Below are 69086 nucleotides of genomic sequence, written 5' to 3'. Positions count from 1 at the left end.
TTTGTTTTTTATTTTGTTTTTTAATTTCCATCATAGTTATACAGTGACGACACCATGAAAACATCCATTTAAACGACGCATTGAAGGATTTTTTCCGCAGAGACGCAGGTATTTTAGGAGCTGGTTGAAGCGCTGGAGACCGACGTGTTGGACCTTCCCATTATTTCATATTTAGGATCAGAAAGCGACCTCCTTCCGACATTTTCCCAAATCGCATTTCCTTTTGTAAACCTAAAAGTTCAAAAACCTCAATGAATCAAGATTTTTCTTCCAAATGTGTAAATGCATACAAAATAACTATTAAAAAAAATACCTGGGAGCTTTCTAAGTGGACTTAACCCTTTAATAGTCCACCCCACAGCTCATTGGCCTTACTTAAGGGCTTAAATATTTTGGTTATTAATATACAAAACGTCTATCTGGATGCATGAAATGTATAATTTTTATTTATATATTTTTTCTAAGAAAGGCAAGAAACACTTTGGATGCGAGGTTTAACTAGTCCGCCAAGCCGTGCGAACCTTGGGATCCCACAAATATTTTCCACGGGCTTATTCTTAGCCAATGAGCTGCAGGATTTTTGCGGTTACGTTAATAGCTTCCAAAATCTATACGAAGCCTAAACTCCAGAAACAATAGCGAAAGCGGCGATTCATGGAAACTTATCGTAGAATTTCTAGATAACGAGGAAACACCAATTGCTTTGTTTGTGGGCAGAAAATTTTCTGGAGCAATCACACAACAAACCCACATTTATATTACACGCAGGCTTTCATCTCTCGCGTTCCACATCGCTGTGTAATTCATTCATCTGGCTGGTGGTCACAGAAAAGCCCCTCGAGGGGCTGTATCTCATATATGGACCTTACTGCTCCCTTTCCAACATTAAAGGGAAATGCTCACCATTTCTTATTCCCAGTATCAGAAAAAGAAATGTTTTTTAAAACTCCTTAACAACAATAGAACGGCTCAGTCTTAATCACTCAGCTGGACTCTCTGGCTAATGAAAGTCTATGGAGGAAGGGACTTCATTAGCATTGCCATAAAGCATCAGCTCAGTGTGGTGTTTAAGCCGGGAAAGTCACCCAAAATATCACATGACTGGCAGCAAAGGTGGCTCCAGGTCTGCAGATAAAGGGAGTTTATTGGAACAAACTTGGATTTTCACCTTTTAAGTATACGTCACGTACCTTGTAGATGAAAACTCTTTATCAATTTCATCGAGAGAGCGGCCTTTAGTTTCAGGAATAAAATAATAAATGAATATAGTGGCAAAAACCCCCATCATGCCATAGAGGAGGAACGTCCACGGCAGACCGATAGAATCTAAAGTGGGGAAAAAAGTTATACTTTAAGCTCTAAACCCCTGATGCCCCTCTCACCCCCACCCCCTGATGCCCCTCTTTTCTAGGAGGCAGGGCCGGACTGGCCCACCGGGATACCGGGAAATTTCCCGGTGGGCCGGAAGGTCCGTGGGCTGGGCGGCCATGAAGACAGCCGCTGAGCTGCCCCCCAGGCTGCCCGAAATATAATCAAATCGGCCGCTGGGTGCTGATGCGGCCGGCCGGCCGGCATCAGCACCCAGCAGCCGTGTGCGATGGCCGTCTAGTGATGGGAGCAGCGTGAGGGGTGAAAGCTCCGCCCCCTCGCACTGACCTTTCACCCCTCACGCTGCTCCCATTACTATGCGGCCATCAGATTGCTGGGAATGTAATCTGAACGGCCGATGCGTGCTGATGCCGCCGGCCGGCGCTGCTTTAATACTTTTTTTTTTACTTTATATGGCGAGCCGATCCAGCTTACCATATAAATAAAAAAAAAGTGTTAAAGCAGCTCCGGCCGGCGGCATCAGCACGCACCGGCCGTTTAGTTTACATTCCCAGCAGTCTGATGGCTGCATAGTGATGGGAGCCGCGTGAGGTGGAAGCTCCGCCCCCTCGCACTGCTGCAGCACCGGAGAACAGTGTGCAGCTACCAGGAAGTCAAAAGAAGTAGAAGGTGAGTAAAATAATTTTTTTTTTGTACTGTATAATGTTTTTTGTATTTGTTAAAATACAGGCATGTGTGTGTATGTAAGTGTGTCCCCCTATATGCCACTCTGCCTCCAGAAATGCCTTATACCCCCCTATATGCCACTCTGTCCCATGATATGCCTTTTAACCTCCTATATGCCAGAGTTGCATATAGGGGTATAAGGCTTTTCTGGATGCAGAGTGACATATAGGGGGTCAAAAGGCATATCTGGAGGCAGAGTGGCATAAAGGGGGTTAAAAGGTATATCATGGGGCAGAGGAGCATATAGGAGGGTATAAAGCATATCGGGGAGGCAGAGTGGCATATAGGGGGCATAAGGCTTTTCTGGAGGCAGAGTGCCCCATGATATGCCTTTTAACCCCCTTCATGCCACTCTGCCTCCAGAAATGCCTTATACCCCCTATATGCCACTCTGTCCCATGATATGCCTTTTAACCCCCTATATGGCAGAGTGGCATATAGGGGGTTAGAAGGCATATCATGGGACAGAGTGGCATATATTATTTTTTATTTAATATGGCAAGCTGGATCGGCTTGCCATATAAAGTAAACAAAAATGTCCCATGATATGCCTTTTAACCTCCTATATGGCAGAGTGGCATATAGGGGGTTAGAAGGCATATCATGGGACAGAGTGGCATATAGGAGGGTTGAGGCATATCAGGGAGGCAGAGTGGCATATAGGGGGGTATAAGGCTTTTCTGGAGGCAGAGTGCCCCATGATATGCCTTTTCACCCCCTTTATGCCACTCTGCCTCCAGAAATGCCTTATACCCCCCTATATGCCACTCTGTCCCATGATATGCCTTTTAACCCCCTATATGCCAGAGTGGCATATAGGGGTATAAGGCATTTCTGGATGCAGAGTGACATATAGGGGGTCAACGGCACATCTGGAGGCAGAGTGGCATAAAGGGAGTTAAAAGGGATGTCATGGGGCAGAGGGGCATATAGGAGGACATAAAGCATATTGGGGAGGCAGAGTGGCATATAGGGGGCATAAAGCTTTTCTGTAGGCAGAGTGCCCCATGATATGCCTTTTAACCCCCTTTATGCCACTCTGCCTCCAGAAATGCCTTATACCCCCCTATATGCCACTCTGTCCCATGATATGCCTTTTTAACCCCCTATATGGCAGAGTGGCATATAGGAGGTTAGAAGGCATATCATGGGACAGAGTGGCATATAGGGTATAAGGCATTTCTGGATGCAGAGTGACATATAGGGGGTCAAAAGGCATATCTGGAGGTGGAGTGGCAAAAAGGGGGTTAAAAGGCATATCACGGGGCAGAGGGGCATATAGGAGGGTTGAGGCATATCAGGGAGGCAGAGTGGCATATGGGGGGTATAAGGCATTTCTGGAGGCAGAGTGACATAGGGAGTAAAAGGCATTTCTGGAGGCAGAGTGGCATATAGGGGATTAAAAGGCATATTATGGGGCAGAGTGGAACACAGTGTGTTTCTCGGGTGTGTATAAGGGGTGCGTGTGGGTATAAGAGCTTCACCGTGAGATAAACTATATGGGGCTGGTCTCCAAATTTTTCCAGGGCTGCTTCTCAGTCCCAGTCCGGCCCTGCTAGGAGGTCAGAATGTTTGCTGGGTATGAGGGTATCGCAGGGTTCTACAGCCCTAAAAGCCCCAATAATGTGTATAGAAACAGCAGGGAACGGCTTTATAAATGAAGCTCTTCTGTATGTAACGTACGTCTATATGTTACGGTTTCTGTTTAAAGAACGATATTGGGAGACCCTACATACAGGATCCGCAGAGTAAATATACTTACCGATGACATCTAGAAAGGAAAGACTGACCAGAAGATTAGCCGCCCAGTTAAAGCTGTTGCAGAACGCAAATGCTCTTCCCCGGATTCCTTCCGGAAATATTTCACTGAGGACTAACCAGGTCACTGGGCAAAGAGAATGCAATAAAGACCAGCATTATTTTTAATTAATAAGAAGAATTGGGCATTTTATAATAAGAATCGGATTCTCTAAGATGACAGGGTAGAAAAAAGAAAGAAAGGTGAGATTTGGGAATTTAAAAACTAAATTACAAAATAACAACTAATATCGGGCAAATTTTTACAGATATTGCATATTCCAACATCCAGAGAATAAATGACCCTTAGAAACTACTTTATAGTTACTATTACAACAAATGGAGTGTTTAATTTGGAACAAAAATGCCCCGTTTTAATAAAAAGTAACTAGGAGGCGGAGTATTTTTTCTGCTGGCCTCCTATTGGTCGGAAGCAGAATCCAGGAGAACAAAAAAAACATTTTCTAAACTCAGAAACACTCATCAGCCTTAATTTTAATGACATATTTGCTTTACGCTTACTTGGTCCGAATCCAATAGAGAAAGCGCTTACAAAAGTCATCATACTCAACAGAGTAATCCAATTTAAAATAACGTGATCGTTAAGGGGCTGAGCGCCGGCAGCACGCGTCGTCCTGAACTTTGAACTGTCTTTGCTCGGCGGAAGCGACTCCTCCGTACTCCACGCACCAAAAGAAGAAGAGGTTAGGGTTGTGCGGTTGCCGGTCCCACCTGGCGGAAGCTCTCTTGTCACCGAGACGCTCTGGCGGGTTTGACGGCTCCTTGTGGTCGCTCCATCAAAGGCGTTTGGAAACATTAGAGAAGAATTAGAAAGATCCTGAGAAGGATTCATCTTGGAAAGGAATTCACAGTCTTTGCGGCTGTCCAGTTCGATGTTAAAACATAAGATCCCGATCCCGGTGAGGGAGGCGGTCATCACCAGGCACCCCGCGATAAGCAAGATTCGACGTCCGGCTCTGTCCGCGCAACTCAGGGCAACTAAAGTGGAGAGGACCTTGACCACCCCGAGTCCTACGGACGCTAGAAGGGCAGACGAATCGCTTTGGAATCCCACCGAGTGAAATATCGTCGAGGCGTAATAAAGAACGTTGGGTTGCCCTGTGAATTGTTGAAATAGGAGCAAGCCTAGACCCGCCAGAGTCCTGCTTCTCATATTATTTTTAGACTTAAAGAGATCAAAAAAAGAAAAATGTCTTTTTGGTGGATTTGGTTTGCCGTCGTCCTCAATGTCCTGCATTTCAATAAAAACACGGTCTGTAGATTTGGAAGGAAGGAAAAGGATACTGATGAATTGTATGGCGGCTGGAGAAATGGCCAGTCCAAACATATACTTCCAGCCCATATTTAAGTTTGATAGAAAGTAGTTCATTGCATAGGAAACGAGAATTCCCACGGTAACGCCCATTTCGTAGAGAGTCACGAGCATTCCGCGCTGGTGAGGGCGTACTATTTCAGAGACGTAAATGCAGCACGCCATGGATGAGATGGCTATGGCAACCCCAATGACCACTCTTCCGACGACGAGCCACCAGAAAGAATTAGACACGATTAAAATAAGACTTCCGACCAACACCACCACATTGCTGCCAAGTATTGAGGTCCTCCTTCCAGAACGGTCAATGACGAACCCTCCAAAGAGCGAAGCCAGAAGAGCGCCGACCAGCAACGCACCGACCAGGACTTCTTGTTGGGCGCAGGTGAGGTACAACGCATTCTTCAACTGAAGTAACGCTCCGGATATGATCCCCAGTTCATATCCAAATATGAGCCCACCGAGGGTGGACACAGCTGCTGCTAAAACAAGAGTAGCAGAGCTGACACCTAAAATAAAGGTAGATTTGGTTAGATACATTTGGAAGACCAGCCTGTTATAAAAAGACAACTTTATATTTCTATACATTGTCACATAGTTGCTACATAAAAGCTATACAGTAACCATTGGTGTTTGAAGGACTTATTTGAGCTTCTCTGGTGATCAGATGTGTTCAGCCTCCTATAAGGAGAACCGGAAGTATGCTTGGCTGTAAATTTGGCCAGTAGGCGCCATACCACAGAAGGGGTAACGGGTTGATTTGTTTTCTAGCTTCATACTTTGGTTTGTGACTCAACATTTCGGTCTTGCCTCGGTTGATGTTCTTCTCAACGCTCAGAGATCGGAAGCTTTGTGTGGTTGACACAAAGCTTCCGATCTCTGAGCGTTGAGAAGAACATCAACCGAGGCAAGACCGAAATGTTGAGTCACAAACCAAAGTATGAAGCTAGAAAACAAAGTTGATCTAAACCAGTAAGTGCGCTTTATATATAAAGCTCCCTGGTGCTGCCACTACCTCCTATGGTAGAAAACGGTTACATCACAGAGCGCAGTTGCCCTCATGTTAACAATTACTGATGGTGTCCTGGAAAAGCTGACTATACAGCACCCAAACTTCCAAGGACTTGGATTTCTCTTCATAATTCTGCAAATGTTTCTTTTCGACGTTATTTTCTATCACCGCATTGAGTTGTTAAGAAGTTCTGAAAACTTCCTTTTATTTAACCGCCGTAGCTTGTTTGCCTTAGACCAATTAAAGGCTATTCAAACACACGACGTGCTTACTTTGTGTCGACGTGATCCGCAAACATGTTTTTTGACTGATCGCCAGAATGTAAACAGCATTTAGAATATGTCAGAGATTTCCATGGAAGAATAAATCATAATTTAATGTGTTAAATAAAATAGAAATAATCCATACCCATTTTTGCCCCTTGATGGTCACCCAGGCAGCATCGCCCAATGTTATCGCCTCTTTAAGAGTCACCTAGAAGAAATCAGAGAATTGGTCAAAATCTAATCTGAGCTAAAAAAAAAAAAAAGGAATCAGAAATGGATTAACGTTCTAAACCATTGTTGGGTTTTACTTTACAAATAATGTTACGTTTCTTTCCACGTAACCTCCATAGTTTATGAGAAGAATGTTCTAAACATAGAATGGAGGGCGTACCTGACATTGAGTTGCTGCAACAAGAAAACATTGTCATGAGGCGGCAGAACCAGTTTATTGAGCCGGGAGCTCGTCGTAACTGAAAAGTGGTTGTTTGGGTTTCATATGAAGACCTCCTCAAGAAAAAAAAAAATAGGCCAGCGTTAGGCCAGACGGATCATGTGACGTCTTTTTAGCTTGAGTTGAACCAGTTTATTGAGCGGGGAGCTCGTTCCGCATGTTACGTTTTATTTCCGGCCAAAATAAAATGTAACAGAAAAGTCTAGGTTTGGGTTTCGTATGAAGAAGGATTCTGGTTCCTCCAGGCGTTGAGAAGGACATTTGACCTCCTCAAGAAACAAAAAATAGGCCAGCGTTAGGCCAGACGGATCATGTGACCTCTTTTTAGCTTGAGTTGAACCAGTTTATTGAGCGGGGAGCTCGTTGCGCATCTTACGTTTTTTTTCAGGCCAAAATAAAATGTAACAGAAAAGTCTAGGTTTGGGTTTCGTATGAAGAAGGATTCTGGTTCCTCCAGGCGTTGAGAAGGACATTTGACCTCCTCAAGAAAAAAAAATAGGCCAGCGTTAGGCCAGACGGATCATGTGACGTCATTTTAGGTTGAGATGAAACGGTTTATTGAGCGGGGAGCTCGTTGCGCATCTTTGGCTTCCTCAAGAAACAAAAAATAGGCCAGCGTTCGGCCAGACGGATCATGTGACCTCTTTTTAGGTTGAGTTGAACCAGTTTATTGAGTTTTTACTCAATTCTGGCTCGATTCTGGTTCCTCCAGGCATTGAGAAGGACATTTGACTTCCTCAAGAAACAAAAAATAGGCCAGCGTTAGGCCAGACGGATCATGTGACCTCTTTTTAGGTTGAGTTGATACAATTTGAAGAAACACCCCAAAGAGGAAGGAGATGTCACTTTGTATCAACGTTGCTCAAAAATAAAAGTCAGGATTGAAATCATAAAATTAGCCGAGTTACATTGTCTCAATGCTTTATTTACTATTTCCTCCCCGCCTGCGATACAGGCGTGGGAGAGCTTCGTCAGAGGAAGGCAGTTAAAATAAAATCCAGAAATCATAAGTTGTGGCGTTAGGCAGTGTCAGCGGAGTGATTTTCAGCAGACAGTAAACATCTTGGTGCTCATACCAGCCGAGAGCATTCGGAATGACACATCCAAGCCCTCTGATGTCATACATGCCTCTGATCCTGCATGATGAAATCGTTTACATTTAAAGGGATATTTACCGGTCTCTGAGGTCCAATTTTCTCACCCTTGAAGGCGTTTTTAATGAAGTATCACCCCCCCTGCTTAATGGCCAAAGTGCGTGAATTTACAAGCATACAGAAAAACACCAGAATTCAGTATTTTTTTACCTGCAGGGAATCAGAAAAAAATGCAGCTGACTTGTTCACACCTGCCAACAGTCTTGGATTTGTTGTGACACTCCCTAATTCGGTTTCCTTATATAATATATTATTACATTTTTGGATTCAGGTTTTAAACTTGGTTTTATATTTAAATGAAGGTGATCAGAATCCACGTTTAATTTATAGAAAATGGGTTTTTAAGATCTTCATTAAACCCAAAGCTACAGTACAGGGGGGGGGCTTTTTTGTTTGTATTTATTTTGGAGGGGATCGGTTTAGCAAACCACGTTTGTTTGCAGATGTTACTGAATTTATTTACCGAACGCACCTGGGCTGATCTCATCAAACGTGTTCCAATTAAAGGGACAGTATTGACTCTATAAACAATCTGGTTTGTTTTTGCCGGGGTGACCAGAATTTCCTTTTTTTAACCCCCGACACTCATGGGGAAAAGAACGTATAGTTTAGGGCTTCATTTTCCGTAAGTATCTCTGGGCTCACAGCATCATCTGATCAAACTGAATTATAACACGAATTACCTGTCCGCATGCAGATTAGTAAATAAAGCCTTATCTTATCCTAAACGCTGTTTAGTTAATAAAGCCTTACCTTATCCTAAACACAGTTTAGTTAATAAAGCATTACCGTATCCTAAACACAGTTTAGTTAATAAAGCCTTACCGTATCCTAAACACAGTTTAGTTAATAAAGCCTTACCTTATCCTAAACGCAGTTTAGTTAATAAAGCATTACCGTATCCTAAACACAGTTTAGTTAATAAAGCATTAATTTATCCTAAACACAGTTTAGTTAATAAAATATTCCAGATACCAGATTAATAGATTATAGTAAAAGATGACATTTTTTGAATTACATTAATAACCAACCAGGGTCTTAAATTATCCGTCCCACCAAAAAAAGTGATGTACAATGCTACTCTATTTCTATACGGTATTGAATAAAAATGCAGAGCTGACGTTATTCCCGTGGAATGATGGAGTTTATCGCAGATTAGCGCGGACGAGTTATACTCACGGGAGGGTATGGCATGGAGTGTGCATTCCTGCAGGCTTCAGACTCTGGAAGGTGTTCGGCGGTCACTCACTCACTCGCACACACATCAGGCTGACTTTTTTTTGTGGGAGTGAATGTTTTTCCAGGAAGTTGGAAGGACGTGGCAGAGAGAAAATTCCTTTCTCCTCCTTTATGGCCGTGTGTGTGTGTGTGTGTGTACATGTGTGTGTGTTACGAGGGCATAAACGTCTCGCTGCAAAGTTTAATCCAAACAAAAAAAAGAGTTACAGAAAGAAAGCAATTATTCAATTAATCAGTGTTTAATTCACTGATTTCTTCCAGTGATCATGTGATTGTATATATATATATATATATATATATATATATATATATATATATATATATAATGTAGATGGGTTTAGCTGTATTAGTCCAGTAGACACGATGTCAAAAAAATACTTTTTTTTTACATTATATATATATATATATATATATGTGTGTGTGTGTGGCCAGGCAAAAAGAAGCCCCTACAATGTCGCTTTGCTGTGTTATATGGATTCAACGCTGATAAAATGTTCAGTTTGTACATGGGGTACAGATTTTACCCAAGTTCCCTTAGTCTGTTAGTCTTTACCACTTCTGCTGGGAGGCTGTTCCACTTAAATGCCATTAACCATATACAGCGCTGTTGAGAAGGGTCCCGTTTCCTATACAGAGACCGATTATACATTAGAGAAGGAAGTCTTCCGCCATGGTCCATCATAAATCTCCATAGATCTCCAAATCTTCAGGATAAGCCAGGGCTGGTTAGTTTTAAAGCTCCACTTCTGGCTGAGGGTGGCAGGATTTATCTCGACGGAAGAGGGACTTTGCATCTGATGCCCAGGGCCGTCGTGTGTGTATATATATATATATATATATATATACTCGTGCGTAGCGTCGTGTCCGAGGAGAATTACTGGTATCGATGTTAAAGCTGAAAAGTATCTAAAGAGATTATCGGAGAGGATTTAAAGGGTATTGTAACCATGGCAACCGCATCTATGATGTTAATTAGTAAAGGCTTAAAAGACTGGGTGATTTTTTTTAAATGAGTGTCTAACGGCTCAATGGAGCAGATGTTCTTGAATGGGAACGCGTGACCGTTAACTATTTCCTATCCGCGCTATACCTTTATCATTTATTTATTTATTATAGGACACATTTATTTGTTTACAAAATATATATATGTTTGTTTTTTATGCTGACCCACTTTATTGTATTCTATCATCATGGTTATTGAAGGGAAACACCTTAAGTGTGGTTTGTAATAATATATTGGCTTACGAAAGTATAATAGATTGCAAGCTTTTGAGACTATCCAGGTGTCATCTTTGGGTATATGGTATAATATGACCGAGGAAGAGAGCGAGATAGTCTGAAAAGCTTGCAATCCATTATACTTTAGTTGGCCAATAAAGATCATCTTTACCAAGTTTGCTCTCTCTCTCTCTCTCTAGGACAGAACAAAGCGACAGACGTTTTCTTTAGTTATTTTGTGACAAAAATGGGAGAATTAGGAGAGAAAGTGGAAACGTATATAATTATATTAAACCGTCCTAGATTGTATACAAGACCATATCATACGCTTGGCGTTAAAGAGAATTTATCGTTAAAAAAAGACCATTAATTAAGGATTATTAGAAGGTGTTATGAACCAACACGAGGATACGGGAATTCTGAAATCACCCCCCCTCAGATGAAAACCCCTTTCAACCCGCCAGTGTCAGGTATACTGTTTGATCCGGGGTGTGCTGGGGGGTAATATTCAGGACTCTGGGGTTCAGGGGATCTGTGGAATTGACTCTCAGCCCCCCATGGTAAAAATTCTGCAGGGACTTAGCAGTTGTTAAGTAGTTGCGTTTCTGCACCCCAACATTAAAAATGGCGAGAGACGAGCACTTTTATTTTAGGGGGTGTGTCAGAATTTTTACGTGACTTTGTGGGGCATTTAGAAGAATAATTGGTTTTTATTTACCTCGCTTAATTTATTAACCCTTTTCCTACTGTTTGTATACACATTATTGAGGCTTTGGGAGCTGTAGACAAATGCTGTGCGCTGATGAGCAGCCTTTTGGTGCCTCTTAGGGGTTTTTGTTATTATTATTATTATCAGGGTTTTTGGCATACAGTTACGGAACCTTGCTGCTCACACGTTTTTCCGCCCGGGGAATATTTCATATTGCACCAATGGCATGCGAACGCATGTTGCTGAGTGGGATTCACTATATCCGCTACGGTTTCTGCGTACGTTTGCTCCGTGTTAGCCTGGAGACCGTACGCTGTTAGCGTATCTTCTCAGAAAGCTCTTGCAATGGACGGGCAGGCGGAGTCCGACAGCAAGCGGCGGACTCGGAGCTTCCTGGACGGTTTTGCGTTAGTGAAACAGGGGGCCGAGGCTCGGGTGTATCGAGGGAAGTTTCTGGGTAAGGCAGCCATTGTCAAGGAGAGGTTCCCTAAGGCCTACAGGCACCCGGCCCTGGACGAGAAGCTGAGCCACAGGCGGACAGCACAGGAAGTGCGCTCCATCCTCAGGTGCAGGAAGGCAGGTGAGCAGGGCCCCTAGGCATCATTGTACCCCACTGCCTGCTGGCTGTGACTCCCCTGCTGCAGCCCACTGCCTGCTGGCTGTGACTCCCCTGCTGCAGCCCACTGCCTGCTGGCTGTGACTCCCCTGCTGCAGCCCACTGCATGCTGGCTGTGCTTGTAATGTAATCTTAAGTGTCTGAGGCACAAGGAGCACTTCAAGCTCCTCAGAGGCAGATTTGGGGACAGTGGAGTGAGCCATACATAGCAGCAGCCCCGAACCTGCAGGACTGTCCAGATCTAAGACCCAAGTCAGGAGCAACAACACCAGCAGCACTGCCAGAAATCGAGACGCTAAACCATCCTTGGCACTCTGGTGTTCACGTGACTCACACTCGCCTCTGTCTCTTTTTTTTTTTAGGCATTGCAGCTCCGGTGGTCTATTTCGTCGACTATGTCTCCAATTGCATTTTCCTTGAAGACATCGAGGGATCCACCACCGTCCGGGACTATATGATATCCGCGCAGAGGGCTGCCGGTGATGATGGCAAACTGTGCCTCCTGGCAGACAGAATAGGACAGCTGTTGGCGCGAATGCACGACGAGGACGTCATCCACGGCGACCTCACGACATCCAACATGCTCCTGCGTTCTCCGTTTGATGATCTCGGCCTCGTTCTGATCGACTTTGGCTTGAGCTTTATCTCTGCGCTTCCAGAAGACAAAGGCGTCGATCTGTACGTTCTAGAAAAGGCTTTTCTAAGCACTCACCCCAACACCGAGGACCTTTTCCAAGCCCTGTTGAAGAGTTACACTTCTGCCTCCAAGAAATCAGGCCCCGTGATTAAAAAGCTCGACGAAGTGAGACTGAGAGGGCGGAAAAGGTCGATGGTCGGGTAAAGGACGCTGAATCGTTAATGGATCATGTTTGTATTCAAAAAAAAAAGTTATTTTTATTTAATAAAAAAAATGCAGAATTCTGTGCGTCTTTTTATTTGTAAAGAAATTATTAACTTTGGGGAAAATGCAAAAATGTTACTTTGAAAACCATTTTTTCTATAAAAATATATTCTCTTTATTTAGATATAGATATTTTTGACACTAGGACAACGTGGACAGTGGTGCGGTACAGGCCAAGCCAGACGCCAGGTCTGTTGGTGGAGCAAATCAGAGACCACAGGACCCCCCCCCCCCCTCTGAATTCACCAGCAGCGTGTCCCACAGTACCAGTTTTGTCCCCAAACTGCTTGTCGGTTCCAAAGTTGTCCCCAAACTGCTTCCTGCAAGCTGGTTTAGACAGCGTACAGGGAAAGTACGAGAGATCATCCCCCTAAAACCTTTAGAGGTTCTCTCACCCTCGCTCCCTCTCGGCAACTTACCTTCTCCTCTCACTATCTCAGCGTGACCTCCATCCTCTGACAAGTAGGGGGTGAAACAGACATGATGGTTTCCATGGTCGTCTGTCTCTTGTAGACGTCTCTGCGTAATGACAGTCTAGACTGTCTCTAATGTTTAGATGGGAACTGCTGCTTTTCACTTGTTGTTTAATTCAAAGGTAAGTGAATTCTACGGCAGAAGCTCATCTAATCAATCTCCTGTCCTGAAATTCTTTCCTTTTTCCTCCACCCACCCTTTACAAAGGCATCGCCAACTTAACATCTAGGGGGGAGGAATAACAGGATGTTAAAGTGACTGCCCCATGCTATACACGTAAAGCAGGCTTCTAACGTGTATATATACGCTGCTGTTCAACATTTCTAGCCTTTAAAACTTTTAAAGGGAACGTGTGCTGTATAGAGATAATATGAAGTAGAAAGTTGGTGGGTTTGAGTGAACGTGTGCTGTACAGAGGTGGTAATAAGTAGAAAGTTGGTGGGTTTGAGTGAACGTGTGCTGTATAGCGGTAACAGCATGTACAAGGGGTGGGTTTGAGTGAACGTGTGCTGTATAGAGGCAATATGTAGAAAGTTGGTGGGTTTGAGTGAACGTGTGCTGTATAGAGGTAACAGCATCTAGAAGCGGTGGGTTTGAGTGAACGTGTGCTATATAGAGGTAATATGTAGAAAGTTGGGTTTGAGTGAATGTGCTGAATAGAGGTAATAGGATGTAGAAAGTGGGTGGGTTTGAGTGAATGTGTGCTGTATAGAGGTAATATGTAGAAAGTGGGTGGGTTTGAGTGAATGTGTGCTGTATAGAGGTAATATGTAGAAGGTTGGTGGGTTTGAGTGAATGTGTGCTATATAGAGGTAATGCAATGTAGAAGGTTGGTGGGTTTGAGTGATCAAGTACTGTATTGAGGTAATATGTAGAAAGTTGGTGGGGTTGAGTGAATGTGTGCTGTATAGAGGTAATATAATGTAGAAGGTTGGTGGGTTTGAGTGAACGTGTGCTGTATAGAGAGAGGTAATATGATGTAGAAGGTTGGTGGGTTTGAGTGAACGTGTGCTGTATAGAGAGAGGTAATATGATATAGAAGGTTGGTGGGTTTGAGTGAATGTGCTGTATAGAGAGAGGTAATATGATGTAGAAGGTTGGTGGGTTTGAGTGAACGTGTGCTGTATAGAGAGAGGTAATATAATGTAGAAGGTTGGTGGGTTTGAGTGAATGTGCTGTATAGAGAGAGGTAATATGATGTAGAAGGTTGGTGGGTTTGAGTGAACGTGTGCTGTATAGAGAGAGGTAATATGATGTAGAAGGTTGGTGGGTTTGAGTGAACGTGTGCTGTATAGAGGTAACTGGATATAGAAGGGGGAGGGTTCTATACTAACGCTGGCTTGGTGGTAACTGCTGCTGCCTTGCAGCTGAGAGCCGTGGGTTCGAATCCCCCCTCCGCCCTGCAAGACGTCCAGGCACAGCACTTCCCGTATCTGCTGTGTATTTACACGCTTGCTAGAGAATCGCTTGGATCAAGTGCCCGGTTTCTTGCGTGGAATCGCGGTTCCACCGGTCCACCAACACTTTTCCCATTCAGGGCAAACCTTTAAATAAGAGACACATTGTATCGAAATAACATTTTACTCACTAAAAATAGATTTAAAATATATATATATATATATGTTTTTTCCCAATGATACAAAATATCACTGTTTTACACACACTATTATATGTATTACATCATAGGCTTGGCCTTCTCAAAATGGGGCGGGGATTGGTGGGAATGGCTGTGGTTAGCATAAAACGCTTTTCCTTTTTGCGCCTCGGTGCCCAGAGGACCTGCAGGCATCCGCCTAACGGAAAATCCTGTTTCATTACCTAGGATTGGTAACCGACTTTGTTTCAGGGCATCTTTAACTCTTTCAGTGCCTCATCACTGCCTCATTCCTTCTCTTTGGCACTGAGAGGGTTAAAATGCCATTCCCATCCTGTAGTCGATGTTGCGACGATGACAAGAAATCTGCCACTCACTGGAAGCAAAGTGCTTCCCTTTAAATCAATGGGAGCGCTTTCCGCGCATGCATGTGGTGGGGGTCTCACTAGACCCCCCAGAAGTCCAGGAGCTGGGAGGTGGGGGCATATACACAGGGTGGTGGATGCTGATGAGCCCCTCTAGGCAGTTCCGATGTGTATTAAAGCGCATATTACGGCCGGAGTGTCCCTTTAAGTAGTTCAAACGGCTTCCTGCGTCTCAGAAGGTGTGGTTTCCACTTATCAAAGTCCACGTACGGGATCCGCACCCACGGCCCCCGAACGATGGCGTCGCTCATCCTCATGTGGATTGTCATCCCTGCCGCAGGTAGAGCTTCTCACACCCGTCTTCCGTCCGCTCACCTCTGTCCAGCAGGGGCAGGGATTTAACAAATGCGTGCGCGGACCGGCAAACAACAGTCCGAGACGTACACAGTGCACGCCGAGCGCTCTCGGGCACCTTACTGGAGCGCTGATAGAGGCAGCACGCAAATAGTTAAACTGGAAATAAAACGAGGCTGACCCCCGAGGGCAAATGATTTGCCCCCATCCTCCTTCTTGCGTACAAATACCCCAGGAGCGTGCGCCGCTTCACCTCGTGCTACAAAGTAAATGTTTGCGATTCTTATCTGCCCAGCCCTCTAAATACATCGCTTTCCTGGGGGGGATATTAGTTTATTTGTGCCTGAAATAAAAATAAAACCAAAACTGAAGAATAAAAGGTGTTTTGGTTTTTTTTATTTAATCAGATTTAATGGAGGTGACAACGAACGCTCCGCAAGCCGCGACTCTGCTCCACGGGAACGTTTTACTCGAGTGCTATTTCGGGAGCGGCGGGCCCGTCGGAGCGGAGGACGTCTCCGTGAAATGGACGGTGAGGAGCGGGACCGGCGCGAGGGACGTGTACGCCTTCGACGGGATGGCGGAGAAGCGGCATCGAGACGGGACCTCGCTGGACCTGCTGCTCCTCGAGAAGGGCAACGCCTCCTTATACCTGACGGACGTCGCTCTCCAAGACGAGGGGTCCTACACCTGCACCGTCTTAATCGCCCCGGACTTTGGAAGTTCCACCCTGCTGCTGAAGGTCGCAGGTAACGTGTACGACTCGCCCAAAGAGCTAACACTTTGAACTATTATCATTATTAATGGGCTGAACGACGCGTTTCGCATTAAAAAAAATATTCATTAATTTCCATTGGGAGCAGGAAATCGGTGGAAACTGGAAAAGGCGTGATGGTGTGGTTTGGCATAAAGTGGGTGTGGTTATCCATTTGCTCCACCCCTTTTGCATTCTGAAGTGTCCGTACTTGGTCTTCGTTTTGAACGCGGATGAACGTGTTGCCGATCAGTAAAATATGTGTTTTAATGGGTTTTTTTTCCCTCAGTCCAGCCCACTGTGGCCCTGGCCCCCGTGAACCCGCACCTTCACCACGGGGAGTCGGAAACCTTCTTCTGCGACGTGGGTCAGTTCTACCCGCCGGACTTCGAGATACTTTGGCTGGTGAAGACGCAGGGCAAGGAGCGCCGTCTGACGTCCAACATCTGCACGGGGATTCCTGCCCCGGACGGCAACGGCACCTTCGGCGTCAGCAGCCAGATATCGGTGACGTTCCGCGAGGGAGACGGCGGGGCCGAGTACATCTGCGAGGTCCGACACGAGTCCCTCCGGCACCCGCAGAGACGCAATTCCACCGTCTTTCTGGCAGGTGGGTGTCTCGGGCGGAAGGGGGCGGGAATTAACCAATTGTCACCGGGGTATCTAGGAACGTTCCAAAAGAGCTGCCCCTAAGACCCTTTAAATATTAATCCTTTAATAGCCCATCGTGAAGATTCTATGTAGTTAGTCACCAAATGTGTTGCCCAAATGGCTCTAATACCGGCCCCCTATGGAGACACGCTTAACTGAGTCACCTGAGTTCAAGCAGGAATATCAACCATAATGTACTAGGAGCAAAAGCACCAATATATACCCAGGTCTTTGTCATTCCTGGGCTAATTGCTTGGGGTAATTATTTTTTAATAGCCCGGTCTGTTCACCTTAGAGGGAGCACCGGGGATTGCTCATAAACTGGATCCCGGAGGAGCAGTAACAGCGAAGTCTTCTGTACCCTACTTCTACCAGGAGGGGGTGGTAAAGCTCCTCATTTCTGCAACAGTTGCGTTCACCCAGGGTTTATGCGAATTCCAATTACACAGAAACATTGACTCTGGCTGCAGATCGGCCCCATTCGGCCCCCCTTCTAGTCGCCCGTTTCCCCTGCTGTAAAGACTCAAACCTTAATCAGTCGTTGGTCTCGTCACAAATACCGACCAGAGGTCAAGAGAGTGCTGGAGGAACATTAGAGTGCTTTAGTTTTGGTAGAAAGCATTAGCATTTGCTACCATTGTGAATTAACCATTTCCATTTAATTTTGCAGCTCCACAATCTATCCAAACAGGCTCCGGGTTCATCGCCGGGGTGGTTATCGGCAGCGTTCTAATGACAGCAATCGCCAGCGTGCTAACGGTCATCTTATACCAAAAGAACTTAGCCAAAGGTAACGTTCTCTTCCATCCTGCAGGTTTGCCTTCATCAGCTTAGTCCTCCTCATATGTCTTGAGTGTCACAGGGCAGGGTTAGTAAGTAGTTAGGAACCCCCGTGGGGTGAGCGTAAGGAATTCGGGTCACAGGGATTAAGAAAAACGGATATGGCCGTATTGGCCCAAGAGTAAGAAGAGTCTTTAGTCGAAGGCGATACCTTTCATTGGACCGGCATGAGAAGCCATAAAGGAACCTCTGAGGTTCTGGAAGCTTTAGAACGTTGGAACTTTCTTTGGAACTTTGTTGGGATTTTTTTTTTCATTTTAGCGTCTCCGTCGATGTCGCCGCTCATCGTGCCAGAACCGGTACCAGCGAACGAGAACATGACCGCCATCTGCAACATTCACGGGTTCCGGCCAAAGGCCATCGAGGTCCGGTGGTTTCTTGCCGAAACGAAAGGCTACCCAACGTCCGATGGTTCTCTCCAGGATCCTCTTCTGTTTGAAGAGATCACGCAGCTGGCCGTGCATCCCGTGACCAAGCACGGGAGTCTTTTTAACACCACGTCGCAATTATCATACACCCCCTCCTTGCGGGACGACGGGGTGACGCTGGTGTGCGAGGTGAAGCACAAATCGTTTCCGGGGAAAAGGAGGAGAGAGAAAAAATTAAACGTGACCGGTGAGTATTCCTGTAGAGTTCCCCCTTATAAAAGTATCGGGGAATGGGTCCTGACATGGGGTCGTTAAGCTGCAGGGACAGGGCTGCAGCTTCCCACATCCTCCGTGGTCTGATGATTTTCAACACTGATTGGCTCGCTTGAACCCACTACGACTACATTCACCAAGCGCTGGAGCTTACTGGTGGTAAGTGTATCACGTGCCAGGAGATGCGTTCGGCCAAAGACCCCCGTAAATAGCAACGTAGGGGGGGCAAATGCCTATTGGGTGGGGGATCTTACAGAATTCCCCAATTCTTTTGCAAGGGGGGCACCACGCAAATTTAAAGGGACCTCTGATCTATCAGATTAACGTGCATTGAATGGTTAGAGTGTCCCTTTAATAGGGTAGCAGTAAATGGTGGACCTCAACACTACATGTCAAGCCATCTTGGTCCTGCACGCATTAACCATTCCTGCCAATATCCCATTCCTCCGGACCCCCGAGCGTTGTGATTGCTCACAGTTAAGGGCACTTTGGATCCAGGGTATGTGGATTTTAAGGGGTGAATCTGTCTCTTTACTCCCAGCGAGGCCAAAGAAAGCTTACATTACGAGCTCCCCGCAGGACCCGCGGCTGGGAGAAACGCTGAAGCTCAGTTGTATCGTAGAGAAGTTTTATCCACGCCAAATAAGCTTGACCTGGATAAAGAACGGACAGCTGGTGACAGACGCTACTCTCTTTGGACCTTTTCCTTCTGAAAACGACTATTTTACCGTTTGGAGTGAAGTAGAATGCTTATTGACCGAAGACCACGATGGAGTCACTTACACGTGCCAGATAAATCATGACAGCATCGGGAAGATTGAAGAATTATCTTATGAAATCAACTTAAAAGGTACGTTTCAAGTATTTTGACAGAGGATGGGAAGCGTAGGACATTCCAAATATTGACCCAAAGAGGTAGTAGAGGTTCAGTAGTTCAAGCGCAGGTGGTATGAAGGTTCTTGCCCGGCTACATTCCTTTGGCTCGTTAGAACCCACCACGGCTACAATCACCAAGTGCTGGTGGTAAGCATCACGTGCCAAGAGATGCATTTGGCAAAAAACACCCCCATAAATGGCAACTAACATGGGGGGGGGATTTTACAGAATTCCCCTATTCTTTTGCATGGGGGGGCACCACTGAAATACTCCATTCAGATTTCTGTGATACATAGATGGTTACAGAGTTCACATGAGTATAACTTTTATACAGTTGGGTCCAACATCCCAAGTCCCCATAAGAGGATTGGAACTGTCCAAAAATAACACAAATTAGCACAATTGGCATCATAATGGATTGGGTCCTTCAGGTAAATTAATATGTAAAGAGACAATAAATCCTCGAGGATGTGGACGTCTTCATGTCAGATGCAACAGACGTCAGATTATTTGTCCAAGTATCTCTAAGCTTTTGTTTCGTTGAGGAGCGTACAACCGGATAGATCTTTTTGATGTCTTCCTTTTAAACCAGGGACGCCGCCAATAGTCCGGTGGATTACGACAGACCCTCCCAATCCCACGGAAGGACAAGAGCTCCGTCTCCGCTGCGAAATCAGCGACTTCTCCCCCAAAGACATCACCGTCGACTGGTTCCAAAATAATACTGAGTTGCACGCGGGGATCTGTAACTCCCCATGCGTGGCCATCGCAAAAGGCGTCCACTTAATGTGGAGCATGTTGAACATTATACCCCAGAGAGCGGATGACGGCAGCGTCTTCACCTGCAGAGTCCGGCACGTGGCTTTAAAGAACTGCGAGGAACGCTCCTACACGCTGAGATTAACCGGGTAGCCGCATTGACCAGCGGCATGGAGTCGCAATATTATGTAAAAAAAAGGGGATTATTAGAATAGAATGTTTGATTTTATCGTACATGTAACAAAATTCTGTCTGCAGAGGTGGCATCACAGCGCCAGGCGTACCACGGCATAACCCTACGGCATAATTAATGCCCAATTACACCCCGTAAGAGACAACACGCTGCGTCTGCCGCCAGCACAAGGCTAGGGGGCTTCACGGGTGGGTTTTGGCGTCGTCTGGGGCAGAAAAACCCATAGAGAGTCCCAGAGCCGTGCATGGGCATCTTGTAATACTTTGTATCACTGGATCAAGAACATTGAAAAAATCCTTAAAAGGGAGAAAGACGAGCTTTAAATTCAACATTTTTATAATAAAAATACAACAAATACATTTTATAATTGAAAATCTGTACATTTATTGAGATAAATATACAAGGTTGCATTACACAGAGTGGTACTTTTAAGACTCTATCGTACTATTGGGTGTTGATCATCATACATTAAATCGTTACTAAGACTCAATCCTCATCGCCAGAACCCCTCCGCGGTTTACGTTTAAGACCGAGTGACGTTCTAAGTGCTATCCTGAAATCCAAGGGGTTCTGTTTCTTTTTCGATCTCCGAGGACCGGTATTTAAACACTTACGTGCTGGGGAGTATTGTGCATTATATATACACTTCACGTGTATGTAATACAAGGAGGAACTTCACACGGACCTGTTGATGGTTTTCCGCACACGGGATACTTATGGCGTCCTATTCTCCAGAGTCTGCCTCTCCTATACCCTAAAGAGAGACAACTAACCTTATATACCGCCGGATAACTGGCTATAATGGTTAATACGGTGTCAGAAAGCGATCGTTCCCCCCGCTGCGGTCTTATTTCTTGTTATTTAAGAACGGTTGCATATGTGCGGCATTCTCTGCGATGCTTAAAGTGCAGTTATGAAAATCACTAAATCTATTTCCAGTAAATGCGAGATTCTAAATATTATGAACGAGAATAGAAAGAAAAAAAAACCACGTTGTTGCAGGAGATCTGTCCTCCAGCCGATTAACCATTTCGAACATTATAATTATGACATCATCGCAAAGGATTGTGCAGTCATCGGCCCCACGAGGAATATCATTTCATAGTTGAGCGTGGGCTACCTAAACTTTTTTTTCCCCCGCAAACAGTCTTGTTTATGCACAACTGCAATATAAAAACCATTTCAGTAGTATAAAAATTGGAGGATATTAGCACCATATCTTAACCCTTGCCTTTAAAATATGTGCGACCGCTGGAAGCCTCTTGCTGCTCGGGAGACATTTAAAAGGGGTTAATATATTTTTCCTAATTTCAACTCGTACAACAACCCCCCCCCCCAAAAAAACCAAAAACACAAAAAGATTTGGACCATGCATAAAATGCATTTTAGGCTTAAGAAATAATCAAGCCTAAAGATCAAGTTAGCATTAAAAGTGATTTTTATGATTGTTTTAGGATACTTAGCTGTGCCGTTTAATGCGTTAATTTTTTTTTTAGGAATGTTGAAAATTGTTTAATTTAATTTAGACTTTCCTGTGGTTTCTTCCAAATTAGATATCAGAGATGTTAATTTTTTTCTCTAACTAAATAAAAATAATATGGGAGAGTTTTCTGCTGGAACATACATCCCGGTTTATGGAGCAATCTCCGAGCGGGGATATAATAGTCATACGGTGCTTATAAAAACCCAACTGCTGCTTCTATTAGGAAAACATAACGCTTCCTGGGGCACGTTTGCGTTTCTTAAATAAAGGGGTCCTGATCTCAGGGGCAAGGCTGGCTAAGACTAGGGCGGCAGGTCCAAAAGCACCTGACTGCCGCATAACAGGGAGATCACCGATCTCACCGACCAGCCCATCGGCACTATGGAGGGCCGTGCCAAGTCGACACGCAGTCCTCCATAGTTTCCTTTCAAAGCGGAGCACCAGATATGATGTCATATGTCAACATGCAGTAGAAAAGCTTGCAGCACAAAGGGGGGGGCGGCAATACCCTGCGTTAGGCTTTGGCCAGTGCCAAAAAGTTAATATATCAGCCAGACTCTCCCATTACAAGTGCTTTTAAATGAGAAAAACGATTTTTGGTTGCTTCACAACTACACCCGGCCATGAGCCATTTATACTTAAAACCCATCAACCCGGACGCAAAAGGAAACGTACTACTAGAAACGTGGGGGTCTCCTTCATGGTCCCGCAGCTCCATGGACATCAATACGCCTATGGAGCGCCTTTAAATCACATGGCCAGAAAGAAAAAAATGCCAATATAAAAGTAAATAGTTAATAAAAAAAAAAAAGCCAACAAAAAATATTGGGCCAGAAACACAGATGCTTAACACGTTAAATCACAATAATTAATGTTGAAATATTTTCCTGATTTGTTTTTTTATGCAACAGCCGTACTAATTTCCGAGGCATTAACAGAAAAAAAAAATCTTTGACCACGGTTTTGAAGGTCGTCGGCCAATTGTAAAGAATTTAATAAAATCATTTTTTTTTTTTTTAAATCAATTTATCAGCCACAGGTTTTGTTAAAAAAATATATAAAATATATTCAAAAAACATTACAGCAGTATATACTTTACAGTCTGTTTCTTTTTTTTTTCTTCTTATACATGTATATACACAAAAAGTGAGCATTGGATCCTTTGTTTCATGGTGAAAGCCCTTTGTGCCTCGTTTGAGTTGCTAATTGATACTCGAGAATGGAACGTTACAGTGAAACAAGTGTGAAAGATGCACGCGTTATTTTTGTGCATGTGGCTTTTTTTCAGTTTTGACGTTAAGAGGTTATAAATACGTATTTAAAAAAAAATTTGCCTTACAGTGCATTCCATGCCATTAAAATAGGTGGTTGTCAGAGGAGAAGGTCTCGTACACCTGGAAAAAAGTTTTGGATGCTCCGTTCAGATTAGAAACGATTAAATCGGCATATCCCCGGCTGGGAGTCAGTCGACAGATTGCTCCACCGGTGTCGTTTGCCGCTTCGGCTCGTTGGCGGAGAAGAAGCGAACGTCTTGATCCGCGTCCAGTTGCATGGCCAGCACGGCCTTTTCCACGGATTCGAGATGCGGGTTGCCAAGGCTGGTGAAGTAGGCTGGAAAGAAGAAGACTTTATTTTGACCAAAATCTTGACTGAGGAAGGAACCCAGAGCAGAGACGGCCGATCTGTTGTATCGAAGCCACCGACAGGATAAAAGGTCAGCCATTGCTAACCCATGAACAGTTAACCGACCATCAGGATACCTTATTAACAATGTATTCTCTTAACTTATGTTACAAAGAGCATCTACAGGAATAAGAGGCATCAGGCGTGGCATAGGGTGAAAGTAAGAGACACACATGCTTTACCTTTCTCCAGCAGGGTCTGCTTTAGAGCCTTCGCAAGTAAAACTCTCACGTTGGGCACAGGGTCCGAGGCCAGGCTCAGCAGAGAGGGCAGCATGTGAGAGGCAAACTGATCGGCAGGGATACACTCCGCCTGCACCACGGCCTGCAACGCAACCAAACCGCGTATTAACCGTGTATTCTTTCTAATACACAATTAATCGCTATCACAATGGAAAATAAATCCAAACGAAGATCCCTTATTATTACGCTATCTTGTGAGTTAAAATTCTGGAAAATATTAGTAACGTGGGGTATACCTGGCAGATGAAAGCGAAGGCCTGGCGTCCGACCCACTTGGAGGAGTGCCGGAACCGGACGATCAGCTCGTTGATGAAATTAACGCCCAGCTGAGTCTCGCCGTTTGCATAGAGCTTCTGTAATATCGCCACAATCTGTGAAATAGATCTTCCTTACTCATAAAAGTCACAAAAGTTCATGATCATAAGTAACGTTTCAGTAACATGTATCTTATACTTTACAAAGACTAATTTCTTCTGGAAAAGGGTTGAATTATGAATATTCTTTCATTATTCCATAGTGCTGTACAATTGGTATTCATTGGTTATTGTGTTTGGTGCCTAAGCAGGCCTAGGCAAATGGTAGCTTAAACAAGGGTTAAATTGTGCCCGATTTAGATAAGCGACAGGCTGATACAGTGTCGGATGTACTTGCCTAGCATGACAGATGTCTCTAGCTAAAGTAATAGATATAATTTATATATATATATATATCTACATACAGGGATACATATGGAGATATGCAGATCGGTCGGCAAGGTTTATCTTCTATAGAATGGGTCGCTTACGAGGCAAGACTCACCAGCTTGAAAGAGATCCATCGGACCTCGGATACTTTATCTGAGCAGAGGGTGAGTGCCAGTATCCGCAAGTAGTCGTAGACATCTTTGGGGTTATACAGCTCTAGGATCAGAATGAGCTGCCTGAAATCACATGAGACGTTTAAACGCGTCAATGGCGCAGGCCAAAAAGCTACAGCGTATCCGTTCACAAAAAAGGCTACATTGTATTAGGAAGATGATTCAGTTCTTTACAATTTCCCAGATGCTTCTTAAATATGCAGCGACGTCGGCGTCACATAAACGGTTGAATCTAAGCGTGCTTATTAAGTCGGCTCGGTACTCACTCGGCCAGCTCGTAACGGAATCTCCAATTTCTGATGTTATCCGTAGTTAAGAACTCCTGCAGCTGATAGAGATATTCCCGCCTCGTGTCGGCATGAAGCAGCTGGAAACACAGAAGGAAACACAAAGATCAGCGATATCGCTGAAACAGAGAAGAATATGCTAGAAGAAAATAAGCAGCGGCCGGCTGCCGACCTTGAGAAAGTCGTATAGGTGTTTCAGGACGCCGATGCGCACTTCATCTAGATCCTTCAGGAAGCCGTTGAAAATGGGAACAAGATCTGCCGCCGTCAGCTTATCGCCGAGGATGACAGCCAGTTCGTGGATGGAGAATGCCAACGTCCGCCGCACCTTCCACTGGAAGCAAAGCCAGAATACATCGCACTTGTTATTTCCATTCCGATGTGTTATACAGTATGTCCTTGAAAGCCCAAAATATTTCTGACGCAAGTAAATGTGTGGCGTGTGTCCTGTATTTACACAAACCCAACTCATTTCCCCCATCAAATACAGCAAGAGACAAGTTTTAAAAATGGCGACCGACAAGACAGAAACATCAGAAACCTGAACGTCGGCCGCTAGGGTTTCATACGTGTCCTTCAGACAGTGCCAGTTCTGCCTGCCGAGCGTTAACGCCACTCCAGGAAGACTGTACGCGCAGTGCTTTGTTATTTCTGTATCTACAGTCTGCGCACGCACGGGGTCGGTCATCGACAAGTACTGGTCCAACAAGGGCTGCGGGACCACGTCCTGAGGAGGGCAAAAAAAATGCAAAGCTTTCACTGACGGCAACGTTTCTTAAGAGGTTCTTCAGGACGCGGAAAGAACCCGGCACTGACCTGTACTTTTGACTTTTCATCACCCGCGGACCTGTTACCGCTCTGCTCGTCTTCATGAGTTTCGGAGGGAAGGTCACGTCCACAAACCATGTCCTGGAAATCAGAGTGTTGCCGAAGGTCATGCATCTGGATCAGAGATACTTAGTCTGAGTAAGCGCTCAGAGCGTGAATTCAAAGTATTAATCTTATCAGCCCTCTGACATCGAAGGGTTTACCTCTGACATTTAGTCTAGACTGAATGTGTATACCTCTTCACTCCTCCCAATGCCATTAAAAAAAAAGCTATTTTCTATTGTATACTGAATTTTAGAATTTTCTCTTCAAATTAATCATTTTGACATATACGGCCCAGAGAATCCATGAATACCTCATTATCTCATATGAATGAAAAAAAACTCACTGTGTTTTGACAAGGGGCATCTGATTCTGACGCATCTGTATAGTTAGGGCACTCTGGACAGGGGTTATGCTGCAGCTGGGGCGGTCCGCTTTCCTGTTCGTTCTCCGTTTCATCCGGCGATATGGAGTCCAACTCAGCAGCTCTGAGCGCAGCAGACAGGACCTGGACCTGAGCTGTGATAAAAGACAAAGCTTTGAACTAGATGATGCCTTAGGGCTGACTCTATGCGGATCATGGAGGAGAAAGAGAAACAAAGCCTTATGACTGCATTAAATCACCCCCCAAATGACAACTTAATGATACAGTAAATGAAATGCATGAAGTACTATCTGCAGTACAGAAAGTCAGAGTTGTAACAAGGGCCGTCGGTGCCCCGGTCACGAAGGTTCGTCCTGTACCGATATCAAATCTGGAAGGGCAAGGGGGAGCAGGGGTATGGCTGTCAGGGGGCTCGTGCGTGCCTCTCACCTTGCAGCACCTACCTCTTTTGCCCCATGGAAGCCCGAAGTATTAGACTGGTCTTGTCTGATTTAACACTTTTGTATTCTGCATGTGCTATAATGGTTTGCTTGGATAATATTTACCTTGAACATCTGGGTCATCCAGGTGCCCCTGCAAGCTCTGGATCACCATTTCTATATCACTGCTGGCCATGCACGTGCTGCACACTGTGCTGGAGTTTGAGTCCCGCTCCCTGTCTGCATGAGATCCCTCTAGAGGAAGAAGCTCCAGCTCCTCGCTGATATCAGGCAAAGGACTTCTCCAGTACAGGAAAGAGTTAAACACGTCTGCTGGCCGGGGCTCGCCGTTCACGTGCAGTTTCTTGCCCGGGGTCACAGTCGCTCCCACCGAGAAGATATCCCGAGACAGACTATCTTGAGTGTCACCGACGCTCCTGGGCAGACTCGTCTCTGGCTTCTCATCACCGCTTGGATGTAAGAGATTTGCAACGCTCTGCGTTGTTGCGTCTTTATGGTTATCGGGGCTGAGAACAGAAAAATAAAGAGGTTCATTTTCTGTACTTGGACAAAAAAATTTATTGTTACCTTTTACAGAGAAAATCGCCGCCCCCTTTAAATACCATACCAATTATGCACTTTTTACCCAGGAACACAACAGAAATGGGTTTAAATTGTGATTTTCATGTTGCACTTTTTTTTTATTTTAGCAGATACAGGAGTACTTATAGCATTATTCAAGTGCAATTTGACACATAATATACACTGATACCCATTAATGACATTGTTGACTTGTGTTTACCTGGAAGAAAGTTGTGTAGCATCATCCAAAGGGGGTCTGATACTAAGGGTCCCGTCCTCTTTCACATACAGCCCGGCACTGGACGGGTTTGCAAAGGTTGAGATGAACGGACCCAGCGATTGAAAAGCCGTCTGTCGGACCTGCGATACAACGTCCAGCCGTAAGAATCACGTCGGTTTCAGAACATGCTGCTAAATAACTGCTCGTTGTTAAGTTTTTTTAATCAGGGACAATTAAACTTTGCAGACATCTCCCAAACGTATTAGTTCCCAGCTCTCGACTCGTAGAACTTCACACTCCCCCTTCTAAGGCTACCAGAACAAAATCAACCGCCAGCAAAGCGGAGGGAGAACTTAACGGGGAGGACCATATGCTATAAATTTAAGGAAGGGATGAGTGGATTTTATCCATTAATATAATTACACATTTATTAAGTAAAACAATGGATCAGAGAGAGTGCCATTTAGGCCGTCTCACCCAATATAACCGAGCCGGGTAAGGTTGGAGCGAACTGGTCAGATCAGTTTTTACACAATGACATACAGTTCTCTAGCTCTGTAGAATTTTATTTTTTAAAGCAAATACTCAAAAGCAGACTTTTAGAAGAGCGTAAAAGAGTTCCGCTCGACCGTAACGAGACTCGTCTCCTGGTAGTTCTTGAAAAACAAGAAATTCACGGAAAAGGGTCGCCTGCCTTCTTGTCTTAAGAAAGACACAGTCTTTATGCCAAAATATGTGAATATAAGAGCAGCGTAACAAAACGTCCAGAACGGCGACAGAAAATAAGTATGAGCCACCTGGCACCCCTGCTATCCATTAACAGATCCAATAATAGTCTCTTTCAGGGTGCGTGTAATGGTGTTGTCATCCCAAATGCATAACTTTACATTTGTTTACGCTGATCCAGCAATTGCATTATAGATCCGGCAGAAAACCGTAGCATGCACAGTCTGGGCTTTTTCCAAAGGTTAAATATAAAAACTCACCCATCGGCAAGGGTCGCTGATCAGGTTTATGAAGAGAGGGGACAGCTTTGTGCGTCTGACCTCGCTGGATGTCGTGTAAGATACGGACATGAAGCACTCGGCGCACACCTTGCGCATTCCCCACGCGCTGTCGGAGCACAGCTCCAGGAATTTGGGAATCTGCAGAACACAAAAGGGGTTTTAAGCGCCAGCTGCGGTGTCCAGAACCGTACCGCTTCTACGTATCTGAGAAATGTTATTGTATTCGTTCTACTTATCTTAGGTGCCCTTTCTAATTGGGACTGCATTTTATCCAAGTACCATTTTATCATCTGCACGGGACAATATGTCACCACACGGCCCTTTGGAAACCCTTTATTCTAGTTCCAGGTTGGATTCTGTCCTGTTTCTACCATGATTATGTTCGACCCTTGGATACTTCCTCCTACCCGTGCTCAAGTCTCCATTTTTACTGGCTTCATTGACCTTGCACTAAAACTACCCAATTTTACCAGTCCTTGGAAAGGCCAGTTTCTCCTTTCCTTCTCCGTCGTTGACCTTGGATCCCCTGAGCACTTTATTATTCGTCTCCTTGGGCCAGCACATGACTGGATTCAGCCAACCTCAGCATTTCTTTTTAAATACAGGTTTTTACAGCCCATTCAGCACATAAATCAACTCTTTTTTTTTCCCTTCCAGCGCTGGTTTCTTCCAGCCTGGATCGGTCTGTTTTTTTTTTCCTTACAACTCTGGATCAAAACCTCAGACTTTGAATAGCGTTACGTCAGGACCCGCAACCACCTGCTACACTCACCAAGAATTTCTCCGTAGCCTCCTGCCCGACCGCATTGCAAACGTCTCCAAAGTTTGCCGCGCAGACCTAAAGAGAGATCATTTGGGGTATAAAGAGTACAAAAAAAAAATGTAATTATTGAAATTGTAATTAATGTGGCACAATTACATTTCTTGTTCTTCTCCGAGCCGATACACAATAAAAGTTTTGTACACACGAGGGATTCATCCAGCCGCATTCAAATGTTTATTTACAGACAAACAAGCTTGAAGAACATCAGCACTCGGGGCTTTAGTCACTTGACTGCACATGAGAATGCGTTTTGTAAGGGCTGCCACATGAATCGCGTGAAATATTCATGTATAGGCGCTGGAGGCAGAGAATTTCACCTGACCTTAACTGTTCCGCCATAAAAAAAGTTACACATTGCCTCCTGCGATAATTAAGTGCGTGTTAACGTGTAACGATGCGACAGAGCAATTCCGGCCTTCGCAACAATCAGCGTGCGAGTATTTTTGGGCGCTCCCCGCGATAAATCAAAGATAATTCATCAAACCTTTCGAACTTGAAACAGCTTGGCATCGCTACACAGGTCGCAGAATCGCGGCAGCAACATCTGTTCGACGGTCTGCTTCCCGAGCATGGAAATCATTTTACAGATAATCTGGGGGAGGGGGAACAGAACGGCTGACTTTATAATATATATAATATATTACTAAGTACTTTAAACACAGCGTAAAAGCGGACCGGTTTAAGTAAGGAAGCACGGAATGGTTTCGCTTATGTCAGGTAGGATAAAATTAATAATTACCCCCCATACACACACGTTAAGGGAAGAAGGGGTGATTAACTGGTTCTTGTTTCAGTTTACATGTTACACGTGAGCTCGTGTGTTTTGGGAAATGGCTGCTCCCCAGGAGCCCTCGCCATTAGAGTCATTGAGGTCTTTTGGATCCCAAACCGTCCCCCGTGTGGCCACGCGGATTGCCTGCTTTGCAATGATTCTCAGTATTTATCAAGCACCCCCTGAAAGATCTTTGTGGATGGGACTAAACAAAACTATGAATAATTTAGACGTAAGATGACTTTGTATACGAGTCAGAAAAGTCATGCGCTGTGACCTAAATATATATATATATATAAAAAAACGATTTCTCCATTTATTGGTAAAATGCTAGTTGCGGCTCTTGAACACGTCAAACGGATCAACGTGTGCAAACACGCAGACGGGCGAATGGAATTCTTCTATCGCACTCACGTTGACAGCTTCCACTTTGTACTCGTCGTCATTTTCCGGAGAAGAGAGGTCGAGCAGAATGGGGCAAACCCTGTTTTCTAGATCGCTCTGGTCAATCAGGTCCTGCTCCAGCAGTATTAATAACGCCTCCTGGCTTACCTTCCGAACCTGCGTTTAAAAGACAAGCTGTTAGCCGCCGAAGAACTTGTGAATGGGGGTTCTCCATGGAAACGCCACTTTATTTTATCAGATAATACATTAAAGAGACATCACCATCAAGCCGTGTCATGCAATTTAAGACTAAAGTGACAAATAATTCCCTAAAAATAAATAACAGATTTCCTAGAATGATATATTTTTTCCCACCAGTTACAAAATCCTATCTGGACTGCTCGTCCATCTTTTTAATACCCAACCAACTGGACGGACTTCTGTGCAAAAAATCTGATTAAGCAGAGCCATAAAGCAGCTTTTTTTTTACCCAAATGAATGGAAAGCACCAGCGTCCCGTACCTGATTATTGGGGTCGGTGAGGTAGCGCACAAGAATCGGCATGAGGTATTCGGAAGACGCTCTCGGGAAGTGCGGGCGGCTCTCCTGCAGGAAGATGGCTATTTGGGGGACCTGTTCTATCAACTCAGTCCTAACGGTCGGCTCTGGAAAAAGAAAAGAAAAGCGAGACTTTAATGGAAACTCTCATAATGCACGTTTCTAACACGCAACTGTCTTGCAGTTAATAGAATTCAATCTTAAATTACGCAGCGTAAATTTATTATAATTATCGACAAACTTCGCGGTGGAGGATCGGGGTCGGAGTATATCCGTGGCTAAGCGGAGACACAGAACCGAGATGGAAAACATAGACGGTTTAAATCACCTGTATCCTCCGACAGACGCACGACTATCTCCATCACGGTCAGAAAATCTTCCTCGTTGCTGCTGAAGTCTCTGAGGACGTCCAGGAGCCCCCTGGCAATAATCTGCCTAAAAAAACAAAACAACAAAAGAGTATTAAAAACATAAAATATGACAAAATGCGCATATAACGGATTCATGAAATGATTATCGGAATACCGGTCAATACGAGCTTCGACCCCCCCCCCCCCGTGCTATCACAACGTACAAGTGAGCATTTGTTACCTTCAGATTGGGGAGAAAAAAAAACAAAAAAAAACCCAATTAAGCTATTTTTCCACTAAGAGGAAACAATTCTTTCTTGACTCCATCAGATTTCTCTTTGGATCAAGAAGCTCTAAAATATTAATCTTTATTCTATTATTTATGGCCCTGTAAAGCTGTTTCCCCGAGGATTTTAATTTTATTGTTTTAGTGGGAAAAATAAAAATAGCAATTTTCAGCTTTCAGGATAAAAGGCTTATTTAACGTTTGTGTTTGTACATATTTTTTTGAGTTAGGAATGAATAAAACGACCAATCTTATCAGATTGGTTCGCTCCGCAGGGTAATAACAGCGGCTTTTAAGTATCAGCCGATATATAGCTGCTTCGTCGCAGGGATCGCGGACGCTCCTCGGAGTATTGGGGGCTTTAGCTCCGCCCACCCTTTTACCTGTTAAATATATTATCGCTAAACGCATATTTTTCCAGTCGTGCCAACGGCGTAAGATTGTCCTGTCCAGGGATGTCCAGGAAGGCGGTTATCCTCATGCTTTCGCAGTCCGGTCCATAATCTTCAAACCCGACTTGGGTGGGGGGAGAAAAAAAAAAAAAGTAAACAGACTATATAGTACAACGTATCACAACGTGTAAGAGGTATGAGACTCACGTGTCATGTTACAAATAAACATACGACACGGTGTCAGCTCCGCTAAAACTTCACACCTGTCACGGCGGAGGGTTAGGTTACAAAATAAGAAGTGAGCGGAGGATGAGGGGTCGATGGTTTCCACTCCGTTATCTGATAAGAGGTTTGGAGTTCTCTCCCTGAGATAAAATCCTTCCTAATACACAGGACAGTGAGAGCGCCTTTAATCCTTCCCCGCGTCGGCAACATGCTGCGAGCGAGTCCGCCGCTCAGCCGCCGAGTGCCGGCGGACGGGTGGGGGGGGGATATTGGGATTCCAAAAGGGAGAAGAGCTTTCCTTTCATTATTCCGAGACCGGGATAAAAAAAATAAAGAAAAAAAAGCAATAAAAATATACGGCAGGTGCTCTTTCCCCATATCATCTGTTCTGTGACCTCATCATCTAATGTATGACACAGAAAGCACCAAACCCAGTAACAGAGGCCATGTATCGACCAGGAAACAGTCTAATTTTGTGGTTTCTATTAAAAAAAAAAAAAAAAAAAAAGCTACGGTTTTTTTTTTAGGTAAAAACACGGATTGTAGACAAAGATTTCCATAAAAGAAAAGAAGTCATGCCAACGGCGTTAAATTGTCTCTTTTTTATCATTATTTTTTTTATTATTTTGTATCAGCCCCGTAGACGTCTCTGGACTCATCGAACTCCTTCGGGGGGCAACGGGCTGACGGTTTATAGTGCGCTTCATGAACGCACCAAGCGCTAATTCATCGGGGGGTCATTCTCTGACAGTATAGAGGAAGAATCCCCCCAAAGATGCCCCCCCAACCCATATTCCTTCTGTGCAAAAGATATGATACAACGGAACAAAATAAAAGGGGTCATCACCGGAGCAGGCAGCCAAACTGACCTCCGGAAACGCGATACTTACAGTCATCCAGATCGTCCTGAAGATCCACAAAGTATAGAGGGATCCCTGCGGAGAGATAAAGCCGGAAATGAACGCTTAGTCAGCCAACCATAAACAGAAATACCGTATATCACGCAGAATGACACGGAAACGACACGGCAACCGCGGCCTTGAACCGAATAATTAAGCATGTAATTCCATACGCCTCTCGACCTATGGATTTCAGACATGTTTTTTGTCACCGGGGACGCGCTCCATTAAAACGTATATATCGAGAGTCAGGGGGCTTTTAATGCGTAAGAATCAGTATGGAGTCTGACGTCACGCGTGACGAGGGAAACACGCTGTGATTTATACCGGAATGTTTGGTGAAGCACAGGGGCCACGCGGTGCAAAGGAGAGACCCTGACCCGGGGTCCTCGGGGCAGCTGGGGTCCGGAACTGGGTCATAAATATACTTTATTCTTCAACACATCGTACAGCATATAACGCGATATGATAATAGATTGTAAGCTCTCATGATCAGGGCCCTCTTTCTCTACCAGTATATCTACTAGTGTAACCCCAAACGGCCCTGCACCAGAGTGCCGCCCCATGCCAGGGACACCTATACACCTAATGCCGCCCCATACACCTAATGCCACCCCATACCAGGGGCACCTATACACCTAATGCCACCCCATACACCTAATGCCAAGCCATTTCAGGGGCACCTATACACCTAATGCCAATCCATACCAGGGGCACCTATGCACCCAATGCCCCCCCATGCCAGCGGCACCTATACACCTAATGCCACCCCATGCCAGGGGCACCAATACACCTGTCACCCGATACCAGGGGCACCTATACACCTAATGTCACCCCATGCCAGGGGCACCTATACACCTAATGTCGCTCCATACACCTAACGCCACCCCATGCCGGGGGAACCCATACACCCAATGTCACCCCATGCCAGGGGTACCTATACGTCTCATGCCCCCCATACCAGGGGCACCAATACACCTAATGTCACCTATACACCTAAAGCCGCCCCATGTCCGAGGCCCCCCACACTGCACATCGCGGACCCCATACACCTCATGTCACCTCGTGTCAGGGGCCCCACAGTATCACCCTCTGCCTGAGGAGCACAGAAAACCCTTGTTAAAGGGCCCTGAGCTCCCTCACAGCTCTCCCCAAGTCAGGGGCCCCTAGCATATAACGATGGGTCCCATTAATGAACACCCAACGGGGTATTTCTCTCAAAAAAAACCAGCGGCGTGCAGAGCGAAGTGCCCCGGCGCCCCCTGCACTGGGCTCCGCGCCCATGCAGCCCGTCTGCCTGTCCTGTTCGGGCCGGGATCCATCCCCTGATACTCACCGGCCATCTTGAGGGCTGAGCCGGGAGGAGAGTGCGCGCCTCCGCCTTTCCAAGCGAGCTCTCGCTGCGCGCTCCCGGCGGGAGGAGGAGGGAACTGCGGTCAGCGCGAGGCAAGTGCACGCTGCGCGTGCCCTGTGAGTCCGCGTGCACATATATATATATAAATATATATGCAGCTATATGTACCGTGTACCAAAACCAGATACAAATTACATTATATACGTCATTTTTTATTATATAATATATATTTACATTTACAGTTTATAATAATATATATGTATATACTGTGTAATAATATATATCAATGCTGTATAATAATATATATATCAATGCTGTGTGTAATAATATATATATTTCCTGAGTGTATTATTATATATTTATATATGTATATCTATCTATCTATCTATCTATCTATCTATCTATCTATATATATATATATATATATATATATATATATATATATAGATAGATACATAGATAGATACATAGATAGATACATAGATAGATAGATATATATATGTATATATGTATATATACCGGTATGCTGTATTATTATATATTTATATATATTGTGTGTAATAATATATATAAATGCTGTGTGTAATAATATATATTTCCTGAGTGTACTATTATATATTTATTGTGTGTAGTAATATTAGGACAATGTATAAGACTGGGTGCATGTAGGGAAGGGATGGCAGAGGGTCCATCACCCAGGCCGGCGAGGTGAGGGCACTCAGGGCAGCCAGGCCGGGGAGGAGGGAGCAGCCGAGCCAACCCGGTGAGGAGGAGGGGGAAGCTGCTGCCACTAGGCCCGGGGAGGGGAGCGGGCGCAGGCGGGAGGAGTGGCCGGGGACAGGGAGGCGGGCTCGGCTGGATCTGAACTGGGAGGCCGAGGTGCCGCAGGCCGGAGCGCATCCTCTGACCTGTAACCGGAGGCCGCCATGGCTCTGAGGGAGCTGAAAGTCTGTCTGCTGGGGGTAAGGCCGGGGAGAGGGGACTTATTGGTCATATTGTACCTTATATATATATATATATAATAACCACAGCCTGAGCCATTCACACAGCTGGGAAAACTGTACCTTATACCGGCTACACACATATATATATATATATATATATATATATATTTTATTTTATTTATATATATAGGATACTATACCTAATATATATATAAAGATATATAATAAACATACAGGCTGTATCATCTATATTGAGATATAATAAGCATGCAGCCCTGTATAGATGGGAAGCGATACCTGGTATACATAATAAACACACAGCCGTATGAATCATATACCTGTACAATCTCTATAAACACGCCGCCCGCTCACACACGTGTTTTGCATGTATGTTATGTAATAATGTCAATTGCCCTTAATTCCTGTTGCCATAACGGGGTGTTGCGTGTGTATAACGCAGCCAGGTTCTGTATGTACGTGTCTGTGTACAGATTACACGTCTGCTCTGTCCCCGTGCTACCAAACAGGTGACTGATGGAACATGTTTGCAGTTAGATCGCAAAGAACATGAGTGACGTGGATTCCGTGACATCTGAAGGGGGGACCTCTGAGGTCTTGAAGCTCACCCCTCCAGCCATTAAATATTTGTTTTATGCGAGGAGCGTGAAATATACTTTATATATTACTATATACGTTTTTTTTCCACAATTCCATGCTTTCTTATGTATAATTAAAATAATTTTTTAAATGCTGATATTTATTTCTTTTTTTTTTGTAGGACACGGGGGTCGGAAAGTCAAGCATTGTATGGAGGTTCGTGGAGGATAGTTTTGACCCCAATATCAATCCGACAATTGGGTAAGAAAGCCCTGAAAAATGCGTGGAGGCCTCAAATATATAGAGTATTTCTTTACATTAACATAAATCCCAGTGCCTCAAATTCCTATTATTACTTATTATTATTATTGTTTTTGTTATTTATTAGTAATAAGGAAAATAACAACGAAATATCGTGTATTATTATTATTAACAATACATATTAATACCAATAAGTAAAATAACAAATATTAATTTTACTATTATAATACTATTAATATTTTTATTTTTTTTAATTTAAATTTTTATTCACCAGTTATGTCCTCATGTAGTCATATTTTTATTTAATTTCTATGTAACGGTAATAGTACCATTTTTTTAAAACCGAACTCTGGGTTATCTGAAGAAGCCTCTTCGGTCTCTTGTTTGTGTTACAGGGCTTCCTTCATGACCAAAACTGTTCAGTATCAGAACGAGCTGCATAAGTTTCTGATCTGGGATACCGCTGGCCAAGAGCGCGTAAGTATTAATCACACGCAGGACTGAATGGAGGTGTTGTCTGCCAATCAGAGAGCAAAATAACCTTACCAACCATCCAATCAAAGTGGGGTAATGAGAGCAGAGGATATCATCCCCTGTCACCCTGCTACTGCTCCCCTATACGTAGGAAGTAACGCAGACCTCTCCTCTTGCTGTTCTCCATGTTTTGGTTACGTGTTGCAAAACGCCGTTAGTGACATCATACATCGCATCACCAAGATACGCATTGTTTACCAACACAAAGCATATTGTTTTTGGCTGCTGCCTGCTGCCCTCAGGTGGTGAGGAGGCAGTACTACACACAATAGGCTAAAACCCAATCAGTTCAGCTGCTACTTTTGGTTCATATATAAATATATATATATTACGCTACTTTCAAAGGTTTGGGGTCACTTAGAAATGTCCTTGTTTTTCAAAGAAAAGGAAATTTTGTCCGTTAAAATAACATGAAATGGATCAGAAATTCAGCGCAGACGGGGTTAATGTTGTAAATGACTATTGTAGCTGATTTTTAATGGAATCTCTTCATAGACGCACAGAGGCCCTTTATCACTCCCATCACTCCTGTGTTCCACTGGCCCTTTATCACTCCCATCACTCTTGTGTCCCAATGGCACGTTGTGTTCGCCGATCCAAGTTCAAGTTTAAAAGTCTAATCCGTTCCATTATCATGATCCTAAACATGAATGAACAGACCTCTTTTTATACCAAATCCCTCTCTCGTCATCCATCCCGTTCCTCCGCCTCCATCCTAACCCTTTCCAGGCACCTTCTAGGTCCCTTTCCTCCATCTTTTCTCTGATCACGCCTTCTTTCTGTCCCATTCTTCACCTTTTTTTCATGTCTCCCCCTAATGCAAACACCAGGGTGGCCCTGCAGAGGTCAGCGTGTGTCCGTATCTTTCTATATGTATCCAGATATTCATGCTAATCTTTTATCGGCCCTTTTTTGGTTTTCTTCAAGTTCCGAGCTCTGGCGCCAATGTACTACCGGGGGTCTACGGCCGCCATCATCGTTTATGACATCACAAAAGAGGTATGGCTTTCTTTAGAAACCTCTAAACCGGTTCAGGGTTCTAGAATCGTTTATCAAAGTATTTCTGAACCTTCTAGGAGCTCAGAGATCTGGAGATATTAATCATGCAGGACACGGGGTTTGTCCGGATCGTTAATCTTTTTCTTCTCTCTGGTGTCCCAGGAAACATTTACAACCTTGAAGAACTGGGTGAAGGAGCTGCGTCAGCACGGACCACCCAACATCGTTGTTGCGATAGCAGGAAACAAGTGTGATCTAAATGATGTCAGGTAGTTTTTGTACTGCAGATACATAAATATACATTATAACCAAGTGCTGTAATGGGAGTTTATCTTCTAACAGTATAAGGGGAACTCCAACACTTACAAATATATAATATGATTATCCTTCGGGATGTCCCGCAGAATCAGGCTTTGCTCACTTTTCTGAGAAACAAGCATTCCCTGTTATATAACAATAAATGGACTTTTCTATATACACTACCATCCAAAAGTTTGGTGTCACTGAGCTGTTTTCATGGAAAACAAGGACATTTCTGTCTGTAACATAATTACAAAAGGGTTTCTAACCATCAATCAACCTTTCAAACTTAAACTTGGATCAGCAAACACAATGTGCATTGGAACACAGGACTGATGGGAGTGATAAAGGGCCATTGGAACACAGGAGTGATGGGAGTGATAAAGGCTCATTGGAACACAGGAGTGATGGGAGTGATAAAGGGCCATTGGAACACAGGAGTGATGGGAGTGATAAAGGGCCGTTGGAACACAGGAGTGATGGGAGTGATAAAGGGCCTCTGTACGCCTATGAAGAGATTCCATTAAAGATCGGCTGTTTCCAGCTACAATAGTCATTTACAGCATTAACCCCGTCTGCGCTGGATTTCTGATCCATTTCATGTTAATTTAATAATAAAATTTCTTTCAAAAACAAGGAGATTGCTAAGTGACCCCAAACTTTTGAAGTGGTAGTGTACATGTGATAGTGACAGGTAAGGTGATGTTCAAAATGAGCCACCAATCTTCACAAAGATGTAATGGGCCGCCGGTTGGAGAAGCAAAACGTTTCCAGCGTCCTCCCAGCTGGAAAGCTTTATTTGTGACCCCGAGTCACCTTTTGAGTTTTAAAGAAGATATTTCAACCATGAGCCGCTAGCAAGAAAAACACCACTTTGGTTGGTTAACGCGTGACAAAATCGGTCAAAAAGAGCTCAGATGACATGAACTTGCATAATCTCTCTTTTTTTTTAGGGAAGTGCTGGAAAAAGATGCTAAAGATTATGCTGACTCAATAAATGCAGTTTTTGTGGAAACAAGTGCCAAGAATGCGATAAATATCAACGAGCTCTTTATCGAAATTAGTAAGTATCTGTGTTCTGCGTGAGCTCATTGCCACCCCCCAGACTATTTGTTTTTAGCTCATTTCAGAGCCCTGTATTCATATAAGAGTGACAGGGGTGCCAAACCGTCTAAAATAAAATAGAGCCTCATCCCCTAATTGAATGAAGACACCTTCCGTATCTTCTTGCAAAGTAGTCTTCATTCCACCTCCATTCACGTCAAGCAGCCAGCAATTTTTTTTTTTTCATGATAGAAATGTTTTAAGGACATCATTCAAAGACCAGAGACCGCAGTCTAAAAGTAGAGACTCGGAGGCTTTGATTTGAACCCTTCCCTTAGAGAGTGGTGGATAAGTGAAGCAGACTTCCTGCAGAAGTGGAAGAGTTTCATACAACAAAGCGATTCTGCATATTTTTTTTTTTTTTTTTCTCCCACTATTTGTTTGAAAAATGAAAAACCGATAACTTAATATTGAAAACTATAGCAGAAATCACTTACTAATTGGGGTGAAATTATTAATTTTAGGTGAATGCAGTATAAGGACAAGGATAACTTATTATTATTTATATATGTATATTTTTTTTTTGTATAATTTAGCACTTTTGGTAAATCTTAATAAATTAAACTAGGGGTTATAAAATTCTTAAGTATAGTTTAAATAATATACATGGATACGTCATAAGATGAGTTACGACAGAATACATATAAATCACTTGCTGTGGTGTAGTATTTTCCTTGGGTTAAACGTCACACAAAGGAAAAGCTAGCTTAATATGAATATAATATACTTCCGAACACACGAATAACACAAAAATGGTGAAAAAGAAATTGTAGTGTAATATTATATATATCATTTTTATTTTTTTTCTCCCACTACTTGTTTGAGCAATTCTGCCTACTCGAATTACTTGACCAGGTGGAACTGCACCTTTAATTCTCGGTTTTCTGCCTCCGCACAGGTAAAAGGATACCCTCGGCCAACGCCAGTGCCACGTCCGGAAAGGGCTTCAAGCTTCGAAGGCAGTCGTCGGAGGCTGAGAACAGATGCTGCTGAGCGTCCGGACACGTGCTTGTTTACAGAACGCGGTAGGCGCGCCGACGTTCTCTTTCCACGCCGGCCTCCATTGCGACCGCCGCCACTATGCACGCCGGGTTCTCGCACAGCCACCGGGGCTTTATCTACTTTAAGCAGCGCTCGGCATTTTGCCTTCTCTGAAAAGGGAACCCATTCTCTTTGCTCGTGTAAATACCGTCCACCTGATTATCCAAACTTTTTTTTTTCTTGTTAGACTTAAAGTTTTTCCTTTAAACTTGAAAAATAAGACTTGTTCCGTTGAACTAATTAGCAGTGAAGGTTCGGTGTTTTCATAGCCCCGCGCTAGTGGGACCTTAGAAATTGTTCTAGCTTTCACGTTGTTATTTTGATGACGCTGAACGGTAAGGAATTATGGAACTAAATCGGACCTTTTATAGCAATAAAACTCTTGGTTTACCCGACTAATTCACACGTATTGGAAATATTGTAGCAAGAAATGATGCTGCGGAGACGGCCAATAAAACAAAATTACTAGTGTTCGGTAGCCAACATAAACACACGTGCATTAAAATGAGTGCAACAACGTTCAAAGGTTTGGGGTCACTTAGACCCCTTTTGAAAGAAAAGGAAATTTTGTTTGTTAAAATAACATGAAATGGATCAGAAATCCAGCACAGGCGGGGTTAATGTTGCAAATGACTATTGTAGCGGGACACGGGTGATTTTTAATGGAATCTCTTCATAGGCGTACAGAGGCCCTTAATCACTCCCATCACTCCTGTGTTCCAATGGCCCTTTATCACTCCCATCACTCCTGTGTTCCAATGGCCCTTTATCACTCCCATCACTCCTGTGTTCCAATGGCCCTTTATCACTCCCATCACTCCCGTGTTTCAATGGCCCTTTATCACTTCCATCACTCCTGTGTTTCAATGGCCCTTTATCACTCCCATCACTCCTGTGTTCCAATGGCACGTTGTGTTCGTTGATCCAAGTTTTAAGTTTAAAAGGATCATTGATGGTTAGAAAACCCTTTTGTAATTACGTTACAGACAGAAATTTCCTTGTTTCCATGACAACATCTAAGTGACCCCAAACGTTTGAACAGTAGTGTATGAACACGTATCCTTCCCCATCACACACTCATTTGAGTTGTGGCAGGTGAGCTGACGTTCGTCGGTGGACGCATGGTACTAAATTCCTATTATTTAATATCCCCATTTTAATTTTTTGGGCTTGAATACTGATAATTTTTGTTTATCTTTCTTGGTTAAAATTAGCCGATTTCTGTGTACGCGTGGTGTAAATTACTAAAAATAATTCCATGTTCCATTTGCTGAAAGAAAGAAAATACGTTAAAAACGCGACTCAAATATCCTTGAGAAAAATACGTGTATTTTTTTTTTTGCAGTAGAAAAAGGTGAAATACAAAATTTTTCTCGTTTAGGAAATATTTCGTAGCGGGGTCTTTTAGGGGGGGGATTCTATTTTCTAATTCACTTTTTGGAACCCTGCAGCTCGGAATACACGTCAGAAAGATCAGCTTCCGGTGTGAAATGCGTTGGCGTCGACACAAACAGGAAGTTGCGTTTTATTGTTTCCCGGTTTAAAAAAAACTAAAATTAAAAATTTTGAACTATAAAAATAGAAATTCTTACCAATCCTTCCATTCTTTGGAAGGATTGACTGCGGAACTGATGTAATGTGCCATAAAATGTCCTTGTAAGGATATACTGGTCCAGAAGGGGAGGAGGGCCCTGGTCTTGAGAGCTTACAATCTATTAGGAGATAGAAGCAAATATTTCGGGGTGGTGAAGAATAACATTCTGCTTTTTCTCTGATTTCAGGAACAGAGATACCGTGACGGCTCAGTAGTATTTTTATATATTTTTTCAGTTGGTTAAACGGCGTGACTGACCTCCGGACACTCTGATACAATAGTAAAAACAACAACTTTCCTTTTTTGCCTCTTTTTGCCTTTTTTTGCCTCCAGAATCACCTCTGCGACGATTAGCCGATCCTGTATTTAAAAGTGAACATTGGAATAATTTTGAGCCGCTACACGCCAGCTGCTCCTTGGGAACCCCCAGATAAACGGCTTAACGTGATGGGATTCTGACGCTTTATTGGTTATCACGCGTGACATAGAGAAACCTGCAAAACCCGCCGTTCCACGTAGACAATCCCCAGATTAAATGTCACTTCTTGCAGTTTTTTTACTTTCTTTCTAGATTTGTTGGGTCACCTTGCAGCTTACAATAAAAAGGGTGCCGGGTATCCTAATGACTGCAAGGGATAACACTAAGCCTGCTTTAGCACAGGTAGAATATTGACGTATTTCATTCCTGTGCTACGTTATCTTTTCAGTAATGCTGATTATTCCCCAGGCTGGCTATAGAAGGTATATTTTTGCTCTAAATAGTGAACGGGACGGAATAAATCTAGTAAAAATACCACTTATTGCACGTTTTTGGGAGGGGGGTTATATCTAACACGGACCCGGAAAATGAAGCGATCCGGCTTTAGAAATATTAGATGCTTTTTTTGTTAATGTATTTGTTAGATTTTTTTTTCCATGTTTTTAAACAGATCGATTCCATCCTGTATTTTCACGGCCTTAATGCAGGGCACCGATAGGCTGCCTGAACATGAAGAGAAGGCATTGGTTGATGCCATAGCAGCGGAAAACAACGCTTCAAAGGTTTTCTTTTATTTTTGTTGTGTTTGAGACGGGCGAAGAAAGGAACATTTTTAAAAAATGTCCCTTTTTTTATGGCAAACTTGTGCGCTCACAAAACGGTGTCAGAAAGCACTTTAACCCTTTAGAAATTAGACGGCACATTGGACTTTAACCCTTTGTTTGCTAAATAATCCCCGCCGCGGAGTCTTCATCTGTCGTTATTGTTGTTGCAGAATCAGCGACCTATAAAGGGAATTTGCGTTTTAAATGTTTTACTTTTTACTATTGTTTTGAATTTTTTAATGAAAACCGAGCTGTTTTGCTTCAGACTGTTCGCCCGTTAATATTTATCGAATAAACGCAAATATAGCCAATCGTTCGCACGACCAGCTGGTTAAAAACGGATATTTGTAATTACATTTCTAAGCTTGGAAACGTCATTTTGTATGTCAGACGCGGGCTGGTCCCGGCTGAACGTAGTCATGTGATTTATATGTTAATATTAAAAAAAACCAACTATTTTAATTTGTGTATTTAGCATTTATCGCGATTTGAATAAACTTTACTTCCTGTACCCCTCATACCGTCCATTGCCATGGAAATAGTCACTAAAACTTTATATTTTACTGCGTTTTAATAAAAATATTTTATTTGCGACATGTATCATTTTTTTTGGACTCAATTTACATGGGTAATCAATATATATATACATTAAAAAAAAAAAGACAAAACAAACAAAAACAAAGCATTTAATTGTCTATACTGCGCACACAATGTGATTCCAAATGCCCCTCCCATTACCCCGCCCCATGCTCCTCCCACTGCCTCGCACTATACTGACAAGTGGGCCACCAGGCCAAAATCCACAGAAAGGGGGCCATCTTTCTAAATGGGCAGACCCTCTAAAAGCCTATTGTGAAGATTCTATGAAGTTACTCAACAAAAGTGTTGCCCAAGTGGCTCTAATACCGGTCGCCATGGAAACATTGCCATGTCGTTATACAAAGATACACTTTGTTGAGTCACCTGCATTCAAGCAGCCATAACATACTGGTAGCAAAAACACCAAATGGGAGTCTTATATGTGATCACGGCAGGGTAGACTAGGAAGGAGTCGGCCCCAGACTGTCTGACCCTGAGAATCTGCCCCTGAGATTGGGGCAAAAACCCTGAGACTCAGAGTTGAACAGTGAGAGTTCCCTCTGGGTCCCAAAGCCCGCAAGGTCTTGGGCAATGGTATTGGGCCAGTAGAGTCCAGTACCGTGAAGCAGGCCCACTCGGGCCAATTAGGGGGTCCTAAGAGGCCAGACCCCCTTTCTGGCTCTGGCCCCATACGCCTGTACTGGTTGCCCTCCCCCCTCCTGGCGGCTGCCCAGGGTTTTATTTTCCAATGAGTTTCCCCAATACAGTCCATTAGACTTTGCTATCGGAATGAGCCGATTCCGTGCTTTTGGAAAGGGCGAAGTTCGTTCCAGATAAGGAATGTTTTCAGATTAATTTCGGCCGCATTGCCGGAAGGGTTTAAAGAATAAAGCAGAGCTTTAAAAACGTCAAGACTCGAGAAAAGGCAAAAAAAAAAAAAATCCCAGAGTGTTCAAACAAATGAATGCTCGAGATTCTAGTTCTAGTTAAAAATATTCACTAAATGCCTTTATTATCATATGAATTACATCTTAATCCGTCGGTTACTGGTCGTTATGCCCGGGTTACCCGGTAACTGACCAATCAGCGATTCCCACGGAAACCTGGAAAAAAAGAGCGTCTGTCCCTTTAAATTTCATGAACCAGAGGGGCAGTTTTATCAGGTGCTCCAGCAGAGGTGACTTTCACAGAGGCCAACCAAGGACGTGGCACGGTAGCCATTTCTGCTGCAGAAACCCTTGAATAATTAAAATGCCACTTCCTCGGAGTGGTGCTGCAGCTTCTCCCGAGGGCCTGAGAACGCGTGCCCAGTGTGTTTTATGGGACTCACTGGACCCTTGAGATGGGAATCACTGTCTTGGGGATTGTTCTTCCGACAACATGGCATCTTAATGTGATCTGGATTAGTCCCCTAGGCCTGAAAACCCCTGGAGCTAGTGGACTTTATTCACTAAACGACGAGTTGGTGGGGACTGATTTCATGTCACTGAATTCACAAAGGGCTACAAAGGGTCTGAGCTGGTGAGTTTTAACTTCGAGATGGAGAACACAAGCCCTGCAAGGTGCAGTGTTACACGTATCAACTACCTTCAGCCTGTCAATCACCAGCCATCACCTGTCAATCACTAGCCCACTCCCCTCAGCCTATCACTCACTGTCCCTGTACTCAACCTGTCAATCAATAACACATTTCCCTCAGCCCGTCAGTCACTAGCCCACTCCCCCCTCGCTCTTTCAGTCACTGTGCCTTTACTTAACCTATCAATCGCTAACCAGCTCCCTCAGCCTATCCGCTCCTCTTGCCCTGTCAGTCATTGTCCCTGTAGTCAACCTGTCAATCAATAACCCACTCCCCTAAGCCTGACAGTCACTAGCCCACTCCCCTCAGCCTGTCAGTCACTGTCCCTGTACTCAAACTGTCAATCAATAACCCACTCCCCTCTGCTCCTGGTAGTGTAGTCCCCGCCTCTAGACAGCCTGTCAGTCATTTGACCCGTCCACGCTTTTCAGGCTGTCAGTTGCTAGTCCGGTTTCCGCCCTGAGAGAGAGAGAGTGCCGCTCCCCGCCCCTGAGTCAGTCTCCTCCCCTGCGCATGCGCTGTGCTGTCGGAGCGTTGGGCCTGCAGTGTCCGTGACGTCAGCGCAGCCTCCGCCCTCCGCCGCTTTGCTGCATCACCAGGTCGTGCAGCTGCTGCTGGGCTGTTAGAGCCAGGCCCGAGTCCCCCGACCCCAGCCCGGACCTCCCCGCCGCGCACACAACGCCCAGCCCGCCATGGCCAAAGTGGAGCAGGTCCTGGTCCTGGAGCCTCAGCACGAGCTGAAATTCAGAGGTACCTGGGGGGCGGCCGCCATCTTTACCCCTCCCCCCACCTTCATTTTGCCCTGTATAGCGACTCTTATATATACCCTGTACCTTATACCGGTATATACCGAGCCTGACAGCCTCAACCCTTATATAATGAAGTTGGAACCCGGCCCGTGGCACCCTCAGCCCTGACATGCTAACCATTGCACCCTCACCCTTTATATACTGAGCCTGGGACAATCAGCAGCCTTATATACTGGGCCTGGCACCCTTACCTCTTATATACTGAGTGTGGCTTGGAGCCCTCAGCACTCTTTATATGCTGAGCATGGCACACTCAGGGCCCTTATATGCTGATTGTCCCCCTTCCAGACTCAGCATGGCATCCAGACCCTTTATATACTGAGCCTTTGTATACGTGGTGTGTCCCCCCCCTCAGCCCGTCTATAATGCCGTGTCCCCCCTCAGCCTGTCTATACTGCCCGCGGCACCCTTATTCTGAGTGTGGCACCTTAACCCTTTGTATATTGAGCCATGGTATACAGAGCATGGCACCCTCACCCTTTACATACCGGGCCCGTATGTGCTGTATATGCCCTTTTCTGACCCCCCCGTGGGTTATATGTGGCCTGGCACCCCCCGCGGACAGCAGTCTGTCTATAGCGTAAATACACAAATAGATCGCTAAAAGGCTCCTTCCGTTTCTGTCGTTGTGCGTGCCCTGTACACGTGTATGTTGTGTAGGGGCTGCTGCACGTCTCTGGCGTGTATGTCGCTGGTCTGTGTTAACGGGAGTAATGATAGGGGAACATTACCCCTCAAGCTGTCGACACGAGTGTCAGCTCTGTGGGCAAGCAACCCTGATCAGCAACTGTTGCTGTAATGTAAAGGGGCCTCCATAAGTGTAAAATACGTGTTCATGTGTGTATATATATATATATATATAATGTGTGTGTGTGTGTGTTTAGAGTCAGTAACCGAACCCCTATGGTTAGTATCTGCTCACGCGTGTATGTATGATCTCTGTGGAGTGGCGGGGGGATTATAACTCTTATCTATCTGCAGTTTATGCCAGAAACCTGATCTAACCTGGCACACGGCACGGCACATGCTCAATTTTATGTTCTAGAAGTGACCGCTTTGAGGATCCCCCCCCCCCCCGGGCTCGGATGGGGCTCCTTCTTTTCTCTCGCTTTAATGAAGGTATTATTAGTCGCGCTGAAGTGGATATATTTTAAGAGCAGAAAACTCCAACAAAGGAAAAACGCTGGCTAAGAAAAGCCTGGAATATCCGAAGCCCCTCTTAGAAAGGCGTGGGGATGTATTCAGTTCCAATTATACTTTTATTGCAATTTCAGATTTGTTGAGATCAGGGGGACACAAGGCTGCCCTCGGGGGTAACAACGGGTTAAACCCCAATCCCAGGAAATGGGTATAATTTAAAGGGATGCCATCAACATTTAAAGGAACCACACAGCTACCGCACCCACTAAAGTGCGTATGACGGCTGGAGTGTCCCTTTAATGGCGAAGCCGGGTCCTTACACTTGGTTTAATGAATGGTTTGGCTGACCTTGGGGGTATTGGTTTTCTGTTCTAACGTTCGAGCCGCGCGTGTAGCCAACGAGAAGAGAGCCGGATGGAGATCCCGTCTGTCACTGGCTGCCCACCATTCTACGTGACGATGTAGACTTCCGCAGCAACTCCCACTACTCCCTCTCACGGTGGCGATTCACGCCGTGGAGGGTGGTCATTCCAGGCTTCGGTCCATGACTCTGTCCCAGCGTCCGAAGCTGCTTAGGCCGCGGCAAAACCCTAAGGAGTCCAAACCCTTTGGTGCCGGCGGCTAATGTGGTGCAGACAGGTAGTACCGAGCTTGTCGCGTTGGGTAACGGGGCAGGACTCGCTTAATAGTTGAGGGAGTTGCGGTTTGTTATCCGGAGAGTTCAGCCAAGAGTCGCCCCTCTGTGTACCGTAAGTTTTTTTAGGGATCGTGTAAACGGCTCCCTTTCGCTTAGCCAGTCGTGAATCGCACGCACCTTCGTTCCATTTTAGTTTTATAAGTACAAGTTTTTCATTTTCCGCGACCTCCACCTATCCGTGCCTGCGCTTCTGTCACGTGACAGGAGTTCCCGATGAAATTCTTAATAACGGATCCTTAACCCGGTTTATTACTCTAATGCTACGTTTAGTTACACGTTTTGGATGTCGCTGGGTTTTATGAATTGCAGTGAGCTGTGCGCTAATCTACTTTCCGCAGCTTCACTAGATAATCAATACGTCCTTAGAGCCTCAAAGATAAAAGGGTCACCGGATAGTTGGAGGGGCCGCACTCCTCCTGTCGTGGTGATTGCTGATCCTTAAGGATGATCAAGCCTTTTTTAATGTGAATCTGAAGTCATCCGGTGATGTCGTGTGTAAGTGTAGCGAATCCAGGGAGCCTTGCCTTTACCCCCGATGTCAATCAAGAATAGACGGCACCGAGTTGTAGGCACGAGGCGTAGGTGTATAGTCTGATGTGGTTAATTGGGCATCAATGGACCTTTAATTAATGCAGAGGGCAGAGCCAAACCGTGCCGCGGCTCGTAAGAACGGAACAGGTTGGTGGACATACCTGATTATCAATCAGGTCGTTCAGGGACAAAAGCCCAAGCGAGAAAGGCTTGAACCGGGTTCAAACAAAAATAAACTGATGTTTCTTCCTCGGCTCAGCGAGAGAGCCACGCATGTGGAGGCAGACAATACCACGGCGGGTATCAACAAAAGGTGGATTGTATCCTGACGTGTTGAATGTTCAGGACGTTCTCTGTCCAGATCTAGAGGGAAGGAAATAGCCGCTCGCTGAGCACGGAGCAGATACGCCTCGGAAAATAGTTACCTCGCCTGATGCGCTTCTGTGTTTTTGTTTGGTCCATCCATGAGATGCCTGCCGGCAGCTTGCCTTCCAAAGATAGATTCGATTTCCTGCGGGGTTAACGATCGACCTCCGTGCAGCAGACGTTCCGTTTGAAGCGATTGTCTTTTGGACATTGTTTCCACCCAATGCCGTCTCATTCCAAAAGTGGCCTTTTGAAGGTCCTGCCGAGCTTCATGCTGCTTTCTTATAGTTCTACTTGGCTTCCAGGACGCGTTTCTCCATCACGCGAGAGACAACGTGCCACGTCGTTAGCCCGAGGAGCTGGCAATTTGTAAATGGGATGGAATTTAGAGAATTAAAGCTGGTTGTTGAGCCGATGAAAGGGCTTCTGAGGGACTTCATGGTGTCTTAGGAGAAGGTGATCGTTTCCGAGAGTTGGCATTTTGAGCTGTTGAGACGTTATGAATCGGTTCCTTCTTGGTCTGAAAAGCCGGTGAGGATAATCTTTCAGGTTTTTGAGAGAGCCGGTTAACTCCAGATTCTCGCCTTTGACCTGTAAACATAATTATGACTTAGAGAGAGCGGGTCACGTCGTGACAGAGTCCCTGGAACGATTGGGGCAAAGGTCGAAGCTCCTTACAGAGGGACGGGGAGATATTTCTTAATTGCCCTTTTTTTTTTTATTACCACCAATTCATATCATTTTCTTTCTACTCCTTAAACGTTTCAGCCAGAATTCTTCTTTGTTGTTATGGCTAGTACCTGACACTAGTAGCGATAACTAGTACCGATAACTAGTGCGCGGTTACCCAGCCTTGCCAAGCGGGAGTGAAGACTGTCCACGTGCCCTTCAAGACAGATATATACCCCACAGACAGACACGGCTCATCGTTGCCCTCGCTTTCTCTCAGTCAGCAAATCAAAAATAGAAGTGACAGCGGGCTGCGGGGACGTGTTACGGATAGCGGGGGTGTTCTGCGTTATTCAGGGGATCGCCATTTCTTCACCGTGTTTTTTTTAAATAAAGCGAAGGCTGACGCCGTACCTGACAGCATCAGGGCGACCAGACCTTCTGTGGCATTTGGGGGGTCTCTTGATGGGGCAGCAGCCTTGGTCTTTTGCCAAGGGCAGCTTTGACAGTGTAATGTTGCTGTCCGAGCAGTCCATCTCTCATAAAGTGCTAACTTTATGGTTTCCCCTTCCTGGAAACCTGAGAGCCCCCCAGGGATACTTCCCACCGCTGCCCATTAACTCTTCTGCTGACTGCTTGTCCACCGGCATTGATGGCCAGCCCCGACGGCCTCTTCTGGTGAATCTGCATATGTCCGCCGCATACGGTTTAATACAGCATTTGTTGAGGGGGGGGTTATCTGTATAGGGAGACCCCGCGCCAGCATCGCAGCGATCGTGACACATGAGATGGGTTGGAGGGAGGCAGTCGGTGTTGTCGGCTGGTTCGTGGAGCTCGTGATGTTTTGCCAACATGTATAATTGTAGCTTAGATTTCGCTCCTCGCTGATTACATTAATTAAATGACTTAATTAGAGCTGTGATGCTGTTGTGCATATGAATGTTTATGCCCCCAGATCCGCTTAAAGGGATGCGCTTACCTGTCCCGCCGGAAGTACCGTTCGCACCTCCATCCCTGTGCCCCCGGTTCCAGGTTATCTGCGGGTATCTTGGCTGGAAGACGCGGCTCTGTTTTGTTTTTTGAGGTCCTAACGATGTTCCGCGTCTTCTTTCAGAGAGGTTCCCGCGACACACCGTTCATCAGCCGTATGTTTTTTGCTCCGCTTTGCAGGCCCCTTCACAGATGTCGTTACCACCAACCTGAAACTCACCAATCCCATAGATAAAAACGTTTGCTTCAAAGTGAAGACCACAGCGCCTCGCAGGTACTGCGTGCGACCCAACAGCGGGGTCATCGAGCCCGGCTCCTCCGTCAACGTGTCCGGTGAGTACTAGCGGGCGCGCTACGTTCGCTTTTAAACTCCGCATTTAAGTGTAGATGTTGTAGAATTCGGACCTCAGACTCTTCCAAGCTTCGTCGTTACTTTTCTTTGCTGTCTTTGACTAGACGTAGATCGCAGAACGTTCCTGGTGACCCCCCGGTACATTGCCGGGACGTCCCCCCACCGAATCGCTTAGTTATGTGTGTTTCTAACGCCAGTTCTCCCATTGCAGTGATGCTTCAACCGTTCGACTATGACCCCAACGAGAAAAGCAAACATAAGTTCATGGTCCAGTCCATGGTGGCCCCACCAGACACCTCTGATATGGAAGCGGTAGTAAGTAAATTGGCCTTTTGTGTTGAGTTTTCGGTGCAGGTCTTCTTGTGATACTTACTCTGTATGATCACTTAGAGCTCTGGCCTCGGCCCTCCTGGGTAGCCGATGGACTTATCTCCTTTTGAGACGCACGTTCAGTTTTGCAGTTAACACATTGGTGGCCCCTAGTCTCCAGTGCCGTGGTCCATTGGCTTTAGCGAACAGTGTCCTCAAGAGAAAAATTTAGCTTTTCTCTCCATTTTGCCCCAAGTACATCTTCAAAAATAGAATTGATCTTTTTATTGGAAGATGCATTTTAACCGAGAACAAACTACGCTTTGAACCATTGAACTGCATGGATACTTTTAATAGATTCCAACCAAACCGATGTAGATGTCGTGCTACTTGGACCTAGCCCGCCATCTTTTGAACGCTTCCTGCGCCGATTGAAGTTACAATCGTTCAATGTCAATTTTTCATTACATTCCTGCTGTTATTACGTTTTTCCAGTGGAAAGAGGCAAAACCAGACGACCTCATGGATTCCAAACTTAGATGTATGTTCGAGCTGCCGGCCGAAAACGATAAACCTGTGAGTACCCTTCCCGCTCAGGGTCCTTTTTCCGTATGAATGCGTCGTCCTACCCCCTTTCCTCGGGGAAAAAGGAAAGTGTTTTGAGTGTAAGCCTTTGTTTGTTCCAGCACGATGGAGAAATCAACAAGATCTTATCCAGCAGCGTAACAAAGACAGAATCTTCCTCCCTGTCCAAGTCAATAAGCTCCAACCTGGATGACCCGGAGTATAAGAAAGCGCTAGAAGATAACAAGCGGCTGCAGAATGAAATCCAGAGGCTACGAGAGGAAAACAAGCAGTTTAAGGTTAGTCTGCCGCATAGTCCGTGTGGAACTTGCTCTCGAGGCGCTCCTCGTCTGTAACTGGTTCGGGAACCATAGAGCTGAACCTCCAGCTTAATGAAGGCATTCTATAGCCTGAGATACTTCTCTATGGTGTGCTGTGTCTAGAATTGGTACCTTCTACCAGGGACAGAAGGACTTACATGATGCAGGACATAGAACAACAAAATGTTTAAGTCATAAAGAATAACCTGCAGAAAATATCAGGGATCTTGAAAAGCAATGATCATAAGCAATAAACATGGCTGTCATCGTTTTGCAGGAGGAAGATGGCTTGAGGCTGCGAAAACTCCAGGCAACAAGCGGCCCAGCGCCCCCGTCGTCCCGGATGGTAAAAGAGGAGACCCTCAGCAACCGGACAATCGGCCTGATCATCCTCTTCTTCCTTATCGGCGTCCTCATAGGGAAAGTGGCCTTGTAGACTGAGCATGCGGGGGAGAAAAAAAAAACAAAACAAACCTGAAAACATACTGTCAATGGTGTAGCCATATCAAGACGATTAAATTTATTCATAACCATGTTTAAAAGATGGAGAGAAAATGTAAAACATTTCACAGGTCTTGCCTTTAAGTTCCTCCCTGCACAATTATAACGTAACGCTTCTAGGGTCGGTATGATTCATTAGATCGAATAACCAACATGACTAATACTTTAACATCATACTGTAAAACGTCGTTTTAATGAAGAAAAAAAAACACACATTTTTAACCTCTGGGTATGTGTTACTGGGTTTACCTCTTTTAAAGAAAAAAGTATACATAAATCCTTAAAAACAAAAAAAAAGTTTCCCGGCCGCTGGCGTATCCGCCCACCGCGTTTGCGCTTTTTCCAAATGGTGATAGGTGGTAGGACCCCCCCCCTTTCCAGATTCTATACATATATAAATATATTAATCATACATGCTACTTGTAAATTATAACGCTCATGTATTATTTGTGTACAAAATGTTCATAGTCGATCTGGATTTTGTCCACCTTCTTAATCCCGGCTTTGACGCCTGCCCCGCACTCAAAAAAAAAAATAGGAAAGAAAAAGAAAAAAAATAACGCTTCTGGTCTTTCTCTCCCCGTCCCGCGTTTAGAAACACGTCTCTCCGTTCTCGCTTCATCCCTTTACTTTCTTTGTCCGGGTTCTTTGCGTTACGGTTTGTACCGAGTTTGAAATTCGTACGATAGGTTCGGAAAAATCAGTTTGCTGAGTTTGCAAAGATGTTTTAGGAAGAAGCGTCGGTCGCACAAACCGCCTCGAGGTCAATTGTTCCATGCCTTTCTATACGGTTATCGGTTACATATAGGACTACCTTCAAAGGGACCAAGCAAGGGTTGCCTAGTGGCTTTATTTATCCTTTGGTGTTGGACTCGCCTGTATTTTAAGGGTTAAGCCCCCCCCCCGAATGCACATAGGAGCCGCAGAAGCACGGTGCATGTTTTGTCTTCATGATATACGGTGTACGCACATACATGTATATACACACTTTTGGCTTTTGCAGTAGCAGCTAAGAGTTAGTGTTCAGTTCTATCTGTCTCCCCGTTTTATTTCGGGGGGCCACGAGGTAATAGGTGTTAACATCCCCTCTTACAAGACCCTCGTGTACATTAAACCTTTCGGAAATATTTCACCTCTTTTGTCTTTTTTTTATGTGCGATTGTTTAGGGTTTGCTGCCGCCAGGGGGCAGAATTTATAACCCTGGGCATTTCCCGGATATTTTTGGCCAAAAACAGGTTCAGGCAGTGTTCGGTAATGGCCCGAATGAGCAGGTCGCGCGTGTTGAGACGTCAGAGGTTTCTTTGGTGCTCAGCTGCCCCCTAGTGTCTCCGTAAGGAACGGCAGCCAGCGCCCGTGTTTAAAAGCCACCCGACGCATTCATACACCTGTCGATATATGTAGACTTGTATCTGTTTTTTTCTTATTTTGTTTTCCTCCCCTGTAACGAAAGATTTTGAAATCGCATTTCCGGCCCCCAGCGATGTATTAAGTTTCTGCGTATTCTGCACCCGACGTAACAGCCCGGGCAAAAACCCCTCACCCCGGTCTTTAACACAAGCACATCGGCGCGTATCCGTGGGGAGACACTCTTTTGTTTCGTAGGGTATTGCATTCCACCCGGCGCCGTATCGCATGTCCGATGTTAACACTTCCCACCCCTGCAGTCTTCCAGTCCGTTAAAAGTTCTGGGGCAGTTTCTGCCGCAAACTGTTTTGTTTTGCGAGAAAAAAAAAATCTGCGTTCATCTTACTGATTCCTCCTGTGCCAAAACATTTGCTCGGTGTTACGGAATAAGGCTCTTTTGTTTTCGGAAGGGGTTAAATTGTACGTCGCAGGCTCGGTTTGCCTCGTGTTGTATTAGGCGCTGTCGGAAGATGACGGATCTCATCGAGCAGCTTTTAGTGCGGGAAACGGCGTCTGTTTACTTTCTGAAGACCCCGCAAAATATTTCCTCTCGTTTTAGGCGGTGATTTATCTGATAATTTGGCTTCGAATAGCTTCTGTACGGCTTTGGGGATTAACGTAGGAAAAAATTATATATAAATAAAAGGTTTGTTCCGTTTTAATATACCAGGAAAAAAAATAACTGTCTTTTCACAAAACAGGATTGTCAGCGCCCTCTTCTAAAATTGTGAAAATATTAAAGAAAAAGAAAGAATTGATTTTTTTTGTCTGAAGTTGGTTCTGTTTTAGATGTTCACCAGTATTCTGTACCCGTTACTAGCCACTGGTTAATTTTTAACCCTCTGTTGCAAGTCTATGGCATCGGCCGGGTACCCTACTTGGTTATATCGGTTATCGTTATATTTCGACCAGAAAAAAAATGAAATAGAACTTGCCGAGTCATTACTCCTAGATGTTCAGACTTTTGTTACATGCAGTATTCCAAAAAAGTCCATCGAATAATAAGGTTTTTAGAAAGTAACATCGTTTTAGAACCAAACCTCTGTCGAAAGTTTCTTGCCTGCAGTTCTGCGCAGATACCAGTAGGTGGCAGTAGTCGACAGCCATTAAATATTTAATATTTTTATTTAACTTATTTTTTTTTTTTTTTGCGTTTTCTTACTAATTTTACCTTAAGGTTATCGCAATGTAACTATCGAAAGTGATGGTAACACTGGATACATTAATCCTGATCCTACATGTTTTTTTTATTCAAAATATTTAAATTCAAAATAGGAGTCCCAAATAAAGGGTTTATCTAGGGCGCGTTTTAGAAAACACAAGCATATAATATACGGGATTGATGAGTTATTTTTTTAATAGAATTTTTTAAAATTAAATATGAATTCCAGGAAAATAAAAGCACTGAGAGACATTCGATGAAAAGAATTTGTCGAGTGCAGGAGATGGGTAAAAAAAAAAAAAAAAACTAAAACGAAACGGGAGGTCCTCGGTATCGAGAGTAAGTCTTTGAACAAGACCGTAATGCTGCAGTCAGCCAATGATGATGCTGAAGACCCTCTGTGATTTCCTACGTTCTAAGATAACCGCGGGTTTCAAATTGACGCTTCGACAGACTTTCAGGAATTTTTTTTCTTGTTTCCTTTTTTTTTTTCTACAAATTATTTATTTTGAATTCCCAGTTGCCTGGGAACTTCCCAAGGAGCTGGACCTGCACCTCTTCCCGCTTACCCCATGTTGGAACCCGGGAAAGAGGTGGTCCGGTTGTGAGTGCAGCTAGCCCACATCATATCGCATGGGTCAAACACCATTGCCTTTACCCAAGAAAATAACTGCGCCGGAGTCCGTATAAATCGCCACGGTAAATCTAGAGCGTCCCCAGGTATGCCTATCGTTACAAACATTACCTTTTGGCGTTTTCAATGCATCTATTAGAAGATTGGCTTAGGAAGCACACGCTACATTTATAGAATGGACCTTCGTAAGAGACACAACATTTAACTGTAAAAATCCCTTTTTAATCTTACATTTTGTTTACTGTAACGTATACACAAAATCCACTTTAACCAGTCGGACGCCGGGTGATGGAGGGAGCCGGATCTGGACTTTCTGTCCGTGATATATATCCGTCCTTTAGCTCCCCTGCCGCAAACAGGCACGTTTTAAGAATAAATCACGCTGATCACGTTCCGATCGTGGATTGTCCTGGTTCTGTCGATATTAAGAACGTCCAAGTTTCCCTTGAATGAAGCCAGAGGAATATTTTTTTTTTTCCGCCAGACCTCCCGGCTTAGAAATGTGTGGATCGTTTCGGAAAGTCGGGAGGGGGGAAGCATGTTTCAATATGTTGGATTTCATAGAAAATACATCTTTTTAGCAAGTGCATTAAACCGTATAGAAGTATGTACAAAATCTTTAGCAAAATAAACAATTAAGAAAGAGGAGACATTTTTATCCTTTCGGTTGACTGTACGAGTGTCCCAGCCCTGTGGAGGTCAGGCGGCTGCACCTGGAAAAACAGCCAAATTATATCAGTTCTGCCTTAAAATATGTGTTATAATAAACAGAGAGATCAAAACTAGCAGCTGCGGCTTTAATAAGGGCGCCTTGCTGAACGAGATGTCCATGTGGTGTCTGGCCGGGACAGAGGGCTGCCCGGCACACTGGAGAAGAGGCGGCTGGTAAGACGTAGGTCTTTTGTTAGGGGTATCAGGGCTGGACCCGTCCGTGGGTCGTTCGCCTGTATACAGAAGATACCGTCCACCGCTGTCCTGCTCGGTTTTAAACAATTCATATTCCGTGTGCGGTAGGCGAATACCCAGCACGTCGCACCCCCCGGTGCCGGTGATGTCCTGCTCTTCTCCGATGGTCCAGTTTCCGGAATCGCCGCAACTCCCGGGGTAAGAGCTGTTGAGCATCCTCAAGATGGAATGGTTCAGCGGTCTAACCCGAGCTTGGCTCACCTTGAACACCAGTTCCGTGGACCCTCGGATACGATCCGAACGGACCCCTTCTGTGTAGTGCCCTGAGGCGTACAAGGTGAACGTGGGCTGTTTGCACAGCGGGTCAGCGTAGTGGTAGTAAAATCCTTCCCACCTGCGGTTCTCCCCATGGAAAGTCAGGTAGCGGGTGAGGAAGAGGACGGCCGGCCGCACCTCACACTGGCTGCTGACCCATTTCCCGCTGAGGTGCACCGGCGGATGGGCGGTGTGCGGTAAGACAGGAGGATGATGTTCGTCGGACCGTTGTATAAGTCCACAGACGTGGCACGGATGTACGTGATGCTGCGTGAAGACAAAAGCCAATTAATTAAAGGGCACAAACATTTTGTTTCTGGATTATTAATGGGGTAGGAGTTTATACCCTTGTTCCACCTATGTCCTTCTGGAGGACCTGGAACTCAGGAGACCCAAGGGTTCTTTTTTATGGAGTGTTGCCTATTCTGCATCATGATGCCACAGATAGCAACAGAACGTGAACCGACCCAACATTCGTCGTGTTGTGGCTTGTAGTACAACATGAAATACCGTATTACAATCTTTATACCCCCCTCTTAATGATATCCGCGTGGACACTCACCATTGCATTTTGGAGCGGCTGCTGGTATCCAGTTGGCCGGTAGTGGATTCTCTCCGATCTCTCGGTGTGAATGTCTCCTAGAAAGAGCTTCTCCACCAGCATCCCCACGTGCTGCGTGCTATACTGCTTCTCCACCCTGACCAAGCTTAGTTCATGCATGGTGAACCCGATGGATGCCGTACAATCCCTGTTTGCCTTGTCGCTGAGAAGTTCGTACACTCTGCCAGGAGCCCAAGACCTGCCCGTTGACACAAACCCAGCGCACGTTCTGTTCATCTGGGCTCGGATGTGGCTCATGGCCTCTTGGCTGTGGAAGACAATACCGACTTTGTGCAGCTGGTAATCGGCTTCTGTGGCTCCCCTTGTTATCCACGACGCCTGCCGTAGACGCAGTTTTCCTTTGATCACCAAGGTGTAGGTGGGTTCTCTGCATTTGTGGTCTTTGTAGTAGAATTGGAGGGCTTTGAAGAAACGATTTGGGTAGAACATGTAGGATCTGGTGAGGAACTCTGGTCCTGGACGGACTTCACATCTAAGGAGAAAAGAAAAACAAATCCTAATGAATTGGCAGAAACAACGTATACTTCACAAAGACCTAAAACGTCATTGCGCAATACACCAAGAACACTGTTACACACATGTACAGAATCACACGTGTTGCAGCTCACCCTGTCGAAATCCAATGCCCTTCGATGTTGGGTGGTAACAGAGCTGTAATACGGGCTCCGTCCTGCAGGTGGCGCAGTTGGTATTGGCACTGGGGCTCCCAGTTCAGTCTTTCAGAGCTGGGGTTTGAGTCAACCGGCTCCGGTACGTACCACAGCTTATTCCCAGACACGAGGCCTGCAAACAAAACAAAACAGTGATTAATATTCAATTCATAAAAGCCTTCAGTTTAGTGAATAAACCTCAGAGAGCCTCAGTAGATACCGTTAACTACCGTGAAGGTCCAGATAGCAGTGGTTGGCCTTCTTGATGCTTTGAGGCGTTGGTGAGATACAATGTTTCAACTCTGTTTCAGCTATTTAGAGAAGAAACCTGACAGAACCTCAGAGTGATACTTTATTCCTGGTGGACCTCGAGAACACGTCTCTGCTCTCGAGAACACGTCTCTGCTCTATATAACCAACTACATAACTTTCACATGCATGTGAACGAGAGAGTCATTAGGACACAACATGAAGTCTCTTTTATAACAAAGACACCTCTGTAGTAGTGTCCTGGATTCCTCAAATTGTTAAAAAATGACCAGTTCTGACCACAACATCGTTTCCTCCCCACAATTCTCCAGGAGAAATGATTAATAAACAAAACTGTATGGGAACGTGGAAAATCGTGGTCTCATCTGCTTTCCTGCTCGTCGAAGGGTATTGTGTGAACGTTTTCCTTGGCTAATCTACCCTACCAGTTATTCCAAGACCTTCGTTACATCTCGAGAATTGTTTATCCATCAAAACAGAGCATTTGTTGGGCAAATCGACCTCCACCACCGCACCGAGGCTACCCCACTTATCCACTTCTTAAATAAAATTGAATCCGACTATCGAGAACCATCTTTAAAGACTTGGTAGAAGATGTTCCACATGGGCCATGCTGTTAATTGGGGTTATCAGCTAAACCACTGCAGCGAAACAAAAAATTACAAATAAATTACATAATTCTTATACAAAAATATGCCTTTATTTCCCACCCCATCTAGACAGCGGAATATAATGTTCTTAGAGCTACATGTAGCGTGAGAACCGTGAGTTCTGTTCCATTAGAATGTTGATAGGCTATCTATGTCAATCCAGAAGAATGCTGCATGCTTTTAAAGGTAACTTTGATATATATTCCGCTAAATATGAGAATACATGTTAGGCTTCCAGTGGCGTCTTCTCAGAGGAGGTTAAATAGGTCCACATGGAACCCATTCTTCAGATAAGACTCGGGAGTTTAATCTTATCTTGAATTCCTCTTCACATCTTCTGCACTGGGTTTTGATTCCTGGACGCATCATCTGAAGCAAATCATTCCTGAGCTGATAATCCGCACGTGGATTCCTTCTTTTTTTTTTTTTTCTTCTCTTGCTCCGGTCCAGGACATGAAACAGATTGCGTGTGTATTTCCCGTGTTATTTTAAATTCATCGCAGAGCAGACACAGAGGTCACTTATAGGGATTGGGGACCTGTACGAGGCCTTTGATGTACACTTTCCTTTCAATATCAAGAACTTCAGACAAGTCTACCACTTACCTCATCGCTCCCCGCGATACGGAAATGGGCCGCGTCCTGAAACGGTCAACTTAATCAACTTGTTCTTTCCAAAAACAAAAATGGAAGGAAAATGTTAGCATTGCACACGAACTACTCCGGCGTGTGCGTAAGCCTTTCCCGAAAAAAAGGGTGGGACTTTTCAAATAAACACTTTCTTTTGGATCCCTGGTTCACAACTTGGTGGGAGCCACGGGCCGATCATGAATTGAAACATTGTATCTCGTCAGCGTCTCTATGCATTATGAAGGGCAATCCCATCGAGCTGGGCCTTCACGATGGTTAGCGGTATCTGCGGTTTTCTGAGGTTTATTCACTAAACCATGAGTTGAAACATTGTATCTCACCAACGTCTCTATGCATTATGAAGCGTGTCCCTCTGAATCTGTAACTTAAATACCCTCCTCATACTCTTAGCCGGTGAAAGATCCTTTGACCTTGACACAGACACTATAGGACACAATTTAGAGGTCTACAGGTTTGGAGATAAAATCCCATTGGTTGGTCCATCACCGGCAGGATTCCATCAGGTGTTGGAGCCACCACCAGGTGTATGGTCTACACCATGGGGGTAGTCAACGTTTGTCGGTAATGAGTTTTCTATAGGATAGGCTCGGTAAATTAACCCCATGATTTGAGTAATATCTTGATTGGACACTTCTAGGCAGCAGAACTTTCTGTCTGCGTCCATAGTCTGGTGGACCTCCTGGTGGTCAAACGCATGAGGTCCCGGTAAAGGAAAAAAAAATTCTACTGAAGAAAAGTCTAAAATAAGTTTGTTGGCGGCACATAACCTCATGTCTTATTCTCCAAAAATATTTTCATATCGCTCCCGCCCAATTTCGCCAAGTTCCCTCGGTCAATAAATCCGCTCAGTAAGGTTTGTATAGTCTGAGTTTCTCCGAGCGAATCCTCTGAGATGGAGGAGTAAATATGCCCTTTGATTTATCACCGTGCCAGCTGAATTTGTCACAATAAATCTGTCCCGTCGCAGACGCATTTTATTACCGGACCAGGGATTCAGCCTCCAAATCCAGTCTGGGGACGGCGGGCCTCGTAATCAGTTGCAGGACTTACTGGAAGGGGTTACGGGCAGGTCTGCTCCCCCACGAATATTGTGAAAATAACTAGATAAACGCTGTAACACGTACGTGTCTCTAAAAGAAAAGTCATTCACCCGATTTAAATGGCTTCATACAACCCTTCACACAACATACGTGTTCCTGGCCAACGGAGACGCTCTTTGCATGTAAGCAGAGCCATTAAAAGCCGGATATTATGGGAAAAAACAGAAATATGTTATGCGTTTGTAAAATGTGTGAATAACTTTTCCTCTTTACAGGCGAGATCCCATGGAGCATAAACCCCAGCGCTATATATACTGTAATAACCCCCAGTGCTGTATACAGTAATAATAACCCCCCAGTGCTGTATACAGTAATAACCCCCCAGCGCTATATACAGTAATAACCCCCAGCGCTATATACAGTAATAAAACCCCCAGCGCTATATACAGTAATAACCCCCAGCGCTGTATACAGTAATAACCCCCAGCGCTGTATACAGTAATATAACCCCCAGCGCTGTATACAGTAATATAACCCCTATCTGCAGACCTGGAGCCGCCATTCCTGTCAGTCATGTGATATTTTGGGTGAATTTCCTGGCTCAATCACCACACTGAGCTGATGCTTTATGGCAATGCTAATGAAGTCCATTCCTCCATAGACTTTCATTAGTCAGAAAGTCAGACTGGGTGATTAAGACTGAGTCAGTCTATTGTTTCCCACAGGCAGTGTGATAAGGAGTCGGGCCGTTTGTCTAGTAAATTGGGGCTCAGATAACTCATACAAATGGCTACTATGCAGCTTAACCCCGTTAAGAGGGTTCTGGAATATTCAGTCCTGATCCCAGACCGACCATGGCAGTAGAAGCAAGTTAATGAAAGCTTCTGAGAGATGTGGATGCGGATGCACAAGCGCTTACATCAGGAGGCAGCCACCAGGTAAGCAAACCGCTGCCCAGAGACACGAATAGTCATTTACTGATCCCAGCAATCAAATAATACGAGACTACAGGGGGTCGAGTCTATCTATGATATGTTTATATACGGTATATATAATATAATATAAGTATTTTTTAGATTTATATGTTAAATACATTTCTGGGGTTGTTCACTCATCCAATAAAAGTGACTTTACCGGCCATATGCATCATTATTATCCACAGAATAAGCGGCTTTCTCAGGGCCAGGTTACCAAACCACCCCAAACAAAGCTTGATTAATCAGAATCACAACAGCCTCCAGCTTATAAAAACATTTCAGGTCCCTTAAGAACTTAAAGTGTTTTTCTTACAGTTTAGAGTCAGAGAAGAGGTCTCAGCGCAAACCTAAAAGCCTCCAATCACGGTGCTTCTTACAAGAGCGAGGGGTAAAAGTAACCCTTTCCGTGTCGGACGCTGCACTTAATAATCGTTACAAGGAAAAAAAACTTTTATTATCATCATCATCAATTATTATTACTATAATGAATATTATGAATGTTATTATTTTTAATAGTTATGTATTATTATTGTTATTATACTTTATGGATATTATTAATTATTATTATTACTATGATATTATTAATGTTATTTTAAATAATGTATTATTAATTATTATTTTTATTATCAATAGTTAATTGTTATTATTACTATAATGAATATTATGAATGTTATTATTTGTGATAGTTATTATATTATTATTTGTATTATTATACTTTATGGTATTATTTATTATTAATAATATTATTTCGTTTGTATTATTATTAGTAGTTATTATTTATTAGTATTATTCATTATATGTTAAGTTACCGGGCTATAAAACGATTGTCATTCTTTTGGGTCTGATTTATCGGACGGTTTAGGACTGGTCTGTAACATTTGATAGAGAAGCGATTGTCAGCGGGCGCTCCAGATTTTTTAGAGGTTCGCAGGAGAAACAGGACAAGAAAGGCTGTGCTGAGCGCGATTCATCGATGACATCACAGACGCCATCCTGCGTTACACGGCAAGTGGGGGCGCAGACCCACACAGTGCGATACATTGTTATGAGTGCTGTCATTCGTGACACATTATATGCTTCTACTTCGATGCATGACTTCAGGTGACAGTGCTGATGACATAAAGTCCTGTAATAAGTAATACAATATATATAACCCCCAGCGCTGTATACAGTAATAACCCCCGAGTGCTGTATACAGTCATATAACCCCCAGCGCTGTATACAGTCATATAACCCCCAGCGCTGTATACAGTAATAACCCCCGAGTGCTGTATACAGTCATATAACCCCCAGCGCTGTATACAGTCATATAACCCCCAGCGCTGTATACAGTAATAACCCCTGAGTGCTGTATACAGTAATATAACCCCCCAGCGCTGTATACAGTCATATAACCCCCAGCGCTGTATACAGTAATATAACCCCCAGCACTGTATACAGTAATATAACCCCCAGCGCTGTATACAGTCATATAACCCCCAGTGCTGTATACAGTAATAACCCCCAGCACTGTATACAGTAATATAACCCCCCAGCGCTGTATACAGTAATATAATCTCCAGCGCTGTATACAGTAATATAACCCCCCAGCGCTCTATACAGTAATAACCCCCAGCGCTGTATACAGTAATATAACCCCCCAGCACTGTATACAGTAATATACCCCCCAGCGCTGTATACAGTAATATAACCCCCCAGAGCTGTACACCTGATAAAAGGGCACTATTCGCAAAATAATATGTCTGATTAAGGTTTGAGTCTTTACAGCAGGAGAAACAGGTGACTAGCCGGGGGCCGAATGGGGCCGATCTGCCGGCAGGTTCTATGTTTGTACGTTTTTAGGGTTTTTGCTCTAATCTGGGACGTTTATCTAAAATCCAATCCCCAGGGCTGCAGTACAGTCCTCGGCACCCTGGACAGCCCCCCCCCAGTTACAGGGGACATGGGGGGTCCGTACAGCGCCTTTCATACTGTAATGCATGAACTGAAAGCTGATTTACTGCGGCCAGCGATGGGCTCCTCAGCAGCCTCTGGCTGTAAAAATAACTCGAGTGATTTATCAAACTCCTTAATCCTTGTTTTGCTTTCTTTTTCTGTCCAAATAAACTGAAACTCCATAGATATGGCGGGGCGGAGGGCCGTGATGGACGGGTAGATGGGTTCCTTTTGTTACGGATCACGTAGGAGTCGGTTAAAGAGACCTCATTAAACACAAACATATTTCTAAACTTACTCTGAAGAATAGATGTCAGAGGCTTATCTGGAATGGAAGGAAGATTTACTTTACTGAGAGGGAGGTGGATAAGTAGAACAGCCTCCCAGCAGAAATGGTAGAGGGTAATACAGTGAAGGTATTAAACATGCATGGGATAGACATACGGCTCCTGAATCTAAGACTAAACCGAAGAGTCATTAAGGTTTGAGTCTTTACAGCAGGAAAGATGGGGGCCGATCTGCCGGGCAAATTCTGTTTATTATATAAAATATATATTTTTTAATATTAGGAACGTTCAGATTTTTTAACACAATTTAAATTGTAATTTTTTTTTATTTTGGATTGAAATTACCCCTAGTGGGGGTGCAAATTTGTGCAAACAGCTAATACCAGGGTTCCCTACTTAAATAGTTCCTTCAATGACCGAAAAATAAAGCAGAAAATGTTACCAATAAACCTCATTCTAATACCAGAATGCTGAATATCCCATTAACCCTTCCCAATCTTTACACCCGGAGAGATGAAACGGCTGGGGGGGGCGGAGGCGAAGCGGCTCCTTTAATTTCATTTCAAAGGGATAATTTCCCTTTAATTACAATCTCTAAATTGCCTGCCTGGGGGGGCAAAAAAAAAGGGGGGGGGAATTGCAGAATAGGATGAGGATTTGAGAGGCGCGTGTGTGAAAACTGCCGTCTGAGAGCGGATCTCGTTCCAACGCATCCCGAAGATGCCAAAATATTTTTACCGAAAAGGTGCCCGGGTCAGGTCTCTAAACAAAGCGCTCATTATACTAACGTTACTCCAGACGGTAAGGTGATGGTCGGGGGCCGGGGGCCGATTTAACAGCCGCTTATATCCGATACATTGAATCCAATTCATTAACTATTTAAATGCCTGACCCCAAGCAGGCTGTTCTTTTATTTATTTATTTATTTATTGAATCAAATATTTTTCCGTTTTATTATTCTATATAACGTCGAAAAACGGTTAATTTGAAATAACAGGTCCTACTTTTTTGGGATGTTTAAAATATATTTTTTTTTTTATCGGTTCTAAGATCCGCGTATCGTTGGCGTGATACGGACAGGAACGCGCTGACGGTCTCCAACGAAACCCAGACGCATCGGATAAACACCTAGCGGATGGTCAACCATTCCCGCAATCTGTTATAAATTAAAGATGATGAAGTGTCAGCCTTCGGCTCGTCTAGCCTACCCAAAATCGAGAAAAATTGCCTGATTCCGCTAATTCTCACATTAACCCCCCCCCAAAAAAAGATTGTCTTGGTGGACGCTGCACGTTCTCCCCTAAAGGAGGGTGTGCAGGTGAGGAGTCCTCCGGGGATAGTGTCCCGGAATGTTTCTAAACAAATCAGATACTTTTCGATACATTTGTTTGCCCCACGTGGTCTAGAAAAGACTTTGGCACCTACCTAGAAAGCATCCCAGGAAGCAGTACGTGCGGCTCATCCTGCATGGGGGGTAATAAGGTCTCCAGTAGGTAGGGTCCGCCGAGGGTAAAGATGTCTCTCTGCGAGAGCGTCTGTTGGCCGGTTAATAATCCCAGGGCTGGGACGGCACGAGTCCTCTCTCTCTGTAACGAGTTGCTGGAGGCAGCCTCCCCTCCGCTCGGTAGTTATAGGTTAAAGCTGGAAGGAGAGGAGGAGACTTGCAGGGTCTGGGGACTGATGCCTGCACGCTGTTACTCCAATGTGTCTGCGCTCGCCATTCATACCTTTTACACTAATGTGTCCGTCAACGCTCTCAGACACTCGGCTTAGATTCAGGAGCCGTATGTCTATCCCATACATGTTTAAATTGCCTCGCTGTATTAGCCTCTACCACTTCTTCTGGGAGGCTGTTCCACTTATCTACCACCTTGATGTAATGTAAAGCTTTTTTACATTAGATCTAAGTATCTGGTTGAGATTTAATTTTCTATAGTCTGATTGCATCACATGGGGCGACAGCTAATACATCCCAGTAGGACCTCTTCACATATCATGGCAAAAGCGGGGGAATTTACTAAGCCTCAAGTAATGGCTGGATGAAAAAATAATCACATTAACAACGCGAGAGAAAGGACCGCATTGCCCCATTACTGGGGTCCTTCGCGTCTTCAGAGCCTGGTGGGACTCTTCGAAAGCTCATCGATCTTCTGAAACCCGGAACCCTGTAGGCTGTAAAATGCATGGAACAGAATTTGATCGTAGAACCCAAATCAAGTCCTTGTGATGTTCTTCAAAAACTTTTACCCATTATACCCACCCCAAGCATTGCCTGCCTCCATCATAGTTGCCCCTGTTGGGGTTATAATTCATTTCAATAACCTCTTCTTCTCTGTAGCCGCCTCTCCGCCCGGCAGAGTACATCGAGGTCGAAGTCGAGGTGATGGATAAGGTGAACAATCCGTGTTCTGCGCCACGTATTTCCATGGATTCCGGGTTGTTGTTCCCAGGAATGTCCGTAAATCCAGAAACAAACTGAAACGTTCCCTAGAAATGTCTTTGATTGGATGTCCCTCGGAAAGTCTTTTGTACTTCTGTCCCTGGGAATCTTTGTGTCTCTTTTGGGTATTTCGTATCCACATGCCTGAGTTTGTTCTCACCCATTGAAATTCCAGTGAGTTTGGAATTCCTGAAAACTTCTCCAGCGCCATGTCCTTAGATAGATGGAACTGTCTCCCAGCAGAAGTGGTAGAAGCGAATACACCATGAAAAACGGACAGACTAGATGGGCCATTGTCGCATTCTATGTATCTCTTCTCAGTCAGATTCTAGGCTGTAGCCATTGGCTAGTAGAGGCTTCCGTCCACCAAATTCAATGTCACGACGGGAAACAAATCATTTTACGAAATATTTCTGAATTTATATTTTTTTAGTAAACAGTAAAAAGAGAATACAATGTTACAGCAATGAAAAGCAGGTGATGCGATCTGAGATCCCCCCCCCCGGACAACAGACATGAGAGACGACTGTCCTTCAGGGTTCGCATTGGTGCTTTTGTGATGGCAGAAGACATGGACTTGCAAATTCCGCACGTCTTTCTTGTAAAGAACTTTCCCAGACCTCCAGCAGAGATGTGAGGAGATGGGGTCGCTGTCTCATTGACATGTATCAATCACACAACTCAAACCGCTGAGTGATAAGAGGCTTATTTTGGCTTCTTGGTGGACCTCTTCTGCCCTCCGAGCATTTATCTCTGCTGGTTCTTTTGTCTCTTGCTCTCCAGCTGGTCCTCAAAGAGATTACTCAGCCGACCGACCTCTCTTAATCTTTTCAGTGACAGACTCTGGATGCTCCGATCATGGGATGGAAAAAGAAAGCTACCTGTCAGCTGTCACTGATAACATCCTCTCTCTTATTGTGCTCCGTGAAGGTGTCCCAAGAAAGAGACAACCCTCCAGCCACGCTTTCCTACAGAGACATTAATCTGTTGCTACCGGTCAATCTATGAAAGGAAGGCTTCCTGGAGGACGCTGGTGTAGTCACTAATGAGGGCAGCTGCGACCAAAGCCTTTAGGGCCCGGCCCCCCGTTTGGCTTTGGATCTTTTGAGAGCCATGTTCATGGTGATCTTTCCCTGCTTTTCCATTGGACTTTCTTCAGCCTTCTGAAGGACCACCACGAACTGGCTCCTGGTTGCCATGTTCTATGTCCTCAATGCCAATAGGGGCCCAAAGAAAAGAGATTCAAATTGGACCACAATGGATCAGACTGGGAGAATAGTTCCTCGCCCTTGGTGGCAAGCTGGTCCTCATGAGAACTCCATTGCAACCCGTGCCTATACATGACCACGTGATACAGTAAATGACCACGGAGAGGCAAACGGGGGGTATTATTAAGGAAACATTTTTTAAAACTCCATTAAGAAAGCTGCTGGAAATTCTTTTTCTTCCGTCTCCCCCCGGAGTGTTTCGATGATAAAGCGCTCTGCAGCGCGGGAATGCGGGGTGTAAAATTCTTCCCTTCCTTAGCGGGGTCAGATAACCCGCGTTGATGTGTTTTCCTCCGTCTCCGACCGTTCCTGTGATAAAGAGCCCGCCGGTATTATTCTGCACGCTGCGTTTGGGGGGATCTGTCCCTATTTTTTTTTTTTCGCCAGTCTCGGCTGCTACCTGTTGACCTTGGCTCTCGCGGAGCTGGCTAAGAATTTATTGCCGTCCGCGCGATGTCCTCGGAGGGAACGGCCCAAGACAAACAGGAAAGTGATCAGGGGAAGGAAGAGGTTAAATGATTTTCTTGAAGTCCTGGCAGATCCGGGTGTCCACGATTATTTAATCCTCGCTTTGGCACGAGTGTCCTTAATGCCGTGCCAGGGTCTCACAAGGAGCTTGGATACGAGGTGGGAAGCGAAGCCACAAGGACGCCGGCACCTTAACCACCGAGCCACGCCTGGATTAAAAACAGAAGGTCTGTGGCACGCATAACGTGCCCACCGTAAGGGCTCCATTACGTCCCACCATTAATAACATCACCCCAGCCACGGCAGATGTCACGCGGCCGGGGTAAGAACTAAGACGAGCACGCTGGCCGTGGCAAAAAGGGTAACATTACCAGGCCACCCAGTTTTTCTGGAAAAATTTCTTGGATTTCCTTACTGGTTTCAGGTAGGGTTTTGAACCAATATACTGGGAAACGTAAAGGCACTTTTTGTTGCCACCAAGGGGGTGGAAAAAAAAATCAAGGTGTGTGGTCAAAGGCAGCGGGTGGCACGTCCAGAAAGTATTGGCACCGCCGGGGGATCCGAGAACCTCCAGAAAGAAAACATTTTCCGAATGTAGAATATTTGTGTTTTTGGAATGTAAGAAAAGATATTTTTGGGGGGGTATTAAAAAAAAATGACGGAACAGGCAATTTTGGGTCTTTTTTTGTAGTTTTTTTTCTTTTTTTTTTTTTAACTTCCTTCCTGGTGTCTGGAAAATGTGCCAGATACCTGCATTTTCCTGGTCGTCGCCCAAATATGAAAAAGGAAAGTTATGTGAGTATGGGGTAGAGACGGGGAGGGGGGGGGTCTTTAATGTATGCTAAAGGTCAAAGGTCAAACGGGTTAAAATAAAAGCTGTCTAATATGATCCGAAATGAGCGTTAAAGCTGAATAACGTCCAAAGTGATTGGCGGGACACAAAGCAGCCCCGTCGCCCATCCTGCTGCTCCTTCTGCTTTCTCTCCAGGGGAAGACGTTTGTGTTTGGAATGGATGTATCACGTAGCGCCGCACTCCGCGAGTTACCGTCGCGTATGCAAATGCGCCTCTTCCCATGGGGCCGTGCTGCACACTAGAGACCCTTTCTGAGATCTGTCTAATTTAAACAATATGTTTATATATGAACACAGGGAGGCCTGTTTCCAAACAGAATATCTACAGTATGCGGCCTGCGACAATATACAATGTATCCTTC

General features: G+C 44.6%; 6 protein-coding genes and 1 gene segment (V, D, J or C); 4 read left to right on the top strand and 3 right to left on the bottom strand.

Annotated features, from left to right (window-relative positions):
• SLC2A10 (solute carrier family 2 member 10) lies at positions 1-9319 on the bottom strand. 2 transcript variants are annotated; one of them, XM_053453306.1, is made up of 6 exons: positions 9248-9319; positions 6606-6671; positions 4375-5694; positions 3818-3940; positions 1191-1326; positions 1-231 (listed from the first exon to the last, which is right to left on the bottom strand). In XM_053453306.1, exons 2-6 carry the CDS (start codon positions 6607-6609, stop codon positions 114-116), a joined length of 1701 nt encoding a protein of 566 aa, XP_053309281.1. In that variant the 5' UTR covers positions 6610-6671; positions 9248-9319; the 3' UTR covers positions 1-113. The 2 variants fall into 2 exon arrangements, with proteins under 2 accessions (XP_053309281.1, XP_053309280.1); XM_053453305.1 differs by lacking the exon at positions 9248-9319 and adding an exon at positions 6855-6922.
• Positions 9320-11550: 2231 nt separating this feature from the next.
• TP53RK (TP53 regulating kinase) lies at positions 11551-12764 on the top strand. The gene is made up of 2 exons (XM_053453309.1): positions 11551-11814; positions 12213-12764. The coding sequence occupies exons 1-2, from the start codon at positions 11580-11582 to the stop codon at positions 12689-12691; spliced, it is 714 nt and encodes a 237-aa protein (XP_053309284.1). The 5' UTR covers positions 11551-11579; the 3' UTR covers positions 12692-12764.
• A 2652-nt stretch (positions 12765-15416) lies between these two features.
• On the top strand, positions 15417-20283 carry LOC128471370 (Ig heavy chain C region, secreted form-like). The segment is given in 7 exon segments: positions 15417-15524; positions 15946-16287; positions 16582-16902; positions 17614-17733; positions 18045-18398; positions 18966-19274; positions 19893-20283. Coding segments are annotated over 7 exon segments (1809 nt in total).
• A 2413-nt stretch (positions 20284-22696) lies between these two features.
• On the bottom strand, positions 22697-34370 carry LOC128471369 (serine/threonine-protein phosphatase 4 regulatory subunit 1-like). Its single transcript, XM_053453304.1, has 20 exons — positions 34312-34370; positions 32967-33011; positions 31843-31975; positions 31152-31258; positions 30788-30930; positions 30296-30442; positions 29594-29701; positions 29059-29124; positions 28266-28424; positions 27280-27419; positions 26604-27004; positions 26020-26192; positions 25620-25712; positions 25345-25530; positions 24976-25137; positions 24783-24883; positions 24459-24579; positions 23897-24031; positions 23601-23742; positions 22697-23346 (listed from the first exon to the last, which is right to left on the bottom strand). Exons 1-20 carry the CDS (start codon positions 34316-34318, stop codon positions 23198-23200), a joined length of 2718 nt encoding a protein of 905 aa, XP_053309279.1. The 5' UTR covers positions 34319-34370; the 3' UTR covers positions 22697-23197.
• Positions 34371-35163: 793 nt separating this feature from the next.
• On the top strand, positions 35164-43378 carry RAB22A (RAB22A, member RAS oncogene family). 2 transcript variants are annotated; one of them, XM_053453311.1, is made up of 8 exons: positions 35164-35291; positions 36052-36131; positions 36527-36608; positions 37593-37664; positions 37827-37933; positions 38918-39027; positions 39967-40093; positions 42633-43378. In XM_053453311.1, exons 1-7 carry the CDS (start codon positions 35256-35258, stop codon positions 40059-40061), a joined length of 582 nt encoding a protein of 193 aa, XP_053309286.1. In that variant the 5' UTR covers positions 35164-35255; the 3' UTR covers positions 40062-40093; positions 42633-43378. The 2 variants fall into 2 exon arrangements, with proteins under 2 accessions (XP_053309286.1, XP_053309285.1); XM_053453310.1 differs by having other exon boundaries at positions 41891-43378.
• A 2121-nt stretch (positions 43379-45499) lies between these two features.
• VAPB (VAMP associated protein B and C) lies at positions 45500-54533 on the top strand. Its single transcript, XM_053452736.1, has 6 exons — positions 45500-45694; positions 50327-50479; positions 50710-50813; positions 51303-51383; positions 51494-51670; positions 51969-54533. Exons 1-6 carry the CDS (start codon positions 45637-45639, stop codon positions 52125-52127), a joined length of 732 nt encoding a protein of 243 aa, XP_053308711.1. The 5' UTR covers positions 45500-45636; the 3' UTR covers positions 52128-54533.
• A 1060-nt stretch (positions 54534-55593) lies between these two features.
• APCDD1L (APC down-regulated 1 like) lies at positions 55594-65276 on the bottom strand. Its single transcript, XM_053453355.1, has 4 exons — positions 65121-65276; positions 57845-58019; positions 57177-57708; positions 55594-56881 (listed from the first exon to the last, which is right to left on the bottom strand). The coding sequence occupies exons 1-4, from the start codon at positions 65155-65157 to the stop codon at positions 56129-56131; spliced, it is 1497 nt and encodes a 498-aa protein (XP_053309330.1). The 5' UTR covers positions 65158-65276; the 3' UTR covers positions 55594-56128.
• Positions 65277-69086: the final 3810 nt, after the last annotated feature.

Source organism: Spea bombifrons, chromosome 13 (genome assembly GCF_027358695.1).
Source record: "Spea bombifrons isolate aSpeBom1 chromosome 13, aSpeBom1.2.pri, whole genome shotgun sequence".
NCBI classification, from domain to species: Eukaryota; Metazoa; Chordata; class Amphibia; order Anura; family Pelobatidae; genus Spea; species Spea bombifrons.
The sequence above is the reverse complement of the archived record's forward strand: the minus strand, read 5'-3'. Positions and strand labels throughout refer to the sequence as shown.

What these genes read in the sequence shown, in the direction of transcription:
- SLC2A10 (XM_053453306.1), bottom strand. An exon ending in CTCTATTGGATTCGGACCAA is followed by an intron (nt 3,941 to 4,374) that starts GTAAGCGTAAAG and finishes CTCTTTGCCCAG; the next exon opens with TGACCTGGTTAGTCCTCAGT. An exon ending in AAAGAGTTTTCATCTACAAG is followed by an intron (nt 232 to 1,190) that starts GTACGTGACGTA and finishes TTGAACTTTTAG; the next exon opens with GTTTACAAAAGGAAATGCGA.
- TP53RK (XM_053453309.1), top strand. Translation starts at nt 11,580, where the DNA reads ATGGACGGGCAGGCGGAGTCCGACAGCAAGCGGCGGACTCGGAGCTTC. An exon ending in CCTCAGGTGCAGGAAGGCAG is followed by an intron (nt 11,815 to 12,212) that starts GTGAGCAGGGCC and finishes TTTTTTTTTTAG; the next exon opens with GCATTGCAGCTCCGGTGGTC.
- LOC128471369 (XM_053453304.1), bottom strand. An exon ending in ATGCCCCTTGTCAAAACACA is followed by an intron (nt 25,713 to 26,019) that starts GTGAGTTTTTTT and finishes TCTGATTTCCAG; the next exon opens with GACATGGTTTGTGGACGTGA. An exon ending in CCTTCGCTTTCATCTGCCAG is followed by an intron (nt 23,743 to 23,896) that starts GTATACCCCACG and finishes GTTGCGTTGCAG; the next exon opens with GCCGTGGTGCAGGCGGAGTG.
- RAB22A (XM_053453311.1), top strand. Translation starts at nt 35,256, where the DNA reads ATGGCTCTGAGGGAGCTGAAAGTCTGTCTGCTGGGG. An exon ending in AATATCAATCCGACAATTGG is followed by an intron (nt 36,132 to 36,526) that starts GTAAGAAAGCCC and finishes TTTGTGTTACAG; the next exon opens with GGCTTCCTTCATGACCAAAA. An exon ending in ATACCGCTGGCCAAGAGCGC is followed by an intron (nt 36,609 to 37,592) that starts GTAAGTATTAAT and finishes GTTTTCTTCAAG; the next exon opens with TTCCGAGCTCTGGCGCCAAT.
- VAPB (XM_053452736.1), top strand. Translation starts at nt 45,637, where the DNA reads ATGGCCAAAGTGGAGCAGGTCCTGGTCCTGGAGCCTCAGCACGAGCTG. An exon ending in CGGCCGAAAACGATAAACCT is followed by an intron (nt 51,384 to 51,493) that starts GTGAGTACCCTT and finishes TGTTTGTTCCAG; the next exon opens with CACGATGGAGAAATCAACAA. An exon ending in AGGAAAACAAGCAGTTTAAG is followed by an intron (nt 51,671 to 51,968) that starts GTTAGTCTGCCG and finishes ATCGTTTTGCAG; the next exon opens with GAGGAAGATGGCTTGAGGCT.
- APCDD1L (XM_053453355.1), bottom strand. Translation starts at nt 65,157, where the DNA reads ATGAGCCGCACGTACTGCTTCCTGGGATGCTTTCTAG. An exon ending in CTTCCTGGGATGCTTTCTAG is followed by an intron (nt 58,020 to 65,120) that starts GTAGGTGCCAAA and finishes TTTTGTTTGCAG; the next exon opens with GCCTCGTGTCTGGGAATAAG. An exon ending in AGCCGCTCCAAAATGCAATG is followed by an intron (nt 56,882 to 57,176) that starts GTGAGTGTCCAC and finishes GTCTTCACGCAG; the next exon opens with CATCACGTACATCCGTGCCA.